The sequence below is a fragment of the Pezoporus flaviventris genome, unplaced genomic scaffold, assembly GCF_033815535.1.
Source record: "Pezoporus flaviventris isolate CSIRO_AGI_PZ_B2104156 unplaced genomic scaffold, CSIRO_AGI_Pfla_v1 ptg000116l, whole genome shotgun sequence".
Lineage (NCBI taxonomy): Eukaryota > Metazoa > Chordata > Aves > Psittaciformes > Psittacidae > Pezoporus > Pezoporus flaviventris.
Window position 1 is genome coordinate 2,633,125 of NW_026892664.1, and position 71,875 is coordinate 2,704,999.

Here is a 71,875-nt window from a genome sequence, read left to right on the forward strand (position 1 = left end):
AAACACAGCCACGGACTGATCCAGACTGCACTGGAACAGGGGCAAGCTCCAGAACACCTGCAATACATTGATGACATTATTGTGTGGGGCGATACAGTGGAAGAAGTCTTTGAGAAAGGGAGGAAAATAATCCAAATCCTGCTGAAAGCTGGTTTTTCCAACAAACGGAGTAAGGTCAAGGGACCTGCACAGGAGATTCAATTGTTGGGAATAAAATGGCAAGATGGACGTAGACAGATCCCCACAGATGTGATCAACAAGATAACAGCAATGTCTCCACCAACTAATAGGAAAGAAACGCAAGCTTTCTTGGGTGCTGTGGGGTTCTGGAGAATGCACATCCCAAATTACAGTTCGATTGTAAGCCCTCTCTATCATGTGACCCGGAAGAAGAATGATTTTAAATGGGGCCCTGAGCAGCAACAAGCCTTTGAGCAAATTAAACATGAGATAGTTCATGCAGTAGCCCTTGGACCAGTCTGGACCGGGCCAGATGTAAAAAATGTGCTGTACACTGCAGCTGGGGAGAACGGTCCTACCTGGAGCCTCTGGCAGAAAGCTCCGGGGGAGACTCGAGGTCGACCCCTCGGCTTTTGGAGTCGGGGATACAAAGGATCTGAGGCCAGCTATACCCCAACTGAGAAAGAGATACTGGCAGCCTATGAAGGTGTTTGAGCTGCTTCGGAAGTGATTGGCACTGAAGCACAGCTCCTCCTGGCACCCCGGTTGCCTGTGCTGGGCTGGATGTTCAAAGGCAGGGTCTCCTCTACACATCATGCAACTGATGCTACATGGAGTAAATGGGCTGCACTAATTACACAAAGAACTCGAATAGGAAATCTCAGTCGTCCAGGCATTCTAGACGTCATCCTGGACTGGCCAGAGGGCAAAGATTTCGGAATGTCACCAGAGGAGGAGGTGATGCGCGCTGAAGAGGCCCCACCATATAATAAACTGTCAGAAAGTGAAAAGCAGTATGCCTTGTTTACTGATGGCTCTTGCCGTATTGTGGGAAAGCATCGGAGATGGAAGGCAGCTGTATGGAGTCCTGGACGACAAGTTGCAGAAACTGCTGACGGAGAGGGTGAATCGAGTCAGTTTGCCGAGGTGAAAGCCATCCAGCTGGCCCTGGACATTGCTGAACGAGAAAAGTGGCCTGTACTTTATCTCTATACTGACTCATGGATGGTGGCAAATGCCCTGTGGGGGTGGTTGAAGCAATGGAAGCAGAGCAACTGGCAACGCAGAGGTAAACCCATCTGGGCTGCTGCACTGTGGAAAGATATTGCTGCCCGGGTGCAGAACCTGGTGGTGAAGGTACGTCATGTAGATGCCCATGTACCCAAGAGTCGGGCCACTGAGGAACACCAGAACAACCAACAAGTGGATAAAGCGGCTAAGATTGAAGTGGCTCAGATGGACTTAGATTGGCAACATAAAGGTGAATTATTTTTGGCCCGGTGGGCCCATGACACTTCAGGCCATCAGGGCAGAGATGCAACATATAGATGGGCCCGTGATCGAGGGGTGGACTTAACAATGGACACTATTGCCCAGGTTATTCATGAGTGTGAAACATGTGCTGCAATTAAACAAGCCAAGCGGTTAAAGCCTCTTTGGTATGGAGGACGATGGTTGAAGTATAAATATGGGGAGGCCTGGCAGATTGACTATATCACACTGCCACCAACCCGCCAAGGCAAGCGCCATGTGCTTACCATGGTGGAAGCAACCACCGGGTGGCTGGAAACATACGCTGTGCCCCATGCCACTGCCCGGAACACCATCCTGGGCCTTGAGAAACAGATTTTGTGGCGACAGGGCACCCCAGAGAGAATTGAGTCAGACAATGGGACTCATTTCCGGAATAACCTTATAGATATTTGGGCCAAAGAGCATGGCATTGAGTGGGTATATCACATCCCCTACCATGCACCAGCCTCTGGGAAAATCGAACGGTACAATGGGCTGTTAAAAACTACACTGAGAGCGATGGGTGGGGGAACTTTCAAGCATTGGGATATACATTTACCAAAGGCCACCTGGTTGGTCAACACCAGAGGATCTGCCAACAGGGCCGGCCCAGCCCAGTCAGAACTTTTACATATTGTAGAGGGGGACAAAGTTCCCGTGGTGCATATGAAGAACTTGCTGGGGAAGACAGTCTGGGTTATTCCTGCTTCAGGTAAAGGCAAACCCACTCGTGGGATTGCTTTTGCTCAGGGACCTGGATATACTTGGTGGGTAATGCGGGAAGATGGGGAAGTCCGATGTATACCTCAAGGGGATTTGATTTTAGGGGAAAACAGCCAGTGGACTCAATTGTATGCTGTTGCCTGCTGTGTAATGCTTTTATAGCCCATCAACTAGATGTCTCCAGGTCACCAGCGACTGGCCCTGACTTCCCTCCAGCCATCATCCCAACAGAGAATGAACTTGGAACATCATGGACCGAATGGACTCGGCAGCATTATAGGGATTGGTCCATGCACTAAGAAAATGATTTTTTTTTTCCTCTTGGTCTGTATGTATATGGATGTATATATGTGGGAGAGCGATGGTGTATTGAAAATGTGGGATCTGAGCACGACGTGAATGGTATGGAATAAGGGGTGGATAATGTCCTGGGTTCAGCAGTAGCAGTCATGTTTTTTCCTTTGTGTTAACTGGTGCAGTGCTGTGTTTTGACTTCTAGTTTTGAGAACAGCGTTGGTGAAGCCGATGTTGTTGGTTGTTGCTAAGTGATGTTTACCCTGACCAAGGACTGTGAGGCTCATGCTCTGCCAGGGAAGAGGGGAGGCTGTGAGGAAGCAGAGGCGGGGCGCCTGACCCGGGCTAGCCGGGGAGGTATTCCATACCACAGCACGTCATGCCCGGGGTGGGGGGTAACTGGGAGTTACTCGGAAGGACAGGAGCTTCCGGGTGGAACTCGTTTTCTTGGCCGGTGGTATCATATTCTCTTCCCTTGTTATTTTCCCTTATCATTGTTTTAGCTGATAGTAGCGGTGGTGATTTGTTGCTGGACTGTTCTTGTCTCAACCCGTAGGAGTTGCACTCTCTCGATCCTCCTCCCCGTTCCTCCGGGAGCGGGGAAGGGGAGAGCCCCGGTGCAGGGACGGGGGGGGGAGACGAACACGGACCTTGATTGTTGTCAGCTCGGCACCACTCACTGGGAGTGAGTGAACAAGTTACCTGACTGGGTTTAAACCACGACAGACACCTCACACTAAACCATGCCAACCAAGGCTCTGTCCTTGAACACCACCAGGGATGGAGCTTTCATAAGTTCCTTGGGCAACCCATTCCAGTGCTTCACCACCCTTACAGTGAAGAACTTCCTCCTTACACTCAATCTAAACTTCCTCTGTTTAAGTTTTAACCCATTACCCCTTGTCCTGTCTCTCCAGACCCTAATGAAGAGTACCTCCCCAGCATCCCTATAGGCCCCCTTCAGATACTGGAAGCTGCTCTGAGGTCTCCACGCAGCCTTCTCTTCTCCAGGCTGAACAGCCCCAACTTTCTCAGCCTGTCTTCATACAGGAGGTGCTCCAGTCCCTGATCATCCTCGTGGCCTCCTCTGGACTTGTTCCAACAGTTCCATGTCCTTTTTATGTTGAGGACACCAGAACTGCACACAATGCTCCAGGTGAGGTCTCACCAGAGCAGAGTAGAGGGGCAGGATCACCTCCTTTGACCTGCTGGTCACGCTCCTTTTGATGCAGCCCAGGATACGGTTGGTTTCTGGCCTGCAAGCGCACACTGAAGCCGGCTCATGTTCATTTTCTCATCAACCAACACCCTCAAGTCCTCCTCTGCAGGGCTGCTCTGAATCTGAATGTGGATAACCACACTGGGGATGGAAAACTGGGCTCTCAAGTGTCCACAGATGGACAGCAGCAGCTCCAGAGATGGAGTCACTTGTGCTTCATGTCCCATTTGAGGACCCTCTGCAAGATTGGAAATTTCTCTAAACCCATTCTCATTCTGTTGCCAAAGACAAACAAAAACCATTGCTTTCCCCACAAGCATGTCAGAAGCATCATGTAAGCCTGTCATCACTGCTGCTGTGTAGCTGTGCTCAGGGATGGCTCATCCACACCATCTCTTTCAGATGCCCAAGCACCACAATGCCTTTCAGAGGTGATTTCACACCCTTTGCTTTTCCTTCTCTTTGTTTTCCTCTGGCAAAGCATGAGCAGCCCTGGAGGCTTCCTCCCAGGAGAGCACATGCAACTGTATTTACAGCCCCAGCACCACAAGCTGGGCTCTTGGAATCTGGCAGGAGCTCCCCTCTCTTCACATCAGGTGCTTAACAGAGCTGATGCCAGCACGTAGATGTTCTCTGCTGCACTGGGGATAAACCCTTGGCTCCCATCACTCGGTGGCAGAAGGAAGTCACAGGAGGTAACACCAACACAAAGCAGAGCCTCACCTTCACTGAGCTAGTGGGCTTGCTTCTGCATGTCCTCGTGTCCTCCTTAGCAATGCTGTGTCAGAAAACAGACTTACCAACGTGGGTTTTCTTTATGAAAGGGGGAGCTAAGGCTGATGTATATTGTGTTTCTTTTACATAGGCAGCTAAAACGAGATTCACTGATTTACTCAATAGGCAGCTAAAACAAGATTCACTGATTTACTCAAGAGTTAAATAAGGATGAATCTTATTCTGTCATAAAGAAATGCAGCATTTCAGATTGTCAGCAGAATATAGTCACTAAGAAATCAACCTTTGGAATCAGCACATTTTAACATCAACTCAGCTTTCAAGCAAGCAGCTTAATGCCCGTGGGTTTAAGATGCTTCAGCATGCTGGAGCTCACAAAGGTATAAAACATGATTTTACCAATGCATATTTCATACTTTGCCAATGATCTCAAATACTTTGATAAATGTGATTTGGTGACTGGAATGATAATTGAAAGCCAAGGGAAAATATCCGGAGGTCATGCATGTGTAACCTGGGGTTTCCCTGGGACTGGGACTTTCTCTTGCTCCGAGCTTGCGTGAACTCACCATGAGTTCCCTCTTAGCTGTCTTCTGAAAAAAACTGCCTCCAAACTGAAAGTGAATAACGATTTGATTCCTCTTTTAAATCTCAAAAGCAAGCATTATATTAAATCCGTATTTTTAAGTGTCACATCTTAGGAAAACAAAAATGCCATTTGTTGCTTCAATGCTCTTACTATTCATTTTTAAATACCTCAACTGAAAAACATGAAGTATACATAAATTGGGTTAGAAAATGTAGAAAAATATTCGAAAATGTGCCAGTTCCAATGGTTACTGATCGAGATTAGATATGGTCCAAAAGTGAACCACCATTTTTAATCAGTTTGATGTTTCTCTTCCTTTTGCCTCAGCAGGTAACACCTGGTCATGGGAGGAAATCTCACCCAGACTGAATTCATCCTGGTGGGATTTACAGACAGCCCATGTGCGCAGACCCCACTTTTTGTCTTGTTTCTAGTGATTTACATTGTCACCCTGGTGGAAAACGTTGGCATTATCATCTTGGTTCGGGTGTCTCCCAGCCTCCACACCCCCATGTACTTCTTCCTCACCCATTTTGCCTTCATTGACATCTGCTATTCCACAGTCATCTCCCCCAGAATGCTGGCAGACCTGTTATCAGAGGACAAAACCATTTCTTTCACTGGCTGCATGATGCAGCTCCTCACCTTTGCTTTCTTTGCTACTATTGAGTGTCACCTGCTGGCCATGATGGCCTACGACCGGCACATTGCTATCTGCCATCCTCTGCTTTATGTGACCATTATCTCCAGATGCGTCTGCTGGCAGCTGGTAGCATCGTCCTACCTATTTGCCTTCCTCAGTGCCATCATCTACACATGGTGCACGTTTGGAGGTTCCTTCTGTGGACCCAAACACATTGACCACTTCTTCTGTGATATCGTACCTGTGCTTAAACTCCTCTGCCCTAATAAATACAACAGCGAGATGGTCATCTTTGCCTTTCTCACCACCAATGTGGTCATGAGCGTGGTCATTTTGCTCTCCTACATCTCTATCATCTGCACCGTGCTGAGGGTGTGCTCAGCACAGAGCAGGGCCAGAGCCTTCCACAGCTGTGCTTCCCATTTGACGGCTGTTGCCTTATTTTTGGGGACATCATTCTTCATGTACCTACAACCTCCATCTAGCCACAGGAGCCTGGACAAGGTGGCCTCCATCTTCTACGCTTTGCTCACCTTCATGCTCAACCCATTCATCTACAGCCCGAGGAACAAGGAGGTGAAGGCAGCTCTGGTCAAGTGTGAGAGGAGATTGCTCAGCAGATGGCAACATAAAACAGTTGTATCACCTAGTGCACCAAGTTCATCTTAAGTGAGAGACTTTGGGACACTAAAACAATGGGATTTTCCACTGATCCTCATCATTTTATATAAGTTCATCCACAATTCCTGCACATGAGTCAATGACAGTATTGAATGAGAAATACACACCACAAATCACATCTTCCTTGGAAAGAAACTAAGAGGAAAGGAACCTCAAACTTCATTTCACTTCGCAGTCACCAGCCTGTGGGAAGAGATTACCTTCAATTATACCAGGCCTCTTTTCCTCACAGGAAACACCAATCAGCTTTATTCAGGTACAGGTTTCGTCACTGATAAATATTTGTTTTCCTTGCAAGATTCGTGACCTTGTCCCTCACCTCCAATAAAATTCCTCCCTCTTACCTGTGAGCTCTTTCGGCCTGGGAACAGCACTGATAGCACTGACAGCACTGACGTTTTTAGTTACTGCTCACATGTTACTGCTCACAGACCAAGGACTGTGAGTCTCATGCTCTGCCAGGGAGGAGGGGAAGCCGGGAGGAAGCAGAGACAGGACACCTGACCCAAACTGACCAAAGAGGTATTCCATACCACAGCACGTCATGCCCAGGATGTAACTGAGAGTTACCTGGAAGGGCTGGGATTGCGGGGTTGGACGAGGTATTGGTTGGTGCATGGTTGGGCTGGGGGGGTGGAGGAGTTATCAGTCAGTGGGTGATGAGGTTTTGTATTCTCTTCCCTTGTTATTTCCTTTATTATTATTGGTGGTGTTTTGTGTTATACATTAGTTAGTAAAACATTCTTATCTCAACCAGTGGGAGTTCCATTCTTCTGATTTTCTTCCCCATCCCTCTGAGAGCAGGGGGAGGGCGGGGTGGGGGGGTGGGGGTGAAGTGCGTGTGTGTGTGTGAGAGAGACTGTGTGCCTGGGTTTAAACCTAGTTTTCATTGTCAATCTGTTTTTCTGCTGGAAGGCACCAGACTGACAGTCCAGGAGATGCACTGGAGGAGTGTAGAAAAGGATTTCTGAGTGGTTTTGAATGTCTTTCTTCCCCATGGGGTAATGGGCTAAAACCAAGGCTTGAGACGTGAGAAGATCAATATAACAGAGGGAGAAATAACCCTCAATCAATTCTGGAAACAAGAAAAATATGTAATTCAAAGATTATTGAAAAGAACTACATGAAGGCAAAAAAAGCCACTAAGAATACCTGGGTGCGCTTGTGCAGGGTGAATAATGCAGCTTGAAGTTCCAGATACAGTCAGCTGGTTATTGTACTTCATCAGCTTCATCAGGGGACCGAGGCCAGCAGCACCTTGGCTGTTCAGGGGTGAGGAAGACCCCAAATCCTCTCTCCCACCAGCACTAAGGCTCTTTGTACCCCTACTTAAATTCACAGCAGAGCAGAGGCTCAGATATGACTTGTCCCCATTTAGCATAAGGGCTTTGTTGACCAACAGACTGTCAGAGATTTATTTCACAGAATCCCAGCCTGGTTTGTGTTGGAAGAGTCTTTAAAGCTCGTCCAGATCCAATCCCCCTCCAACGGGCAGGGACACCTTCCGCTAGAGCAGCTTGCTCCAAGCCCTGTGTCCAACCTGGCCTGGAACACTGCCAGGGATGGGGCAGCCACAGCTTCTCTGGGCACCCTGTGCCAGCACCTCAGCACCCTCACAGGGAAGAGCTTCTGCCTAAGAGCTCATCTCAGTCACCCCTCTGGAGGTTCAAGCCATTCCCCTTGGCCTGTCCCTACAGGCCCTTGTCCAAAGCTCCTCCCCAGGCTTCTAGTAGCCACTTTAGGTACTGGAAGCTTCTCTGAGGTCTCCACACAGCTTCTCTTCTCCAGGATGAACAGACCCAATATTATCAGCCTGTCTCCGTACGGGAGGTGCTCCAGCCCCTGACCATCCTCATTGCCTCCCCTGTACTTGCTTCAGCAGCTCCGTGACCTCCTTGTGTTGCAGATACCAGAGCTGTATCAAATCCTCTTGACCTTCCCGCAGTTCATCATTGAGGAAATGCTTATCAAGCAGGCAATGGAGACAGTGGTCAGTGCCTTATGTGAAGTCTGAGCCTCCTTTTTGTGGGCTCTACTTTCATTTAGCACAATACAGACACAAAACACCATGGTGCTGTCTCAGGGCTGCTATTGAGGAGCTGATACTTATTTGGATGAAATATTGAATTCTCAGGCCACAGTTAAAACCACCAGAGGCTCTTTGAAGAGAACCATTTGTTATGCAGTTTCTCCATACCCTGCACTTGCTTTGTGATCTCCTTAACTGTAATAATGAGTAATAGGGACCAATAATGACCAATAATGGCCAGTAATTATCAATTCCATGACCACGTGTTTCTTCCTTACCTCCACAGTACTGAAGAGCTCCAAATGTGCTTTCAAACCCTGCATAGATGTGGCAGCAGCTTTCGCTCCCACAGCCTCCTCAGAGCCCCCTTCACCTCCTTGTTCCTCAGGCTATAGATGAGGGGGTTGAGAGCTGGGGTGAGGATAGAGTAACACACTGACACCAGCTTTCCCTGATCCCATGAGGATGCCTCATGAGGCTGGACGTAGGTGAGAATCCCGGGTGCGTAGAAGATGGTGATGGCAGCCAAGTGGGAGGCGCAGGTAGAGAAGACCTTCAGCCTCCTCGTGGCCAAAGGGATCTGCAGGATGGTGTGGAGGATGTAGGTGTAGGACACCAGGATCATCAGGAGAGGGCCCATGGCATTAAACACAGTGCTGTATACCTGCAAGACCTCATTTGTGCTTGTGTCTGAGCAGGAGAGCTGCAGGACGGTGGGCAGCTCACAGAAGAAGTGGTTGATGCTCCTGGCCTGACAGAAGGACAACCTCCCTGCCAGTGTGATGTGCACCAGGGAGGTGAGGAACCCGATGGTGTACACCAGTACCATCATGCCATAGCAACGCGCCCTGGTCATGGTAGTGGTGTAGAGCAGGGGCTTGCACACAGCCGTGTATCGGTCGTAAGCCATTACCCCATAGAGAAAGCTCTCACAGATAGCCAGAGCCATGAAAATATACATCTGGGCAAAGCAACCCCAAAAGGAGATGTGGCTTCTCCCCAGCAGGAAGGTCTCCAGAGCTTTTGGGATGATAGCGGAGGAAAGGCAAAAATCCATGCAAGATAAGTGGGTCAGGAAGAAGTACATGGGGATGTGGAGGTGGGGGTCAGTGTTGATCAGCAGGATCATCGTCAGGTTCCCCAGCACCATGAAAACATAGAGGGATAAAAAGACTGTGAAGATGGTGGTTTGTAGCTCTGGGGCATCAGAGAAACCCAAGAGGATGAAGCTGGAGAGAACTGTGAGGTTTCCTGTATCCGTCATTTCAACAAGTTGATGGATTTGGATTGAAATGAAAGGAATCACTGAAATACATCCCTACAAGAGAAATAATGTGGAAGTTTAGTTGGAGTTTAATCCATAAAGTAAATGCAATAGAAAATGGTGTATTTGTAATGCTGTATTTCTGTCTGTAGCTCGAGATCTGAAGTCAAAGTGGTGAAGGAGTTCATTACACAACCTGAAATTAAAAGGGAATAATTCTACCATGATTGATATACACTGCACTAATGAAACACTGAAAAACATCATGTCTAGCCAAAAGTAATACAATATAATCTAATAAATACATCTCAAAATGTGGAAATCAGAAAACATTTTGTATATTCTTCACTGATTTCTGGGAATTTTAAGGATTTTTTTCTCTCTTTTTTGTATTTTTCAGAATGGATCAGTGCTCTTCCATAGATTCATTACTTGTGCTGCATCCTTTTCATCACAACACAAAGCCATGTACTTGAAATTTGTTTTACGTTCTAAGTTTATCTACTTTTGAAGAACCCCCACCCTGCATAATGTTAAGGGAAAGCAGTGGACTTGGCTCCAGCAGAGCTTTGCTGGGGTTGCAGTGAGCTGCCTATGACCAACCCAAATATGCACCTAAGGCTGTAAAATATATCATACATAAACCAAAATTTTAAGGCTTTAGCTTGGATATTCTCATCTCCGCCATTCAATTCCTCAGCACATTAATTATTTAATGGAATATCAATCTATGAACGGCTACATCACTGCAAATATACCCCTAACTCTGTTGTAGTTGGAGTGAGGAACATGGGATTTTGAACCAAACCCACCCTGTATTAGGTCACTTTTATTCACACCACAGACTATCATAGAATGCTTTGGGGCGAAGGGACCTTAAAACTCATCCAGTCCCAACTTCCTGCCAAGAACCACCACGCTGCATAAGGTGAAGGGAATGCAGTGGTCTTGGCTCTAGCAGAGCTTTGCTGTGATTGCAGTGAGCTTCCTATGACCAACCCAAATATCCACCTAAGGGTGTACAATACAAAATATACCATATATAAACCAAAATTTTAAGGCTTTACCTTGGATATTCTCATGCTAAAATATCGCTAAATCAGTTGTAGATGGGGTCAGGAAGGTTGGTGTTTTTGAAGCAAACCCCATACTAGGGGCACTTTTATTCGCACCGTGGGCTATCATAGAACGGTGTGGGTTGAAGGGAAATTAAAGCTCACCCAGCTCCAGCCCACTGCCATGGGAAGGGACCCCTTCCACTAGAGCAGCTTGCTCCAAGCCCCTGTGTCCAACCTGGCCTTGAACACTGCCAGGGATGGGGCAGCCACAGCTTCTCTGGGCACCCTGTGCCAACGCCTCAGCACCCTCACAGGGAAGAACTTCTTCCTTATCTCCAACCTGAATTTCCCTGTTTCAGTTTAAACCCATCACCCCTTGCCCTATCAATACAGTCCCTGGAAAAGAGTGAAATTCAACATGCCATCAATCATGGGAGAGGCAGCATGACCAGGGTCAAACTGGACACATCACCCATCAAACCCTTTTGTACCTGCTTGGTTAAAGAGGAAGGTAGTGGTGGATGCAGTGCCTGCAGCTCCTCCTGGAGACCATGCGATGGGTTGAAGGAGAAATGCCTGGGAGCAGGATGCTCCAGGCTGGCTGGTGGAGGGGTTTTATCTCACAGGAGGCATTACCTCAGAGGCTTGTGTTGTGCAAACTGTTCTCCCAAAGGACCCTCCTCCATCGGATAATTAGTTTGACTTGATCAGCAAAACAACCTCTCAATTCCTCTCTCCCCAAACTCCTTCTGGCTGCATCAACACCTCCAAGACCAGTTCTCCTGCAGAGACCTACCCAGGAAGACAGGCCCAGGACAGTTTGCTTTGTATTTGCCCATCTATCACACACCTCTTCCTTTCAGTGTTTCCTGAGGAAGCCCTTTACATCCACAGAGATCATCTAATATTGCATTGAAGGGAGCTGAAAACAAGCACAACAAAGCATCCTCTCTGTGTGGATGGTTTGTGCTGGTCATGGGGAGTCCTTTCCATCAGATGCATTTATTTCCATACACTTGACTAGTGATTGTACACCACTTTGGTCAAAAGCATTGGCTCAAAACGTGGCTGCTTTGAGGATATATCAGGGTGAAGTCAGATTTCCCAGTCTTCATCTGAAGAATCCTGAGTGCTGGTGTGTCCCGAATGCTTCTCCTAGATGAAGAGACATGATAAAACCCTTAGGAAAAATACTAAATGATAACCTTGTCCCAGACATCTAGAAAACACAAAGGATGGGGCAATCAGGGGAGAAAATTGAGCTATGAAAGTGTGGGGAAGGAAGAAGAAGTACACAGGTGGCTTTAGATGTTTTCAATGTCAACCCGTTTTTCTGCTAGAAGGCACCAGACTGACAGTCCAGGAGATGCATTGGAGGAGGGTAGAAAAGGATTTCTGTGTGGTTTTGAATGTCTTTCTTCCCCATTGGGTAGTGGGCTAAACCGAAGTCTTGTGAAGTGGGGAAATCAGTATAACAGAGGGAGAAATAACTCACAATCAACTTCTGGAAAGAAGAGCAATATGTAATTCAAAGATTATTAAAAAGAACTATATGAAGGCAAAAAGAGGCACTAAGCATACCTGGGTGTGCTTATGCAGGGTGAATAATCAGCTTGAAGTCCCAGATGCAGACAGCTGGGTACTGCACTTGCTCCATCCGCTTCGTCAGGGGACCCAAGCAAGCAACACCTTGGGTGTTCAGGGGAGAGGAAGACCCCTGATCCTCCCTCCTAGCAGCACTCAGGTTTTTTAGAACCCTACTTCAATTCACAGCAGAGCAGAGGCTCAGATATGACTTGTCCCCATTCAGCACAAGGGCTCTGATATCAAGAGACTGACAGAGCTTTATTTCTTAGAATCCCAGCCTGGATTCAATTACAGAAAGCTTACATGAAGAGGAAGTGGGGAGAAGTTACTGCTGGTTCCCATTTCACTGGGGATATCCCTGATGCAGTAAGGGGAGTCAGAATTCCAGACTGGTTTGAATTGAAGGGACCTTAAAGCTCATCCAGCTCCAACCCCTGCTATGGACAGGGACACCTTCCACTAGAGCAGCTTGCTCCAAGCCCCTGTGTCCAACCTGGCCTTGAACACTGCCAGGGATGGGGCAGCCACAGCTTCTCTGGGCACCCTGTGCCAGCGCCTCAGCACCCTACCAGGGAGAAACTTCTGCCTAAGAGCTCATCTCAATATCCCCTCTGTCATTTCACGTGACCAAACCTTATGGGCTGGAGTTGAAATACCTGGAAATATCAGTTAATATTTCCTTAAAACCAGAAATAACACCAGAAATCATTTGTTAATATAAAACATGAGCTCAGATACCAGCTGGTTTGATGCCAGCAGGGCAAAGCCACCACCTTCTCCCTTTTTGCTCTCTGAAGCCTGAAATAAAGTCTATTGTTATGTTTAATAGCATTTAAATAATAAAATATATTAATTTCAAGTAATATTTATGTAACATTCACATTGGACAACAACTTTCTTTCCAATACACAGTCACTGTCAGGTCTCAGGCTGCAGCCAGAGAAAGTCCTGTCGATCCCAGCACAGAATGCAGCCTTGGTTTAAGGAGTAGCATGTTTTCCAGGTGTCATGCTTCCAAGTATGCTTAGTCCCTGCTTTGTGAAGGTGCTATATCCACCCATCCTCATCAAGGTGCTATATCCAACCATCCTCTTCAAGGTACAATATCCAGCCATCCTTGAACGTGCAATATCCAGCTACCTTCTTCTCCTCACCAGGGCAGGGTAGCCCTCTCCTTTCAGCTGATTAGAAATCATGAATGGACAAAGAGGAGAGGACTCTACTTTCTGCTTTCGTCATGGCATTCTTCATATCCACATTTCTTAGGCTGTAGATGAGTGGGTTCAGCATGGGGACAGCCAGAGAGTACAGCATGGAGATCACCTCGTCATGCTTCGAGGAATGGCTGGAGACACGGAGCAGGTACTGGAAGAGGGAGCTGCCATTGTACAAAGCAATGGAGATGAAGTGAGAGGCACAGGTAAAGAAAGCTTTGTGTTGACCAACCACAGACTGCATTAGCATGACAGTGGAAAGGACCAAAAAGTAGGAGATGAGGATGAAGACCACGGTGCTCAGTACCTTGAACCCCACCACGGCAGCCAGCCATCACCTCGATGGCAGGGGTGTCAGAGCAGGAGAGGGCTAGCAGTGGTGGTCCATCACAGAAGAAGTGATGGAACATCTTGGAACAACAGAATGGGAGACGAGATATGGAAACTGTGTGTATGGTAGAGCTGATCACGCCAGCTAAGCAGGCACTAGCCAACATCCCAATGCAAAGCCTTTGGACATGACCATGGAGTAGGAGAAGGGGGTTACAAATGGCCATGTAGCGATCATAAGCCTTAGCAGCCAGCACGTAGCACTCGGTTGTGGCACAGGTTGCAAAGGAGAAGAGCTGGGTGGCACATCTAATGAAGGAAATCACCTTTTTCTCCACTAGAACATTGAGCAAGGCTTGGGGGATGATGTTAGAAGAGTAGCAGACATCCAGGAGAGACAAGTGGCTTAGGAAGAAGTACATGGGGGTGTGTAGGCAGGAATCCATTCTGATTAATGCAGTTACTCCCAGGTTTCCTATGAAGGTAACAACATAGATGGCAAGGAATAAGACAAAGCACATCACCCGCAGGTCTTCCCTGTTTGTGAAGCCCAGGAGAATAAACTCAGAGGGGGACATATAATTATCTTCAACCATAGTAAACCTATAAGCAGTTTGCCTGATTTATGTCTTTAAATTGAAATGCTGAATAGGCCCAAATCCCTCAATAATGTTAAGAATGTGAGGTTTTATCTATCAATCAGTTACACCACTTTAAGTCAATAGAAAGTGTGTAGTTTTTACATACACACACATGCTGCTACTTAGAAGGAAAAAATAAAAGCACAACTTTTTCATTTTGATGCAGCTGCCTTTACTTTTCAATCAGAAATGCTTCCATTACTGTGCTCCCAAAGATGAGAGGGGGCTGCAGGGCCTTCAAGGAAAGGACAGAAGTCACCTCCTTGCTCCCAAAAAGCCCTAGTAGGGAATGACCCTGGCTATTCCTGCCTAGCACTTAATGTTCTGTAACAAAAGGTGAGTTTCCTACCCCATGCAGGTTACCAGGATGGATCCACCAGTAACCCAGGAACTTGGTTACTGTATAGGCATCCTCACCCATTTAATTCAGCATCAGAGAGCACCTAAATAAGCCCAGCTGCTCCCCTGGGATTATTTAGGTGGTGATGGGTGTGATTTACATACATCAACAACAAGGAATTAAATCCTTCATCTCCATGGGATAAACCTGTTTTGAGATCTGATGTGTTTTCCTTTGCTTTCATTACAAAATCTGGGATGGCTTTGTCAGGAGTAAAGATGTGCAATGGGGACGCTTTCTGAGAGGGATCTGTGGATCTAGAGGAAACAACTGATGGAGAAGGGAATCATTTAAAACACCATGAATTTGCACTTCAAATTGTGTACGGATAGCACAGGCTATTTAATGAAAAAAAAACATTTAAAAGGCAGAATGAATTTGATATCCTCAACAACAGAAGGACATGGAGCAAGTGCAGAGGAGGAGAAGAGGACACAAGGATGATCAGGGGCTAGAGCACCTCCCATACAGAGCCAGGCTGAGAACATTGGGGCTGTTCAGCCTGGAGAAGAGAAGCTGCGTGGAGACCTCAGAGCAGCTTCCAGTGTCTGAATAGTGCTACAAGGATGCTGGAGAGGGACTCTTCATCAGAGACTGGAGTGACAGGAAAAGGGGTGATGGGTTCAAAATGAAACAGGGGGAGTTCAGGTTACAGATAACAAAGAAGCTCTTCCCTGTGAGGGTGCTGAGGCACTGGTACAGGGTGCCCAGAGAAGCTGTGGCTGCCCCATCCCTGGCAGTGTTCAAGGCCAGGCTGGACAAAGTCTTGGGTGACATGGTCTAATGTGTAGTGCCCCTGACCATGACAGGGGGTTGGAACCAAGCTCCTTTCCAACCCAAACCACTCTATGATTCTACAATAATCTACATTTCATACAACCTGAAGCCTCAGCCAAAAACTGCTTTAGGACAAGTGGGGTTTAAAACATCATTTCTAAATGTGAGGGGACTTCATTTCAAGCTGTTAACAGGGTCAGGAAATAAACTGTCTACATAGGATCAGCCAACTGTAGAGGCAACATGATGGCCTTAGTTTATTTATCTATTATTTCTCAGTTTCCTGGGCAAGAACAAGCCACTTGGCTAATCAAACTTTCCCAGCACGTAAGAAAAAGTTTTTATCTTAAATAAAAAGAAGTGGATATTCCCAGCAACGTCCAATAGATGGTGGTGTTGTATAAGAAATCCTGATCCATGATTTTCTAGCCACTTATTTCAACTCTTCTGCCTTTTGATACCTAAAGGGACTCCTGTGACCATTTTGCACCTCTTGGAGGTGACCACAGAGAGCAATGGTACCAAGAAGGAACAAAAATCACACAGGAAAAGGAGTGGATTTTGTTCAGAAGTAGATGAAATGCAGCTTTGAAGGGGAAATGGGCATCTAAAGAGCAGGCATATGTGGGTACTGTCATGTCCTGCTGGCAACAGTAAGAGTCAGCTTCAGGCTGGTAACTTTAGTAAACAGTTAGAACAAAGAATAAGAGTAAAGAATAAGAATATATAGATAATATATATATAATTATAAATTAAATATATATAACAAATACAATGTAAATTATAAAGTATAAAAAAAGAATAAAGATTTATTTCTTAGTGCTGGCCAGGGTCACATCCTTGTTTGGGTTATTTTCCCCTGGATTAAAGAGTGTTTTTCCCACTGGAGATGCCACAGCTCAAGTGACCACAGGTGGAAAATCCCCATCCAGGACTCAGCCAAGCCTTCTCCTTCCTATCAGCCCATCAGCTCCAAATCCATTCCCAGAGGAGCTTGTTAACACAGATGGATCAGGGACATCTCACACCTTGGAGTGATGAGCTGCTAAAGAAATAGGGAAGTTTTGGGTGTGTGGGGAAACCCTATGGTGACTGTTTTCCCTGGTGGCATTGCGATTTTATAGCAACCAAGATATGGGGGAGCTGCAATTTGTGCCAGGAATGACTTCTTGCATAGGAAATAAGGACTTTTGGTTGGTTTTCTTCATTACCTTCAATTTCCCTGTTGTTTCAGGGTGTTGGTGTGTTTCCATGTTTGCTTTGGGTTACTTTAATCCCCATTGCCTCAAACCAAAGTGCAACTCTCCTGCAGCAAACTCTACTGATAACATTCTTGCCTTTGTTTTTAACAAACCACTCTGGGGATAAATTAGAAAACTCCTTAGAGCTTCTCTTAAAGGCTTTGAGAAAGGCAGAACTTGATGAGGAAAATGAAAGGGTGAAGTTCTACAGCTGCCTGAAAAGAGGTGGCAAGCCCAATTTGACTGTGATTTAACTCAGCAGCCTGGTTCCAAACACAGACCTGATGAAGAATTTGCATTTCATTCACTTGGCTCATGCACAATATCCTATTGCTCCATAACTGCATTAAAACATCAGTTCATCCATTTAGATCTTGGGTTTCCATCCTTCCTGGGAAAAGCTTTGCATAGGAGCTGCCTCCTCTACCCAGCCCATAAATCACTGAGACCCCGACTAAACTGAGGCAAGGAAAACTAGTATCGTTGTGTGTTGGTGTTCACATTTAACACAAGAATATATTGAGTTATATATAAATATATAGGTTAGGATGCATTTAATATTGTGTTGTGATATATATACACACATACGTAAGTGTTTATGTGTATAATTTGCCAGTCATAGGAACAGAGACCTCCTAGATGTCCTTTCTGAACAGTAACTATGTCCTGCTGGTCATTGTCACATCAGTGACTGGTCATGGTCACATCAGGTTGCTCCTGGCCTCATTCAGGCAGCTTTTGAACATGGCCATGGGTGGAGGCTCCACAGCCTCTGGAACAAATCCTCATGTTACCCAAATCCCTGGATCAGGGTTTTCAAAGCCTCACTGTGATTCTTTCTGCTGTTCTCCTCAGAGCATCCTTCATCTCTTTGTTCCTCAAGCTGTAGATGAGGGGGTTGAGCATGGGGATCACCACCGTGTAGAAAACAGAGACCACTTTGTCATTGTTCAGGGAGTAACTAGAGCTAGGGCGTAAATACATGAAGATGGTTGTTCCATACAACATGGTCACCACAATCAGGTGGGACATACAGGTGGAAAAGGCTTTTTGCCTGCCCTCAGCATTACGGACCCTCAGGATGGCAAAGAAGATGAAGATGTAGGAGACCAGAATGGCAGAGATGGTGCTGAGCTCAATGACACCAGCCAAAGAGAAGAGGATCATCTCATTGATGTACGTGCTGGCACAGGACAGAGCCAGGAGAGGAGGAACATCACAGAAGAAGTGGTTGATGACATTGGAGCTGCAGAAGGGCAGCCTGATGATGAGGGTCATCTGAATGATGGAGTTCAGGACACCCCCAATATAGCACCCAACCACCAGCCCCACACATAACCTCCGAGTCATGAGCTAGCTACAGTGGAATGGACTGCTCTGTGGCCATCTGCTCCAAGCTTGCCCTCTTACACAGCCCAAGGAAAGAGGAGGCCCCTTCTGAAGTGAGAGCATCCCAGCTTCCCCAAACAGCTCTGAGCAGATTCATTTGTATCACTCAATCCCATTTTGGTACCTACAGTTTGATGAGACCAATGGCTACAGCAGCAGAGAGGATTCGATGTGACACAAACCAAGCCACTATTTCAGGGCCAGTGGCTAGGTTCATCTGTCCTTGTGAGGACAGGGGCCTGTAGGGACAGGCCAAGGAGAATGGCTTTAACCTGCCCCAGGGGAGACTGAGATGAGCTCTTAGGCAGAAGTTCTTCCCTGTGAGGGTGCTGAGGTGCTGGCACAGGGTGCCCAGAGAAGCTGTGGCTGCCCCATCCCTGGCAGTGTTCAAGGGCAGGTTGGACACAGGGGCTTGGAGCAAGCTGCTCTAGTGGAAGGTGTCCCTGCCCGTGTCAGGGGTTGGAGCTGGATGAGCTTTAAACTCCCTTCCAACCCAAACCAGGCTGGGATTCTATGAGTACATCCCAGCAAGAATATTTCATCTCTTTAAAACCAACACAGAGGAGCAAATCTTTACCTGGCACAATTCTGAGCAGCCTCCCCAGTTGCTGCAGTGATTTCTACCAGAGCATGGCTAACCTGGACCTTTCATGGTATGGTCTCACGTACCTGTGGAAGGGGGTCACCTCTTACAGCTGTAAATTCTCTTCCACATTAGATGACACTGGATATCTGCACAGCAAATCAAGGGGATTATCTCTTGAAGGCATCTTCCTAGATTCCAAACAAGAATGTCTCTCCTGAATCTCCAAGAGCTTCCAGCCTATTTTCATCAGATGAAGTTCTTCACTTGCACCAATGTGTTGCCTTTGTATCTCTCCCTGCAGGTCTTTAAAGGCAACAGACACAAACACTTAAGGAATAAGTGTTTGTCACAGTTTTGGCTACAGTTCAGGGCTCTAAGACACGTGAACCTTGGTTGTATATTGCTGGCCCCTGAATGAGAACCCATGAGTCACAACAGCCTAAACTACTAATAAAGGTTTAGCTTTAGATTGGATCTAAGGAGGAAATTCTTTCCTGTTAGTGTGGTAAGGCACTGGAATAGGGTGCCCAGGGAGGTTGTGATTGCTCCATCCCTGGCAGTGTTCAAGACCAGGTTGGATGAGGCCTTGGATGACATGGTTTAATGTGAGGTGTCCCTGCCCATGGCAGGGGGGTTGGAACTTGATGGTCATACGGTGGTTTCCAACCCTAATTATTCTATGATTCTGTGATTCTATGCACACAGGCTGATGAAATATCTCTTCTAATTATTGTCACAAAGATGTCTAACCTGTTACAACATTCAGCATAAGAACAGTGACCTCCTAGATGTCCTTTCTGAACAATAACTATGTCCTGTGGTTTTCATGGTAACATCAGGTTGCTCCTGGCCTCATTCACCTTTGAATATCAGGGGGAATCCCATCCCAGGCTTCAGCTTCACAAGAGATTTCACTTCAAAGAAGGAAATTGTAAGCAATGGAATTCATAACTGAGAATGATGAACTGTGCTGAGACCATCCAGTGGTAAGGAGAATTTGGGCACATCAAGGGCTCATCCCATTCATATTAAGGGGTGTTACATTCATCTGAAGTCCTATTTACTTAAATGGTGAGGTAAATGGAAATAAGCTGGAAATGAGCAACCACATGCCATGTCCATGACCAGATCATCCTAAAGCACACCAGGGAAAACTAAATTGTCTATGTCACTTACAAAGTAAGCCTGTTGATGGTGACTTAGGTCGGGGGAAAAGTTTCTTCTACTTGTGGTCAACAAAGGAGCCACAATCAATGCAATTAAATGCTGAAAAGTTAGGAAGGACAGAGGCCTTTGAAATCAGACCAGAAAATAACACTTGAATGTAATGTTCGATTTCTCACTCTAATTTCCCTCACTGAATAGACTATCTCCTAAGTTGCCCATGTAGGGATAGGATCTGGGTGGAGAGGGACTGGCAGAACAGTGAGCACTGGCTGGGCTGTTGGGTGCAGAGGGTGACAGATTCTAGTCTGCAGGAGCCTGGAGACTGCCACAGGGGTTTGTCTTCTAAATCTGTCTAAACAGAACCAAAAGAGAACACCATGGGGTGCAGGACCCATCCCACAGTATCTGAGCAAGAGCAGGAGGGCAGGAACAGAGACTTGGTCACCATCAAAGGATCCCATAGATGTGCACAACTCCTGCTAAAACGAAAACAAAAACTCAAAAATAGCCCAACTTCCCTGGGCTGAGCTTAAATAGAGATGAGGAGTAAATGGGTGGAGGGTAGGGATGAAGTCCCAGCTGAGGCTGCTCAGGGGAATAAAGGCCTATTAGTTCACCCTGGGACAATTCATCACTGCTTCAAATGCCCGTTTCTCATCCTTCAATACAGTGGAAGCCCTAAAGCACAAGCTCAGGTGTTGGACATCCAGGCACTATATGTGGATAATCTCACTGGGGCTCAAGTGTTCACAGAGGGATATCAGCAGCAGCTCCAGAGAAGGAGTCACTTGTGGTTCCTGTCGCATTTAGGGACCCTCTACAAGATCTGAAATGTCTCTAAACCCATCCTCATTCTTTTGGCAAAGAGAGATAGAATGCTTGGCATAATACACAAGTATGTCAGAAGCATCCCTTCATGACTCTCAGATGCCCAAGCACCACAATGCCTTTCAGAGGTGATTTCACACCCTTTGCTTTTCCTTCTCTTTGTTTTCCTCTGGGAAAGCATGAGCAGCCCTGGAGGCTTCCTCCCAGGAGAGTACATGCAACTGTATTTACAGCCCCAGCACCACAGGCTGGGGTCTTGGAGTCTGGCAGGAGCTCCCTTCTCTTCACATCAGGTGCTTAACAGAGCTGATGCCGGTACGTAGATGTTCTCTGCTGCATTGGGGATAAATCCTTGGCTCCCATCACTCGGTGGCAGAGGGAAGGCACAGGAGGTAACACCAACACAAAGCAGAGCCTCACCTGCAGTGAGGTAGTGGGTTTGCTTCTTCATGTTCTCTCGTCCTCTTTGGTAAAGCTGTGTCAGAAAACAGCCTTACCAATGTGGGTTTTCTTTATAAGAAGAGGGAGCAATGTCTGATGCAGGTTGTGTTTCTTTTACATCAGCAGCTAAAGCAAGATGAACTGATTTATTCAAAAGAATCTTATTCTGTTATAAAGAAATGCAGCATTTCAGATTGTCAACAGAATATGGTCACTAACAAATCAGCCTTTGGATTCAGCCTCTTATAACATCAACTCTTTTTTAGGTCAAGCAACATAATGCCCATAGGTGTGAAGGTGCTTCAGCATGCTGGAACTCAGAAAGGTATAAATCATGACTTTAGCAATGTGAATGTTATCCTTTTTGAATTATGTATAACACTTTGATAAATGCAATCTTAAGACTGGCATTAGAACTAAAAACCAAAGGAAAATTCTGGAGGTCATTAATGTGTAAGCTACGATTTCAATGGGAATGTGACTTTCTCTTGCTCAAGGTTTATGTGTGCTCCTATGAGGTTCCTCTAAGCTGTCTTCTGACACAAACTGCCTCCAATCTGAAAGTGAGTAAAGATCTGATTCTTCACTCAAACCTGAAAAATCAGGTGCTTGAATAAATCCATAGTTTATGTTTCTCAGCATAGAAGAACAAAAATGGCAGTTTTTGCTTCATCGCACTCTCTGTTCTTTTCCAAATACCTCAAATGAAAACCAAAATCATATAATTTGGGTTTAAAAAATACAATACAAAATATTAATTCCACCAAAACATGGCAGTTAAACTGGTGATCGATTGTAGTTAAATGTGGTCCAAAAGTGAATTTCTGTTTGCAATGATTTTGATGTTTTCCTTCCTTTTGCCTTGGTAGGTAACACCTGGTCATGAGAGGAAATCACACGCAGACTAAACTCATCCTGTTGGGAATTACAGACAGCCCATATGCACAGACCCCTCTTTTAGTCTTGTTTCTATTGATTTACATTGTCACTTTGGTGGGGAACTTTGGCATTATCATCTTGGTGTGGGTCTCCCAGCCTCCACACCCCCATGTACTTCTTCCTCACCCATTTTGCCTTCACTGACATCTGCTATTCCACAGTCTTCTGCCCCAGGATGCTGGCAGACCTGTTATCAGAGGACAAAACCATTTCTTTCACTGGCTGCATGACGCAGTTCCTCACCTTTGCTTTCTTTGCTACTATTGAGTGTCACCTCCTGGCCATGATGGCCTATGATTGCCATGTTGCTATCTGCCAGCCCCTGCTTTATGTGACCATCATCTCCAGCCATGTCTGCTGGCAGCTGGTAGCATCATCCTACCTATTCGCCTTCCTCAGTGCCATTGTCTACACATGGTGCCTGTTTGGAGGTTCCTTCTGTGGTCCCAACCGCATTGACCACTTCTTCTGTGACAAAGTTCCTGTGCTGAAGCTCCTGTGCTCCGACACCCACAGCAGCGAGATGCTCATCTTTGCCTTCGTCACCATCAACTTAGTGGGCACAAGCGTGGTCATTTTACTCTCCTACATGTCTATCATCCGCACCGTGCTGAGGATGTGCTCAGCACAGAGCAGGGCCAGAGCCTTCCACACCTGCGCCTCCCATTTGATGGCTGTTTCTATATTCTTTGGGACAGGATTCTTCATGTACCTACAACCTTCTTCTAGCCATAGGAGCCTGGATAAGGTGGCCTCCGTCTTCTACACCGTGGTCACCCCAATGCTCAACCCATTCACCTACAGCCTGAGGAACAAGGAGGTGAAGGGGGCTCTGCTGAAGTGTGGGAGGAGGATGTTCAACCACTGGCAACAAGCAAGACTTGTATCATGCAGGACATGAATACTCTACATCAAGTGAGAACGCCTAAACTAATGGGATTTTCCACTAATCCTCATGACTCTGTGTAGCTCTTTCACAGTTCCTGCACAATAGTCAGAGTATTTAATGAGAAATAGAACCCCCATCGCATCTTCCTTGGAAGGAAACCAAGAGGAGCAGGAACCTCAAACTTCATTTCACTTCTCAGCCACCAGCGTGTAGGAAGAGATTACCTTGAATTATCCCAGGCTTCTTTTTCCTCGCAGGAAACACCCATCAGGTTTATTCAATTCTCACTTTTGTCACTGATAAATATCCACTTTTTTTTTGCAAGATTCTTGACCTTGTCCCTCAGCTCCAATATGTGTAATATGTGTTTATGTGTGTAAATATATATATGTGTGACAGAGGAATACAAATAAAACGTATAAAACTGGTATTACAAATAAAGTGACACAGATAGACTTAGAGAATCACAGAATTGTTTAGGTTGGAAAAGACCTTTAAGATCATCCAGTCCAACCATTCCCCAGCACTGCCAAGGCCACCACTAACCCATGGCACTAAGGGCCTTGTCTACACGGTTTAGGACACTTGTAGGAATGGTGAGCCCAGCTCTGCCCCGGGCAGCCTATTCCAATGCCTGAGCACCCTTTTAGATATTTCCTGAAGTCAGCTGACTGGGAGGGTACTGTCCAAATGGATGGTGGTAGCAGTGATCCTTCAGCAAGAAGGATTTGTTGGAAGCCTGCTGCAGTGTTTGGCTATGGGGATATGTTGGCTTTTGATCAGCCCTGGGGAAAACATACCTAGCATCTACACTGGATATAACTGTATAGGGGATTTTCCCACTGATTTTCCCACTGGATTCCAGTATTTAAGCTCATTTTATAAATTCATACTGTCGTTGTTCCTATTTTTCCCCAAGAAAGTGATTTCTTACTTTCTAATCTTTTTACTACTACCTTCGGTTTCCTTTGCACAAGCATACGGGCCCTTTGAAGAGGCAGCGAGATCAAAGGAAGCTGACAGAGCCAGTTGTATTTAGAATTCCCATGACATTTCCCATGACAATTCCACTTGGACTCAATGTGTGGATCTGCATGACTGTACTGCACAGAATCATCTCTATCTTGAGAAAAAACTGATTTTCTCACCTCCTGGCTTGCTTTATAAATCAGAGCTTCAGAGAAGTAAATCCTCCAAGTCTCCTTTTTTTCTCTGCTCTGTTCTACAGGGTGTTGGGTGTCAATGTTTGGCTGCATCTACCAGAGACTCCTGTTTTTACCGGTTATTACTTTCTATCTTAGGTGGTTGGGATACGATGCCAGCAGCCTCACTGCGCACATCACCTATGGCAATCTTGTTTTCTCTCCCCTTCAGCTTTAGCTGAAAAATTTCTTTAGTGATTTTGTAAGTTAAAAATCTGGAGCTGTTAATTCCTCAACCTATGAGATGAGTTGTCTTCTGGGAGACAGAATAGAACAAGATCGGAAACTGTCCTGAAGTTACTGAGAAAGAGCATTTCTTAGAGATGGCACCTCAGCATCTTCAAAGCAAAGAAACATTGAAGCTGGAAAGATTAAAGAGTCTTTACTAAGACTTGAAACCCATTTCCAAATAAAAGTGCTGCCTATCTACTAAAGACCATAATTCTAATATCATATTTTGAAATGGAGGAGATACTAATGACCAGAGAATAACACTGAATGGAATGCTCAGTTGATTACTCTATTTTCCTCACTGAGAAGACTATCTCCTAATTCATCCAAGCAGGGACATGGTCTGAATGGAGAGCGTGTGCCAGAGCAGTGAGCCCTGGCTGGGCTATTGGGTGCAGCCAGAGAAAAGTTCTAATTTCATAGAAGAGTCAGGGTTGGAAAGAACCTTAAGATCATCCAGTTCCAACCCCCTTACCATGGGCAGGGACACCTCACACTAAACCATGCCACTCAAGGATGGTTTGCAGAAACCTGGCCAGTACCACAGGGGTTTCTCTCTTTAATCTCTTGAAACAGAGCCAAAGGGGAACACCATGGGGTGCAGGGACCACCCCACAGTACCTGAGCAAGAGAAGCAGGGCAGGAACAGAGACCTGGGCCAAGTTCAGCCAAGACTCCAAATCATCAGGCAAGTTGGTGATGACAAGAGAGGTACGAGAGCAGGCCAAGTCAGATCAAATCAGGCCCTGAACTACGGTCAGGTCCAGCAATTGCTAGGAAAGTCTATGAGCAAACCTAGGTCTTCATCAAAGGATTCCACAGGTGTGCACACCTCCTGCCAAACTGGGAACTGGAACTCCTCTTATGAGGTTCAACCTCCCTGGGCTGAGATTAAATAGAGAAGGGGGACAAATGGGCAGAGGGTGGGGATGGAGCCGCAGCTGAGGCTGCTCAGGGGGATAAAGGCCTGTTACTTCACCCTGGGATAATTGATCATTGCCTCAAAATGCCCATTTCTCATCCTTGAATACAGTGGAAGCCCAGAGTCACCAGCTCAGCAGGTCTTCATCAAAGGATTCCACATAAAGGATGTGCTCAGCACAGAGCAGGGCCAGAGCCTTCCACACCTGTGCATCCCATTTGATGGTTGTTGACTTATTCTATGGTACAACGTTTTTCATGTACCTACAACCGCTATCTAGCCACAGGAGACTGGATAAGGTGGCCTCCGTCTTCTACACCATGATCACCCCCATGCTCAACCCATTCATCTACAGCCTGAGGAACAAGGACGTGAAGGCGGCTCTGGTCAAGTGCACAAGGAGGTTTTTCAACCACTGGCTACACAAAAGAGCTCTGTCATCCAGGACATGAACAGTTCATCTTAACTGAGGAAGACTGCGATGCACTAAAACAATGAGATTTTCCCTATTCCACATGACTTTATTTATGTTCTTCCACAGATCCTGCACAGAAGTCAATGACAGTATGTAATGAGAAAGAGACCCAGCCATCACATGCTCCTTGGAAGGAAATCAAGAGGAGAAGGAACCTCAAACTTCAATTCAGTTTGTAGGCACCACTCTGTAGGGAGAAATTACCCTCAATTATCCCAGGCTCCTTTTCCTCACAGGAAACACCAATCAGCTTTATTCATTTATAACTTTTGTCACTCGTAATTATCTATTTTTCTTACAAGATTGTTGACCTTGTTCTCTGCTCCAATAAAATTCCTCACTCTTACCTGTGAGCTCTTTATTAAAGCTGCTGGGGTGGGAGGGAAGAGCAAGTGTAGTTTTACATTTCCTTGCTGAAATAGAGTCACAGAAAAGGTTTCAAAAGATTCATTGCATTTGTTTGTGCCTTTCAAAGAGAAGAAGTTGGTGGGAATCAAGCTCTCAAGTTGCACTTTTGAATATCAGGGCGAATCCCTCCCCAGGCTGCAGCTTTACAATAGATTATACATAAAGGAAAAAATTGTAGACAATATCATTCATAACACAGGATGATGAACTGTGCTGAGACCACCCAGTGTAAAGGAAAATTTGGGCACATCAGGTCTCCTCCCATTCATTTTAAGGGGTATTTTATACTCATTTGACATGACCTTTTACCTAAATGGTGAGAGAAATGGAATTCCAGCTCGAGATCAGCACCCACATCCCATGTCCATGCCCAGCTCATGCTCAAGCACACTGGGAAACACCAAACAGTGGATTTCATATAAGAATTAAGCCTGTGGGAAGTTTCTGTTGAAGAAAGACAATCCTGAATACAGAATCAATGGTAATTGAGAGCTATCTGGGTCTCAAAGAAGCCAAAACACACTGATGGGGGAAAAATTCTTTAGCTGATGTGAGTAGGAATTAACTTCTATTTGGAAAGTATGTTTATAATGAACACACTGTTTATGTGCACTGAAAAACAACAGTATTAAGAGAACACATTGTCTTACGTGTGGGGGAACGTGTTGGCAGGACAGAGACTTTTGATCGGACAGCTTCCTTCAAAACCTTCACCACACCTTGTTTTCTACCATTTTGTTGGCTATTTTGGCTTAGACTATACATATAGAATCATAGAGCCACAGAAAGCCCAAGCTGGACCTCAAAATATTATCTGATCTGAGCTTTTGTGGAAACAGGAGTCTAGATGAGCAGTGTCATGTGGAGGGCTCATCACTGTCTGATGAATTAGCCCACTCTGGTGTCCTTATTTCCTCTTGGGTTTAAGAAAGTTTCCAAAGCAGAGACAACTAAAATAGTCAAAGGTTTACCTACACTTGGTGCTACCTTTCCAAGGGAAGTCTTGAATGCCATAGTCCTGTGTATGGTGGATCCGACTCAGTGAACTGGCAATAGGAACCTCAGTCTAACGTGCAGGGGAAGCACAATTGTGAATTCCAGCAATATAAGAAACAGGCTTGAGGTTTTGGAACTACATTTTATACTGAGAGCTTCATTGCATGATTCTGCTTCAATCTTTTCAGAGAAGGGATCTACAAAACGCAGAAAGCCTTGGCTGTAGACACAAACTTCTCACATCAAATACATGACAGAGGTCCTCTCATTAAGTACTTCTGATACCTCAAAAAGAAATCACCTTTTGGCAGGAAGAGCTGGACATGGGCCTCTTTACCCTGTTCTGCAGGTGCTGTTAGACCAGCCTGAATATTTTGGAGGAGAATATTGGATTCTCTGGAGACGATTCAAAACCTGGGCTACATTGAAATGAGCATAAAAGACGATATTATTCAACAGCCTTATCTACCTAACAATTAGTTAACAAATCTCATCTTTAGATACCATATCTAGCTTTATCCATAGATAATAGAGAAGATAGAGATCTCAGAGCAGTGCCTAATTAGGTGAGGTTAATGCCAGTTTTTCTCTTAAAATAAATGTACTTCATTCATTATTTTGAGTTCATTTCCTGCACTTGTACAGAAAAAAATTCGTTGCCCTTTAATGATAGGGGAGAAAGACCCTGAAAATGAGAAGAGGTCGTAAGGCAGGTTTTAAGCCATCAACTGGGAGATGCTGATGGCCATGGAAGAGCATTTTCACAGGGCTATCAAGGAGCCCAGAACTAATGTTCAGTGCCCATCTGATAAGACAAAAAAAGAGGGGGGGGGAAATAAAGGCAATAAAATAGAGCAGATAAATCAGATTGTGGTGTTGTGCACAAGCCAGTCATAGGAAGAAAGACAGACTTGGAAATGGTTCCAAACCAGATCTTTAAGGTGAAGGAATAGGGTGGCAAAACAAAAGTCCTTGGTGTCAACTGAAGCTCTGGAGACCTTTGTCACAAAACCAGCAGCTAAACATCGTGCCAAAGCTACTTCCACCTGACAAAGTCCCTCAGGGCGTTCTTCACCTCCCTGTTCCTGAGGCTGTAGATCAGGGGGTTCAGCATGGGCACCACCAGCGAGTAGAACACAGCAAAGACCTTATCCGTGCTCAGGCTGCTGCCAGACCCTAGTCGGAAGTTCAGGGCGAGGATGGACCCGTGGAAGATGGTGACTCCAGCCAGGTGTGAGGTGCACGTGGAGAAGGCTTTGTACCGGCCCCGAGCAGAGCTGATCCTTGAGACAGCAGCGAGGATGAAGGCATAGGAGACCAGGATGGCCAAGATGGTCACCATCTCCACCAGCCCACCAAGGACAAATATCAGACACCTATTGACACGTGTGTCGGAGCAGGAGAGAGCTAGAACAGGCATGAGGTCACAGTAGAAGTGTTTGACCTTGGCTGGCTGGCATAAAGGCAGGCTGAAGGCGAACTCTGTGTGCACCCAGGAATGCAGCAGGCCAAGCACATAGGAACTGGCCACCAGCAGCATGCAGAGCTGGTGGGACATGATGGACAAGTACAGCAAGGGCTTGCAGATGGCCATGTAGCGGTCGTACGCCATCGCAGCCAGGAGGAAGCACTCGGTGGTGCCAAAGGCTATGAAGAAGTAAAGCTGGGTTGCGCAGCCGATGACAGAGATTGTTTGCTTCTCCATCAGAAAGTTCATTAACGTCCTCGGTGCCACCACTGATGAGTAGCAAGCATCGAGGAGAGATAAGTTGCTAAGGAAAAAGTACATGGGGGACTGCAGCTGAGCGCTGCTCCTGATGAGCACAACCATGCCCAGGTTCCCCACCAGCGTGATGAAGTAAATGAGGAGGAAGAGGATGAACAAAGGTGCTTGTAGTTGGGGGTTGTCCGTCAGTCCCACAAGAGTCAGCTCCGTCACTTGCTTGCTTTGATTTTTCTCAGCCATCTTCGTCTAAAGCACTGCAAGATGTATTCACAGTGCCATAATAAACAGTTAATGAAGACACTCAGCACCTAAAAAGCCCATCGATCCCCAAGGTCTGGATGGCAGATCTGCTTCATTTGCATCAACATCCATCAAAAAACAGTTAGCAAAGCAATGAATGTTTTATTCTGGTAGCAGTCACTCTACCAAGTGTTCCCTATTCCATTCATTCTAATATACATCTCCCTGATGTATACTCATGGTATATATCACATTCCAGGGTAACCCTCCCAAGTTCTGACAAAGAAAGTGTAAAAGAAGGGGTTCAGTGCTTCCTGTAATGAATTAGTGACATCAATAATGAAAATTTCACACTAGACCATGTCTTTTTAGAGGTGACACGGTCTAGTGTGAGATGTCCCTGCCCAAGCCTGAGAGGTTGGAACTAGCTGAACTTCAGGTGCTTTCCAACCCAAACCAGTCTGTGATTCTGTAATTCTAGGACTTAGAATCATAGAATCAACTGAGTTGGAAAAGACCTTTCAGATCATCAAATCCAACCTTTGAAGAAGAATAGAACGTTTGGCATCTTAGGAAGCCTTCCCCATAGAGGTTTTCCTTAAAGGTGATTTTGCTTGCACACTGCAGAGATAAAACAGGAAAACCCCATTTATTCTTCAGTAACTTTTCATCTGTTTTGCTATTTCAGGGTTATTCTTCTATTGGGTATATAGAAATGGTGAAGTGCCATCATGAGGGAGAAAACCATTAAAACCAAAAAATGGCACAACAAATCTTTTCCTTTTTATCAACTTTTCCTACACCTCCTCTTTCTAAAATCCATATTTAAGAGTTCTATGAAAATACACCATGGCATCCTGCCTTTTAATCACAGCATCAGGGAGGGATATGGAGCAGCCTCCACAGGGGTCCACAAGGAACCACTGTAACATAAACACTTGGAAGAGACCAAGAAAAGAGACAGGAAAACTGCTGGGAATAGCAGATCAATATTAGCCTAAGATCATGGAAAGCACTGTGCTGCTCATGGGGTGTGCGTCACTGTCAGCAAATCTCTGCAGTGCAATGAGCACAGCTTTCCTATCAGCAGTCACTGTAAAACTGGTATCAAAGAGCCTGGCTTATATTCAGAAAGGAAAATCAGATAAACCATTTATCCCTATGGAAGAAGCACATGGGGTTTAGCTCTATGTACAACCTGCAGCATGACAGAATTAATGAGGGTGGCATCCCCAGCACTGCAGTGATAAAGTATTTATTATAACTGGTATTTTAGCTGCTATTTGCTACTATTAAAAAATAACCAAACCATTATAACTGGTTCAACACCCTTCACAAAATCCACGTGCTCTGTGATCTTCCTTCTTCTGTTGTTCTCTTGCTCTGCCATGAAATAAACAGCTCCTTATGGTATGTCTAATAAAGATACAACCCAAAACAATCAAATTCCTCTCTACAGACCTCATCTCTAAAGGATGAAACCATTCTCCTGCCCTCCTGCTTCCTGCAAGGAATTATGTATTGTATTGCACAAGGAGACACTGGCACAGGGTGCCCAGAGAAGCTGTGGCTGCCCCATCCCTGGCAGTGTTCAGGGCCAGGTTGGACACAGGGGCTTGGAGCAAGCTGCTCCAGTGGAAGGTGTCCCTGCTCTTGGCAGGGGTTAGAACTGGATGAGCTTTAAGCACCCTTCCAACACAAGCAATTCCGGGATTCTATGATACTATATAGCCCCTTAAAATTATAAACTACCTTCTAACTCCAGCGATAAAACAAATCCTGATGTCCCCCTGTCCTTACCAGTGACAGCTTGGTTCTTCTTCCTTGCTTCACATTAAGTTATGACAGATGACGAGTTCACTTATATGCTCTGTCTGTCCCCCCTGCTGGTGTAACTGCTTTATAACCCTTATCTCTAATCCACTGAGACCTCCGAGGTGCTTTGGCTGAGAGGTGTTTTGCAGAACTTCCTTTGGGAGAAGTGCAATTATTATTATATTACTCTGTCATACATATATGTGTGTGCATGGGGGGGGTGCATAGAAGGATGACAGAGGAATATGAAAATAAAATAAAAAATAAAGTTAAATTAAAAAATGAACTAAAAAAATAAGATTAATAAGAATTAAAAATTATAAAAATAAATTAAAACTTCAAAACTAAACATAAAAAGCAAACAAAAATGTATATTAAAATAAATTAACTTACCTAAATTAAAGAATAGACTAGAATAATAAATTAAAATAAAATAATATGAAATAGTAAAATAAATAAAAACTAAACTGAAAACTAAACTAAACCAAACCAAATTGAAATAAAGCTGGTCTTCCTGCATGGATCCTTCTCCTTGGAGAGGGGCTTTGGATCAAGGGCTGTAGGGACAGGCCAAGGGGAATGGCTTGAACCTGCCAGAGGGGAGACTGAGATGAGCTCTTAGGCACAAGCTCTTCCCTTTGAGGGTGCTGAGGCACTGGCACAGGGTGCCCCGAGAAGCTGTGGCTGCCCCATCCCTGGCAGTGCTCAAGGTCAGGTTGGACACAGGGGCTTGAAGCAAGCTGCTCCAGTGGAAGGGGTCCCTGCCCGTGGCAGGGGTTGGAGCTCGATGAGCTTTAAGCTCCCTTCCAGCCCAAACTACTCTGGATGCCAGGTTTCATCTCATAATCCTAGATATTCATATAAATACAAGCATGAACACAGATTTCCATTGCTGGGACACAAACAGGCATTTCTGGGCTCTGATTCATGCGATTTGCTTTAGAGACTGGAGTTACAACAGAGTGAATTACACATAAAGGTGCCTGGTTCTTATGGTTGGGAGGAAATACCCACTTGCTGAAAGAGTTACTTTAGCACGAACATGGTTTATCCCAACTTTAAAGTTGTTTACTTGTATTTTTTACCTGGGTTTGCTTCTTTGACAGAGAGCCCTTCAGCTTTAAGAGCTGGGAAATCCAACACTGATGATTCAATCACTGCTGAAACAATCGATATTGACCCAACTTGTGATTAAGTTCTTTACATTTGCACACCGTCTGCAAAAGAACAGCAAAGACAAGGCTCAAATTGCCCAAAGGCTTCCAGGTAAATTAGCACCAGCACTGTGAGATTTCAAAGGACCAAACACCTTCAGCTTGACCTGAAATTTCACTTGTAGGAACCAAGTTTTGGGTGGGAAAGCTTTATTTAAGAGTGCCACAAGCCTTATCATGAGAAAGTACAGTGGAGACTTGTGTGATTGAGTTATTAACTGATTCTATGATGTCCTGTGGTCCTTAGGGTCTATTCCATTCTCACCCATCCCGGTAGGCACTGGATTTCAGAGACACTCCAGAAGAAGAGAGTTTCTGGCTCTTCTTTTGAGTTCACCTCTGAACCTTGGCAACCTGGAAACCCATGCCCAGGGTAGTCCATGCTGTCTCTGTAGTGACTGAACAGAGCAATGTGATGAACAGGATGAATCAAGGTGTCCGGAGGAGCTGTTTGTGCACATTGACCATTGGTGATGAATGAGGTTGGGCTTCATCTCACCCACCTTCATCTAGGCAGGTGTTACATGCCAAATCAGTGTCAGATACCTTATAAATGAGAGAGAAATTACAGAGTAATCACCTCAATACACCTTCACAGAGACCTCAGTGCTGCAATGAGTCCTGCTCAATAACAGCAACAAGGAAACACCCTCCTGGTCACCAGCTTCCTCCATTCACTGCTGTCCTGGGTTCAGCAGTAGCAGTCATGTTTTTTCTTTTTTGTTAACTGGTGCAGTGCTGTGTTTTGACTTCTAGTTTGAGAACAGTGTTGGTGAAGCCGATGTTTTCGGTTGTTGCTAAGTGATGTTTACCCTGACCAAGGACTCTGTGAGGCTCATGCTCTGCCAGGGAGGAGGGGAGGCTGTGAGGAAGCAGAGACGGGGCGCCTGACCCGGGCTAGCCGGGGAGGTATTCCATACCACAGCACGTCATGCCTGGGGTGGAGGGTAACTGGGAGTTACCCGGAAGGACAGGGGCTTCCGGGTGGAACTCGCTTTCTTGGCCGGTGGTATCGTATTCTCTTCCCTTGTTATTTTCCCTTATCATTGTTTTAGCTGATAGTAGCAGTGGTGATTTGTTGCTGGACTGTTCTTGTCTCAACCCGTAAGAGTTGCACTCTCTCGATCCTCCTCCCCGTTCCTCCGGGAGCGGGGAAGGGGAGAGCCCCGGTGCGGGGGGGGGGGGGAGACGGACACGGACCTTGATTGTTGTCAGCTCGGCACCACTCACTGGGAGTGAGTGAACAAGTTACCTGACTGGGTTTAAACCACGACAGTTCTTTTGGCGCCCAACGTGGGGCACAAGGGGTTGAGATAAGAACAGATCTGACTGGATTGATAGTCACTCGTCACAATGCTGATTTATTGGCTCTCAAGGTTTTTCCTCTTGATCTCACAGTTTCAGTATATCATATCTTACGTCCATCCGGTATTGGCTGTATTAGTGTTTTTCAAGTGTGGGGCTTGGGCTAAGGTTTTTATCCCATTGTACTTTATGGTAATGACTTGTAATACAATAGAATCATTGATCATGAAACTGATCTGGCTTATGTTCCCAGTGTGGTCACCACCTTTATACTTTGGGAGGTATATGATGGAGGTGCTTAGCAATTACACATCTTTTTTCTCCTCCTCAGGTGCTCAACCTGTGAAGGAGACATCCTTTTACCCTCCTAGTCGTCCCCCCAGACCATTTACATTTGAGAGTTTTGAATTTTTTGAATGGCCTTTTAATGCTGTTGAGACTTGTTTGCTGATGGTGATGGGAATCACCATGCTAACACGCATACAGAGTGTGTTTTGCCCACTACTGATTTCAAGAGTTAAGCAGATTCAGGTTTGGGTCTTGTCTGGGGTCAAACGACGATGTAGGAGGACCGAGAGATTTTCCCAGAGGCTGGACAGCCATGAGCGGCAGGGTGTGTGGGACAGTATGGGCAAGTATCTAGGTCAGTGGGCCCCTCCAGTATTTTGGAATTTCACTACCGAACAACTGCAAAATCCAGAAGAATTAGTAAAACACTTAAATGAGGTGTGTGGTCATTCTGGCCATACCAGAGATGGACAAATCACGGCAACGTGCTGGGGCTTGGCCTATGCTTACAGGGCCTTGTTCAACACTATCCAGCACCTTCAAAAGGAAAAGAATGTTGGCGGATCTGAGGGCAAAGCGACAGTCGCTACTCAAACTTTGGCTGCAATGAACTGCGCAGCTACCCCAGCGACAAGTACAGCAGCAGCTCAAACTTCAACTGCAACAGACAGCGCGGTTACCCCAGCTCCAAGCACGGTAGCTACACCACCCCCAGCAACAAGTACAGTCGCTACTCAAACCACAGTGATAATCACTGCAGCCAAACCAGAGGACCAATTCGTACCAATATCAGTTGCCCCTGTACGCAAGAGAACAAGCAAAAAGGAGGCAAAAAGGGTGAAGCGAGATGGAGAACCAATGAATTCACCACCCGGTCCAGAATCTGATCAGGAGTCATCATCACATGACGAAGAAGAAGAAGAAGAGGTAACTTCTCGACCTCAGACCTCAACCGAGCTGCGGAATATGCGAAAAGATTTTACCAGTCAACCAGGGGAGCACATCATCACCTGGTTACTCCGATGCTGGGACAACGGGGCCGATGGTCACGAACTAGAAGGTACAGAAGCCAAGCAGCTGGGATCACTTGCTAGAGAAGGGGGAATTGACAAAGCAATGGCAAGAGAGAAAACGTCCCTCAGCCTTTGGAGGAGGCTCTTGGCAGCTGTGAAAGAAAGGTTTCCGTACAAGGACGATGTTACGAGTCGTTCAGCCAAGTGGACTACTATAGACAAAGGCATCCAGTCTCTGAGGGAATCAGCCATCGTAGAGATGATCTATCACATCAAGCCGAATAACGGGGATACACCTATAGATCCAGATGAAGTTGAATGTACACGACCCATGTGGCGAAAACTTACACAGAATGCACCGTCATCATATGCCCATTCATTGGCAACAGTAACCTGGAATGACATAGTACCACTAACAGTGGATGAAATGGTTCATAAACTCCAAGAGTTCGAAGACAATCTCACTCCTTCCATCATCTCAGCTGTGAAAAAACTGTCCCAGGACCTCGACAAATTGAGGGATGATGTATCTGATTTATCCATCTCCTCACGTGTAGCAACACACGTCTCAGCTATTAACAAAAGACGTCCTATTGTTCGAGAGAGGAGATACAGAAGGTATACGCCACGGGGTACCCTATGGTTTTACCTGCTGGATCACGAAGAAGACATGACAAAGTGGGATGGAAAACCTACTTCAGCTTTGGAGGAACGGGTGAGTGAACTGAAGAGGGGAGCAAGGGCCAAGACTGATCGTCCCATGAGAGCTACGGCTTCAGTCTCTGGTGAGCAGTTTCCCAGATGGAGTGGAAGAGCTGATTTTACTCCAGCTCCTGTGATAACGAAGAATAATCCCACTCACCACGACTTAAGTGTCCAACGCTGTGACGACCATTAGAGGGGCCCTGCCTCCAGCCAGGTGGAGGTAGGGGACAATCGGATTTATTGGACTGTGTGGATCAGATGGCCTGGCACATCAGTCCCACACAAGTATAAGGCTCTAGTAGATACCGGTGCACAGTGTACCCTGATGCCATCAAGCTGTCAAGGGGTGGAACCCATCTATATTTCTGGAGTAACAGGAGGATCCCAAGAGTTGACTGTGCTGGAGGCTGAAATCAGCCTGACTGGGAGGGAGTGGCAAAAGCACCCTATTGTGACTGGTCCAGAGGCTCCATGCATCCTCGGCATAGACTACCTCAAGAGAGGGTACTTCAAAGACCCAAAAGGGTACCGGTGGGCTTTTGGTATTGCTGCTTTGGAGACTGAGGAAATTGAGCAGCTGTCCACCTTGCCTGGTCTCTCAGAAGATCCCTCTGCTGTGGGGTTGCTGAAAGTTGAAGAACAACAAGTGCCAATTGCGACCACAACAGTGCACCGGCGGCAATATCGCACCAACCGAGACTCCCTGATTCCCATCCATCAGCTGATCCTTAGACTGGAGAGTCAGGGGGTGATCAGCAGGACCCGCTCACCCTTCAATAGCCCCATATGGCCAGTGCGAAAGTCTAATGGAGAATGGAGACTAACAGTAGACTATCGTGGCCTGAATGAAGTCACACCACCATTGAGTGCTGCCGTACCGGACATGCTAGAACTTCAGTATGAACTAGAGTCAAAGGCAGCCAAGTGGTATGCCACGATTGATATTGCCAATGCATTTTTCTCAATTCCTTTGGCAGCAGAGTGCAGGCCACAGTTTGCTTTTACTTGGAGGGGTGTCCAGTTCACTTGGAACCGACTGCCCCAGGGGTGGAAACACAGCCCTACCATTTGCCACGGACTGATCCAGACTGCACTGGAACAGGGGCAAGCTCCAGAACACCTGCAATACATTGATGACATTATTGTGTGGGGCGATACAGCGGAAGAAGTCTTTGAGAAAGGGAGGAAAATAATCCAAATCCTGCTGAAAGCCGGTTTTGCCATCAAACGGAGTAAGGTCAAGGGACCTGCACAGGAGATTCAATTTTGGGGAATAAAATGGCAAGATGGACGTAGACAGATCCCCACAGATGTGATCAACAAGATAACAGCAATGTCTCCACCAACTAATAAGAAAGAAACGCAAGCTTTCTTGGGTGCAGTGGGGTTCTGGAGAATGCACATCCCAAATTAGAGTTCGATTGTAAGCCCTCTCTATCATGTGACCCGGAAGAAGAATGATTTTAAATGGGGCCCTGAGCAGCAACAAGCCTTTGAGCAAATTAAACGCGAGATAGTTCATGCAGTAGCCCTTGGACCAGTCTGGACCGGGCCAGATGTAAAAAATGTGCTGTACACTGCAGCTGGGGAGAACGGTCCTACCTGGAGCCTCTGGCAGAAAGCTCCAGGGGAGACTAGAGGTCGACCCCTCGGCTTTTGGAGTCGGGGATACAAAGGATCTGAGGCCAGCTATACCCCAACTGAGAAAGAGATACTGGCAGCGTATGAAGGGGTTCGAGCTGCTTCGGAAGTGATTGGCACTGAAGCACAGCTCCTCCTGGCACCCCGGCTGCCCGTGCTGGGCTGGATGTTCAAAGGCAGGGTCTCCTCTACACATCATGCAACTGATGCTACATGGAGTAAATGGGCTGCACTAATTACACAACGAACTCGAATAGGAAATCCCAGTCGTCCAGGCATTCTAGAAGTCATCATGGACTGGCCAGAGGGCAAAGATTTCGGAATGTCACCAGAGGAGGAGGTGGTGCGTGCTGAAGAGGCCCCACCATATAATAAACTGTCAGAAAGTGAAAAGCAGTATGCCTTGTTTACTGATGGCTCTTGCCGTATTGTGGGAAAGCATCGGAGATGGAAGGCAGCTGTATGGAGTCCTGGACGACAAGTTGCAGAAACTGCTGAAGGAGAGGGTGAATCGAGTCAATTTGCCGAGGTGAAAGCCATCCAGCTGGCCCTGGACATTGCTGAACGAGAAAAGTGGCCAGTACTTTATCTCTATACTGACTCATGGATGGTGGCAAATGCCCTGTGGGGGTGGTTGAAGCAATGGAAGCAGAGCAACTGGCAACGCAGAGGTAAACCCATCTGGGCTGCTGCACTGTGGAAAGATATTGCTGCCCGGGTGCAGAACCTGGTGGTGAAGGTACGTCATGTAGATGCCCATGTACCCAAGAGTCAGGCCACTGAGGAACACCAGAACAACCAACAAGTGGATAAAGCGGCTAAGATTGAAGTGACTCAGATGGACTTAGATTGGCAACATAAAGGTGAATTATTTTTGGCCCGGTGGGCCCATGACACTTCAGGCCATCAGGGCAGAGATGCAACATACAGATGGGCCCGTGACCGAGGGGTGGACTTAACAACGGACACTATTGCCCAGGTTATTCATGAGTGTGAAACATGTGCTGCAATTAAACAAGCCAAGCGGTTAAAGCCTCTTTGGTATGGAGGACGATGGTTGAAGTATAAATATGGGGAGGCCTGGCAGATTGACTATATCACACTGCCACCAACCCGCCAAGGCAAGCGCCATGTGCTTACCATGGTGGAAGCAACCACCGGGTGGCTGGAAACATACGCTGTGCCCCATGCCACTGCCCGGAACACTATCCTGGGCCTTGAGAAACAGATTTTGTGGCGACACGGCACCCCAGAGAGAATTGAGTCAAGACAATGGGACTCATTTCCGGAATAACCTTATAGATATTTGGGCCAAAGAGCATGGCATTGAGTGGGTATATCACATCCCCTACCATGCACCAGCCTCTGGGAAAATCGAACGGTACAATGGGCTGTTAAAAACTACACTGAGAGCGATGGGTGGGGGAACTTTCAAGCATTGGGATACACATTTACCAAAGGCCACCTGGTTGGTCAACACCAGAGGTTCTGCCAACAGGGCTGGCCAAGCCCAGTCAGAACTTTTACATATTGTAGAGGGGGACAAAGTTCCCGTGGTGCATATGAAGAACTTGCTGGGGAAGACAGTCTGGGTTATTTCTGCTTCAGGTAAAGGCAAACCCACTCGTGGGATTGCTTTTGCTCAGGGACCTGGATATACTTGGTGGGTAATGCGGGAAGATGGGGAAGTCCGATGTATACCTCAAGGGGATTTGATTTTAGGGGAAAACAGCCAGTGAACTCAATTGTATGCCGTTGCTTGCTGTGTAATGCTTTTATAGCCCATCAACTAGATGTCTCCAGGTCACCAGCAACTGGCCCTGACTTCCCTCCAGCCATCATCCCAACAGAGAATGAACTTGGAACATCATGGACCGAATGGACTCTGCAGCATTATAGGGATTGGTCCATGCACTAAGAAAATGATTTTTTCCTCTTGGTCTGTATGTATATGGATGTATATATGTGGGAGAGCGATGGTGTATTGAAAATGTGGGATCTGAGCACGACGTGAATGGTATGGAATAAGGGGTGGATAATGTCCTGGGTTCAGCAGTAGCAGTCATGTTTTTTCCTTTGTGTTAACTGGTGCAGTGCTGTGTTTTGACTTCTAGTTTGAGAACAGTGTTGGTGAAGCCGATGTTTTCGGTTGTTGCTAAGTGATGTTTACCCTGACCAAGGACTCTGTGAGGCTCATGCTCTGCCAGGGAGGAGGGGAGGCTGTGAGGAAGCAGAGACGGGGCGCCTGACCCGGGCTAGCCGGGGAGGTATTCCATACCACAGCACGTCATGCCCGGGGTGGGGGGTAACTGGGAGTTACCCGGAAGGACAGGGGCTTCCGGGTGGAACTCGCTTTCTTGGCCGGTGGTATCGTATTCTCTTCTCTTGTTATTTTCCCTTATCATTGTTTTAGCTGATAGTAGCAGTGGTGATTTGTTGCTGGACTGTTCTTGTCTCAACCAGTAAGAGTTGCACTCTCTCGATCCTCCTCCCCATTCCTCCGGGAGCGGGGAAGGGGAGAGCCCCGGTGCGGGGGGGGGGGGGGAGACGGACACGGACCTTGATTGTTGTCAGCTCGGCACCACTCACTGGGAGTGAGTGAACAAGTTACCTGACTGGGTTTAAACCACGACAACTGCCTTCTCCCAACTGCTCTCAGGAGGGCAGCCTTCACCTCCCTGTTCCTTAGGCTGTAGATCAAGGGGTTCAACGTGGGGGTCATGATGGTGTAGAACACCGTGTCCGTTTTGTTCTCATCCAAGGCAAAGGTGGAGCTGGGGCACAGGTATATGAGCAAGATTGCCCCATAGAACGTGGTGACGACCATCAGGTGGGATGTGCAAGTGGAGAAGGCTTTTTACCTGCCGTCCTTTGAGCGGATCCTCAAGACAGAGGGGAGGATGTAAGCATAGGAGATAAAGATGATGGTCATGGTGCTGAGACAGTTCATGCTGACGAGAGCAAGGATGACCCCCTCGTAGGAGTGGGTGTTGGAGCAGGAGAGAGCTAAGAGTGAGGCAATGTCACAGAAGTAGTGTTTGATAACATTGGAGTGGCAGAAGAAGAAGGTAAAGATGAAAGTGGTGTGGGTCACCGCATGGAAGACACCAACAGCATAGGAACCAGCCACAAGCCACCAGCACATCCATCCACACATGATGGTGGGGTACATGATGGGTTTGTAGATTGCCACATACCTGCCATAGGCCATCACAGCCAGCAGGAGGCACTCAATGACCCCAAATATGACAAAGGCCAGGTTGGACGAGGCCTTGGGTGATATGATTTAGCCTAAGGTGTCCCTGCCCACGGCAGGGGGGTTGGAACTAGATGATCTTAAGGTCCTTTTCAACCCTAACGATTCTATGATTCTATGAAAGATGCAGAGCTGGGCTGCACATCCCAAGAAGCTGATGGTTTTCTCCAGTGTCAAAGTCTGCACCAGCATTTTGGGGATGATGACGGAGGAGTAGCAGATGCTGACAAAAGCCAAATGGCTGAGGAAATAGTACATGGGGGTGTGAAGGTGAAGATCAGTCCTGAACAATACAATGATCCCAAAGTTCCCCAAAAGGGTCACCATGGACATGGCCAGGAAAGCCATGAAAAGGGGGACCTGGAGGTCTGGGTGGGTGGTCAGCCCCAAAAGAATGAACTCATGCACATCAGTGTGATTGACGGGTGTCATCCTCTGTAATGCATCAACCTGCAGGAGATAGGCAAAACAGACAATGATGCGGGCAGCTCAAGAGGACCCTCAGCTTCCTCGGTGTCAACAAAGGGAAGCAGAACCCATCCTGCTAGAGGGTCAGTTGGACTCTGGATAGCTCTTGGAAGAGATTTGAGCTCTTGGACGAGCCAAGCCTCCATCTAGTGGCTACAAGAGGGTCTTAAAACCAAACCCTCAAGCTCAACAGTGAGAGCACCAACCTGGGTTTAGCTCAGCATTTCATCTCTCCTCTTTCTGCCTTCCTTGGGACATTTAATACAGGAGGAAGGTCAATAACTGGGCAATTCTTGGAAGCTGGGTTGGAACTGGATGATCTTAAGGTCCTTTCCGATCCTAACTACTCTATGGTCGAGGTTTAACCACAGATGGCAACTAAGCCCCACACAGCTCAGCAATAACTAAAACACCCTGGACTTATTAACACCATTTCAGAACCAATCCAAACCGTAGCACCATAGTTGTTACTATGAAGACAATGTGCTCTATCCCAGGCCAAACCAGCACAGACATTGACTGCATTTTGGGGTTTCCTTAGGAAATGACAGGTACATTTGGAAAATAATTGCTGTTTTCTAAAACCAACATGGGACAATTCCACTTGAAGAAATCCTTTTCCGGTTGACTTTACTTTCCCTTTGCAAAGCAAAGCAGAGCAGAAGTGTGGGCATTTTAAAGCTGAGATGAACACACAGTTTTCAGCAGACACGGTCCATAAGAAATTAAATTTAAGGTGGCACAATGATGATGGAGAAACTTGGAGGGTCCATGGAGCTCCTTCAGCGCCTGGGATGAATTTGGGTGTTCCTCCAGATGATGGCTGAAGCCACATTCATCTTCAAGCAGATGTTGAGAGCAGTCTTTCCTTAGAAGGTGCGCTGAGGGTGATTTGCTGCTGCATCTTGCAAGGGCAGACAACAGCCCTCTGTAATTTCTAGTGTTCAAGATATATTTATACTCATTTCTGAGACCTCAGAGGCATTCCACTCTATGGGGAATAGAAGCTTGACAACAAGCAAAATCCACCCAGAGCATCAATCTCTTCATCTCCAGGTACACTGGAGATGCCTTCCCCCTACTCCCACGTTGAGGAGAGGGAGTGAATGACAAGAGTATGTCTACATGGTTCACCCCGATTATTCTCATAACTTTCTCAACTGGCTTTCCTAATGCTACATAAACAGGATTTCGGCAATGCAAAGAACAGTTCCTGGAACCATTCCTACTCTCACCATTGCCCCTTGTTAACATCTTCCTGTAAAACCCACTCCAAATGTTGTTTTTTGCCTTTGCTGACTTGACTAAGAGAGTCATTGTCCCCACACCAGGTTTTTATCATTTCACTGGAGTTTTTCTTCCATTTTGCTATGAGCATTGATGAGAAGAGCAAGGAAACAGCAACCACCTGAACTCAAATCAATACCAGAACTGCAGTAGTACCTAAACAAAATTCATCTCACTGATATCTGTCCAGTAGGTTGAAGTGTTGTGACACATATTACCCACCACACTGTGGTCTTGGTGCATGGATTCATGAAACACCGCCCTGTCTACTTTCTTCAAGAGATTTTAGTTTATGGAGCTGGAGATGTCCCGCTTATTAGTTTGTTTCATAGAACCCCGGCCTGGTTTGTCTTGGAAGGGAGTTTAAAGCTCATCCAGCTCCAATCCCTGCCACAGGCAGGGACACCTTCCACTAGAGCAGCTTGCTCCAAGCCCCTGTGTCCAACCTGGCCTTGAACACTGCCCTCACAGCGTCTCAACACAGAGGGGTCAACCTCATCCCATATTCACAGCTCACTTACACACAATGATGTGCCCAGCTTTGCAGCACAACTTAAGACTAAAAGGACAAGAGCAACATTTTCTGGCAGGTATCTAAGGTAGGAAAAGCATCATCAGCTTGAGGCATCATGATGTCTGCCTGATTGTGTCTGGGTTGTTGGTTTTAATCATTCTCCTTATTCCATTCATTAAATCTTAGTCACTCAGGAGCTATGTAAAAAGACAATCTGTGCTCAAGTTTGCCATGATGCCAAAATCCTCCAGTGAAGCTTACTGTAAAGGGATGCGCAAAGAAAAACCTACCCCCAAAAATAAGTCTATTGAGTCTGTGTGGCTTCTTTCCCTAAATAGATCCATTTTGGGTCCATAACTCCCAAACATTTGTCATGAGAATGAGAGAAGACATCCAGACAAATGCAAATGCATAAGAAAATGCTCATCAGCTGCACTTGAAGCTTCATTTCATTCCACTCTTACCTATATTGTTTCAACACTGATTTGATGGGCAGTTGTCTAAAAGGGGATTAAATGAATCATTCAGTGGCTTTAGCATGTAATGCACAGGCCAGTCCAATGCATTAGGATGGTATTTCTCCTGGTGCCTCTCAGCCTGCAGGACTCCAGGAAGAAATGTCAAAATTCAATTGGAAAAAACATTTGGGGTTGCTCTGCTTGGGTTTTTCTTTGACAGATCATTTATAACTAACTCAGTGCTTATACTGAGCGTACCAGCTAAATCTGAGCATGATTTAGCTGAATGTTGTCATCTACAGGCTTGGTCCTTCATCTGACCGTTCTCACCCTGTTGTTGCCAGGTCCTCTAAGAAGCAATTCACCTTACTCCAAAACAACCACCCTGAATAGCTGAACTGAGTACTACCCAGAAATTCCCACTTCTCACTGTTGACTGCAGAGCTCAAGTTATTCCCTGAACCAGGAGAAAGGGGTGCCATAGAATCATGGAATGGTTTGGGTTGGAAAAAGACCTGAAAGCCCAACCCCCTGCCATGGGCAGGGATGCCTCACACTACACCAAGTCGCCCAAGACTCTGTCCAGCCTGGTGCCTGTTGACTTCACCTTGATAATCCCCATGCTGAGAGCCCAGATCCACATCTGCAGGAGCACAGAGCTGAAGGATGCTCTGGGGAAGCCCCCAGGAAGAGTTCTTGTTTCCTCCCACATTCAGACTGATAAAAAGTTATAATCAGCTCAATGTAAAGAACATGGATGTTTTTGAGATTGCGCTTTTGCTCTGGAGCTACCAAGATGGAAACAGTGAGCCCGTAACATGGAGAGCTATGAAAGCTCTGAAATTGTCTTTCTTGGTGCAGGGAGTAACTGAAGGCATCTCTGAGGGATGCACAACTGTGCCGCAACACTTCACTGGGGGCAAAGGCCACACTGAGTATCTGCTTCAGGGACCTGGTACAAAAGGAAATACAGAATGAAGCAATGGAGAAATATGCCCAACCACACGCCACAGGCAATGCTGGGACAGGAGAGGCCGTACCTGCTTGCTTTGCCCTGGGAGATGAGCTGGTGTGGGGCTGTCAAACAGAGATCTTCAGCGTGCTTTTGTTCTTGTGGTCTCTAAACTTGTGATTCCACGGTGGACCCTCATGGTGGTGATATCTTCTAGCCAAAGGCTCCATGAGACACACGGGATCTTGCTGGACAAGACCATGAGTGAGTATTCTCAGATAAAAAGGGTCAACAAGGGATACAGCATCACAGTAGACAAGAAAATAATCTTCAAGGGGAGTCATCTTTCTTTTCTTTGTCTCCTCATCTCTCTGCCCACCCCTTGTGGTACCTGATGACAAACATTAGAATCAACATATGAGGCCAGATAAGAAAATCATCAAGCCCATTGAGGAGCAGCCAGCACAAGAGGCAATTGAGAGAGGATCCTTCAAGCCTGGAGCATAGATGAAGTTACAAAGAAGCAGCAAGCCGCAGCTCATTTTCTGGTCTTCCTGTGAAAGAGTCTATCACTTCCATTGGCTACGGAAGAGCTGAAGTCATTCATTTTTAGGCTGGCAACGTTGGGTGAGATGAATTCCAGCTTCTGTGCCTGTACTCAGCTGTGCAAACACACACTAGCACTGAATAACTGCTGCTTTCAATAATGTGCCTAAAACCAGAGGTCCAAACATACATACACTTGTAATTAAGGCTTTTAGGTGCACCTCCAACCCTTCAGTGTTTGCTCATGCAAAAGAGAAAACTCAATGAGACAATGCTTTTAGTGGTAGGACTGATGACAATGAATCTAATCAAACTGTGTTGGGCTGTAGCAGATAGTGACCCTACATGCGTTTGTCTTCAGCCTCTACCTCCAGTTCCACCACATGAAAGACAAATTAAAGAGTCTTACTGTACAAACAATTAAGTGTGACAAAGAGACTGACATTTCATATTTATAGAAGCCAGGGAATGCAAGGAAGTGTTCAAGGCTGACTTGGATGGGACTTGGAGCAATCTGCTCTAGTAGGTGTCCCTCTCTTGGGCAGGGGGTAGGAACTGGATGAGCTTTTGTAATCAGCCTCTATCTCCAGTTTCTCCATGTGAAATTCAATTTAAAGAGTCTTAATGTATGAGCATTTTAATGTGACAGCCAGATTGAGATCTCATATTCATAGAAGTCAGGGAATGCAAGAATGCCTTCAAGGCCAGCTTGGATGGGGTTTGGAGCAACATGCTCTAATAGAAGGTGCCCTGCCTTGGACAGGGGGTTGGAACTGGATGAGCTTTAGGGTCCTTTCCAAACCATTCCATCATTCTCCGATAAAATAGCACGACCAAACCATAGCAGTGCAGATTCTCTTGATGCACGGATTGACTCCACAACTCGTTAAAGTTGTGAAGTAGGTATGCTTTATTCAGCTGAGGCGCATGGGGGATAGTTCCTCCAAAGGCATGCGCACCCCAGCATCATTTTCCCTCTACATTTATTCTCTATAGTGTTACATATGCAGTAGGTTACATGATACGCCTATACATATTCATATCCTTTTCCTGCTTCATATTATAATGAGCTAAAGCTTCCTTCACCCCTGCGCAGCGCCTCCTGGTGGTGGTGGGGAGGGGTCTCGAGATAAAGTAAACGAGTCTTCCTCACTCTTGAGCTTTTCACCTTCATTTTGTACACATGTTTACTAGTCCCTTGGCTTAGGTTCAAACTGTAGTTCCAGTCTCAGCCAGATCTTCACCACATGTATGGTGTTGCAAGCAGAAACTTTGACCACCAGTTCCCCTTACCTGATGTTCTTTCCTTTCTTACACAAGTTTACATTAAACACCAGCTGCACTTTTAGACAAACACTTATTGTTAACTGAAGAGATTGAAGATTATCAGAAGAATAACATAGGTTTAACGTTGGGTTATTAATTCAGGCCCCCTATCACTCTCAATGTAAAATTTACTCTGTTTTTCTCTTTCGTGTGTACAGCTGTGCTATGATACAGAGAGCAATGCCAGCACCATGGAAGCCCTTCTCTTAACCCATGATCAAGACCCCACACTGCAGCTATGAAATAGCCACTGGGATCCATGTCTCCAGTTGCTTCACCATGGAAGAGAGGAACCACAGTTCAGTCACCAGCTTCATCCTCCTGGGGCTCACCACTGACCCAAAGCTGCGGCTTCTCTTGTTCATGGTGTTCACCTTAGCCTACATCACCACCCTCATGAGCAACATCACCCTCATAGCGGTGATATGCCGTAGCTCACGCCTTCATACCCCAATGTACTTTTTCACTGGCAATTTGTTCTTCCTGGACCTCTGGTATTCCCCTGTCTACACCCCCAAGATCCTTCTGAACTGCATCTCTGAGGACAAGAGCACCTCATTTGCTGGGTGTGCTGCTCAGTTCTTTGTCTCCGGTGGCTTGGCCTGCACCGAGAGCTACCTGCTGGCAGTGATGGCCTATGACAGGTACGTGGCCATCTCCAACCCACTGCTCCATGCTGCAGCCATGACCAAGAAGCTCTGCATAGGACTGGTGGCCACCTCCTACCTCAGTGGCTTTGCCAACTCTACCCTCATTGCCAGCTACATGTTCACCCCCATCTTTTGTGACTCCAACGTCAATGACTTCTGCGACCTGCTCCACTGGTGAAGCTCTCCTGTGATGTGATAGAGTTCCCAGTCCCTCCTCTACTTCATCATGACCTTCAACACCATCCTCCCTTCTGCACTCATCCTCAGGTCCTACATCTCCATCCTGGCTGTTATCCTGAGGATGTGCTCAAGCGAGGGGCAGGGCAAAGCTTTCTCCACCTCTGCCACCCACCTCACCACCATCACCCTTTACTATGGCTCCATCCTCTTCATTTACACTCGGCCCAGCCCCTCCTATGTGCTGGAGAGGGACAAGGTGGTCTCTGTGCTTTACACGGTGGTGACTCCCATGCTGAACCCCTTAATCTACAGCCTGAGGAGCCAGGAGGTGAAGGAGGCACTGAAGACACTGATGAAGAGACAGCTTCCTAACAGGAGAAACCCAGGGGTTATGTCCCTAATGATGCACACAGCAAGAAGCGCACAGACCTTGTCTTGCCTGTGCCTTCCTTTGTCACTTTTCACAGTCCATGAAGGAGCATAAGCTCTCCTGATCCTGAAGTGCTTCACGATGGACATGAGGTGTCACTGTGCTGACAGACTTCCTCTGCTTCCCACCTCTCCCCATATACAACTGATATTTGCTATAAAATGAGATTATAGCAGTAGCTGAGTCAGTTGAACATCACCTTCACACTGGGCTTTATCTGAATTAAACATTCATTACTTATGCTCAAATCAGTAGCTCAGCTAAAGCTCCATGTGTCAGAGAACGATAGAGTGCTTTGGGTTCGAAAGTACCTTAAGATCATCCAGTTCCACCCCCCTGCCACGGGCAGGGACACCTTCCACTAGAGCAGCTTGCTCCAAGTCCCTGTGTCCAACCTGGCCATGTACACTACCAGGGGTGGAGCATTTACCACGTACTTGGGCAACCAGAAGTCATGAAGTAACGTGTGCCTGTTCCTGGGCTGTCCCAGTTATATCTTCATGATGCTGTATTGAACCACACAGACGTAATTCCATAGTCCTAGACTATTATCCCAATGAAACATATACATGAGCATGGGTAGAGCAGATCAGACTGGATAAACCAATGTCAAGAAGCACACAGGCATCTGGGTTTGAGTTCAGTTGCCTGAACATTGACTATTAACACCCCGGAGATGACCCTGGGTCTCCCTCTGAGCTTTCAGATGTTGCTCCAGAACGACCCAACCCTTCAAAGGTTGCATGTTGTACATGTCAAGTGCAAGTCAGTGACCTGGGCCCTTCAGGACAGAGCAAATGGCACCACATTTCTATATGAGGGCAACTGAACCAGACCTGGGGCATTTCACTGCATCCGTCTCCTTCCCTGCAACTAAAATGATAGTTTTCGCCACCACTCATAGGAAAACATGCAAAGAAAGCGGTTTCTTAGTCCTTCAATTATCTTACATTTTTTCCCCCTCTATGAGGTTTTAGTGCAACTGAAAGGAAAACTAAAATATTTTAAGACTGTCAGGAGGAGGGATTAGGAGATCTGAAGGAATTGCATCTTCTTCAAATTCATATAAGTAAAAGTTGAGTAATTAAATCAGAACTTTGTGTCTCCATCTATGCTTAGTGAAGGTGTGTTTCTGTATCTTTAGTATTTGTTGATAAGAGAGCAGTTTCAAGAGTTCAAGTTTGAAGACACAAACACACAAAGAGCTCTCTCCTCTCGCTGTGCTTCCATCCCCATCAGAGGTTAGGGTCAGGCTGCATGAACTGGGCTCCTTTTAGACTCATTGGATCAACCAGGTTGGAAAAGCCCTTCAGGCGCATCCAGTCCAACCATTCCCCAGCACAGCCAAGGCCACCAATAACCCATGGCACTGAGGCCTTGTCTCCACAGTGTGTGAACACTTGCAGGGCAGGTGCCTGCAGCCCTGCCCTGGGCAGCCTGTTCCAATGCCTGAGCACCCTTTGGGGCAGGAATTGTTCCCCAGCTGCATCTAACCTGCCCTGGTGCAGCTTGAGGCCATTTCCTCTATGTGCTGTCTTGTGGATTAAAACTAACTGAAAATAGGTTTGAGGGGGGCAGCTGATCCAGTTTGACCTCCAGGAGGCCTTCACATCCTGACTGGAATTAGATTAATCCAGAGAAAGCTATTCTGAGATGCATATACCATGGAGAGAGGGTGCACAGTACAAGTTCTTCTGATGTTCAGACCTGCTCTGGACAACATCCATCCTCACCAGCTGTCCTAGGATGTAATAAAACATCCTCTTATTTCTATCCATTCTAGAAGGGACCTGACTGGCACATAACGAGGCAATGAATTTTAGATGTTGAGTCAGGTGACCCCATTCCCATGCTTATTCTCCAATCCCAAATTCATAATGGTAGGAAAACCACATTTATGAAGGCCAGTCAGGCATGGAGGATGGATGTAGTGGACTTCAACTTGCCTCACAGCTTAAGAGGCGCAAGCAAATCTATCCCAAGGCAAATAATGACAAGAAGTTTAAAGTATGAGGTGTCTTTGGGGAGGCCCAAAAGTGAAGAGAAATGCAATGAGCTTCCCCAGCTCCCTTTATTAGGGGTCAAAAGCAGGAAGGGACAAAGCACCCCATTAGCAAGAACCACATGATCTGCACATGTCATGAAGACAGGGATGTGTCTTTAAAGAGAGAGTAGGACCAAGCTTGCATGGGCACAGAAAGCCCTCCAGCAGGCCCAAAATCCAGGCTTTCACAATACAAGCACTCACAGCTATTTCCATCACAAGTGATGCTGCTCACTTTGCCGAAGCAAGAAGTGGTCCTTGGGGACCAAGCACCCTTCCAGGAGTCATCAGCTTTAACAAGACCTTCTGGGGTTTACCAAGGAAGCTTCCTCATCACCACAAAAGCTTCTCAGAAAACTTGGATGTGACTTCCCTCATTCTTCATAACAAGCCATCAGAGATTAATTAGCTGGGGATAACAAGAAAGAAACTTTCTTCTTTGTTAACAGCAAAGTTCACTTCTACAGCTGCCTTGCTTGACAGAGATGGCTCATATCCAAAGCCAGTGAGTTGGAGGGTCAGTTTGTTGGCATATTTGTGTATTAAGGACAATTTCATGGGCCTGGATCATAGAATCCCAGCCTGGTTCGTGTTGAAAGGGACCTTAAAGCTCCTCCAGCTCCAACCCCTGCCACGGGCAGGGACACCTTCCACTGGAGCAGCTTGCTCCAAGCCCCTGTGCCCAACCTGCCCTTGAACACTGCCAGGGATGGGGCAGCCACAGCTTCTCTGGGCACCCTGTGCCAGCGCCTCAGCACCCTCACAGGGAACAGCTTCTGCCTAAGAGCTCACCTCAGTCTCCCCTCTGACAGGTTAAAGCCATTCCCCTTGGCCTTTTCCTGCAGGCACCTGTCCTAAGCCCCTATCCATGTTTCCTGAAACCCCTTTAGGCACAGGTTTATCGGGAAAAGTTCCTTTCTTATGGCTCTAAACAGAGCAAACCAACACTAGTATCTTCTAGGCAATAATTTCCTATCCATCCATGCAGAATAGAAACCCCTCATCAGGAAGTTACTATCTGCTACTAGCAACCTTTATAAAAGCAAACACACAGCCAAGACACTGCTGACATCCATTTTGCTTTCCTATTCGGTCCAGGAAGCAATTTATGCATGCTGAGCTTTGAGGCTCTACTGCATTAGACATTATTGACCAACAGAAATGATTGAGGACAGGTTGGATGGTGATTGCAGCAACCTGCTCTACTGGAAGTTGTTTCTGCCTGTGGCAGGGGGCTGGAACTGGGTGAGCTTTAAGCTCCCTTCCAACCCAAACCATTCCATGGTTGTATGAAAAGCTGCTTTCACCTCCTCACTTTTGAGTGGGGTTTCTGAAGGACCCCAACACATCAGCACAGTGAGCTGATGTTTCCCATTAGACTTAAACTGACTCTTCAGGCTATGGTCTGTGTTTGCTCTGAACACAACCCACATTGTAGCTGTGTCTGCCCAGCACCCTTCACTGCAAAGGCAGCAGAACCATCCACTTTTTCCAGAAGAAACCTCCAATATGGATGTTTAAAATAGATCCAAGCTGAATCAAAGCCCCCAGATGCATCCTTGTCTCCATAAGGGGAACCTTCTGTGACTAATTCAGATGTGGAAACCTACAATTAGATACTATTGCTCCTTTGACCAATGTGACTCAACCATCAAACCCTGGCATGAGAAATCATGAGTAAGCTGCAGCTGGGATGGAAAATAAGTTTGGCCTGGATAGGCAGACATAAGGAAATGAAGAAGTGATAGGGTAGTTCCGGACAACACTGAGAGTCTTTGAGCCATGAAACACGTTGGGCACATCTGCATACAACATATGGCCAGAAGCATGGAGCATCTGCGTCATCAGCACCAGATGGCATCCAAGGAAAATCCAACCCTGCTCAGACAGTGCCTTGAAAGGCTGTTCCCGAACCAAGTTGTGTGACTGCTTATCACAGGGAATGAAGTTACACTCTGTTTCGAGGTCAGCATGCTGGCAGCTTTCCATGAAGCAGGCCAATCCAGGAAAGCAAGACACCCAGATACATCCTATGGAGGAAATAAGTATGTTTCCTATGATGAAATAAGTAGATGGGCACATGAAGCTGAGAGCTGGTCTTCATAAGGTTCCCCACCACCATGCTGATGGAGATGAGTAAAACAGTCCCAAAGAGCAGCTTCTACACGTTGGGGAAGCCCAAGAGGACAAACATGGTCACACTCAAGTGCTTTCCTCCAGCCACTCTCTTGGCAGCAGGAGACAAAGAAACATGGGAAGAGGTTGAATCACTTCTCCCAGCTCACAGGAGCACACAGGGCATGAGGTTAATGCAGGATTTGGGGTTTCCTTTAGGACTGCACCCAATTCCTGGGAGAGAAAACCATGATGGTTGAAGGTCCTAAATAATATACTGAAAAATAATACCTTGATAAAATAATAGGCAATAGTTCCTATATGGAAAAAAAATAATCTTACAGCTTAAATCCTAAAGCTCTGGCTGGCCTGCTAGGGGAAGAATTGGTCCTGCAAAACATAAGCATTTTCCCATAAGCATCCAAATTCTTTTTAAGGAGGAGGCTTGTTTGGGATGATTTCTTTGCTGTCTGTGGGAGTTGTTCTTATTTAAGGACAAGTAAATACAATAATATCATGCCTTAATCTGCCACAAGAATTAGTGTTGCATTAAATAGATAAGAAATCAAATTGGATTGATTTTCTGACTCTGTAGTGATGTTTGAGTCAATTAAAGTGAGACCAGAATCCCTGAATGCAATTCCATGTACTTGTAGCTTCAAGGGAAAAACCACCCCCTTCTCATCTGAATTATTCTTCCATATATTTCTTCCTCTGTTCTTCCTTATATTTAAAGAACATGTGTGTATATATAGATGTACACAAGATGACTGCTGTTCATGTTAACCTGAAATATGCAGGCCTTAAAAAGATGAGGAGATGACCTTCAAATAAATATGTTGCCTGTTGAGAAATGAGCATTCCTCCTCCTTCCCCTACCACTTCACTCTTTCCATCAGCCCCTTTTCAAGCAAGATGACCATTTCTTCAGTACAATTCATCTTCTCCCTCCACCCTTCCCAAAGTAGCTTTTACTTCCCCATTCCCCAGCCTGTGCTCAGATGTTCATTGCACAAAGTCCCTTGACTCACCACCAGTACTCTTCTCATGTTGCTGGTGGGTGCCTTTGCTGCAAGGACACATTGATGGCTCATTTCAACACAGTGGACACCACAAGAGCCTTGTCCCTCTCTGATAAGGTGCCCCCCAGCCTGTCTTAGTGCTTAGAGCAAGTCCTCCTCATAGGCAGGACTCAGCTTTTTCTCTTTTTGAAGTCTCTCTGATTCCACCTGCCCATTTTGGACCCAAAACTGGCCTTTGAAACAACATTTTGCATTATATGCCTCCAAATTTAAATAACCTCAGGGTGGCTTTTTACTGCTTGCAAAAGGAGGAAACGAAACCAAGACTGGGACTTGTTCCTTGTAGGAAAAAGCAGCTGACAGCAGACAGGGCTTTAACACCTTTAAATGGGTTCAGAAGATCCAGCTGAAGTTGTCTACACCCACCTCAGGCAGGAGGATGAAGACAGTTGCTGTTTCCCATTGCTAATGGCTCACACACTCAATGGCCATCTCCTCATCCTCATTCTCCTCCTTCCCCTTGTGTAGTACTTACATAAGTAAGTTGCAGATACATAAAGAGTAGACATCTCAAACACACACCTTGCATCTAACACCACTGAAACCAGCCATTCTCAATACCACAGCTTGTCTAAACAAGGGCAAAACATCACCCATCCCACATCAAATACCCACATCTTATCAAACACAGAAGCATGCTTTCCTCTGTGGTCTCTGCTTTACACACACATGCTGACACTGCAGGTGGCTAAATATTGATGACTTACATTAAAAGCCAAACATGAGTCTCTCCTTATCTATTTATGAGCCGAAGTCCAATTACACCAGATGAGACTCAGGCCAATGCAATAGCAGAGCTCATTCAAGTCTCTTCAGCTGGAGCAATGCTGGTGTCTGCCTTGCAGTGAGAGGCATGAACCCCACCAAATCTCCCTCAGCAATAAAGGGAGTTGATGGACCCAGTAAACACATAGAGGTGACATGGTGCATTCAAATGTAAGGAGATAAGTGCTTGCCCAAGGATATAGGAGATGATTCCTAAATCCAATCACTAAGTACCCAAAGAAAAGGATGTAGCTCCTACCCAGCATTTGCTCAGCTGCCTTTAAACCAGATTTAACCACAATGAAAGCAGCTCCACCTGAGAGTGGGGAGCTAAAGCCATTAGGAGCTCATCATCAGGAATGCCAGAAACCAGGCACCTCATTGCCTGCTCATCATGACCCAGCAGGAAGATGCATTGCAATGCTGGCTGCTGCTTCTGCTTCCTAGAACCTCATGTGGTGTTTCTTCTGCTCTCCTGGTCAGATGATTACCCCATTGAAGGCAGTGGCAGCCCTTAGACACAGCAAACTACTGATTTGCTTAAACAAACACAACAAGGAGCAAAAAGCTTTTGGATTTGAGAGCACCAGCTCCAATGTGAAGCCACAATGAGCAGAGCAATAGGGTTGTAGCCACAGACTTGTGTTTTAAGACACTAAGAGCTCATGTTCGTGTTTAAACACTTGGTGATGGTGAAGGAGAGAGCAGCTGGACATAAAGTCATTGAACATTGTTGTAGAAGGCACCACAGAGACCTTAATGTGGCTGCCACGTATCAGGTCTGAAGGCTGCTGGACAGCACCACAGCTCCTGTGCTCTGTTGTGATCAGGCTGCCATGGAGACCATGGCTTCTGCTGACGGCGAGGAGAAGCAAGACACGACAACCCAATATGAGTGATAAGCAAGCTTCTACTTTATTCGTGTCGCAAGTCGCTTATATCCTCATAGTGTTAATTATGCCTACTAGTCACAACAGCATTGGTTAGTTCTAAACGGTTTCATTTACATTCTCCTCCCACATCCGGTTTCTGTTTTCAAGGATCTTCCTCATTACATCAGCTGCAATTCAGTTCTCGGTACTTTCCCCAGAGCTCAAGGACAGTGTGTCCTTCAGCTTAAGTCACATACATGTGAGGCCTACACTTTGCTTTGCTCGCACAAGGCCTCCAAGGATTCATGGCCTTGCTCTCAGAGCCATTCTGCAACAGCTTCTATTGCTGCCAACAGGGGAATGGAAAGCAAAGGTGTGGAGCAGTGGATGGGGATTCCTTGATAGTTTCTGCCCTTTGGTGGGGATTCATCACTATCACTTCTTAAAACGCTTTCAAAACGCATTCGGTCATAACAGAGGTCACACAAGTACCTTATTTCACTTAAATTCTTTGCTGTCTAAAATGAAATGAGGTCAATGGTGCTGGAAATCATTTTGTCCATCAAAACCTCATAATACTGACTGCATGGCATCACACTTATTTGCTATCATTTCTGTTTTTCTTGCTAAAGGTGTTTTTGCCCTTTTCTTAAGGCCCTTAATGATTTAACAACACCGTTATGAAATGAAGTTTGATCCAGTGGAACGGTAGAATTCACAGTTTATTCTCATTTGCCAAGCAAAAGGGAGAGCAAAAAGAAAAGAGCTTTAAGTTCATGCACTCCAAGTGTTCCCTTGCCCTGTCAAGGCCACCCCTAACCCATGGCACTGAGGGCCTTTTCTATAGGGTTTGTGAACACTTGCAGGGCTGGTGACTGCAGCCCTGCCCTGGGCAGCCTGTTCCAATGCCTGAGCACCCTCTGGGGCAGGAATTATTCCTCAGCTGCATCTAAACATGACCTGGTGCAGCTTGAAGCCGTTTCCTCTTGTCCCATCCCTTGTTCCCTGGGAGCAGAGCCTAGCCCCCTCCTGGCTCCATCCTCCTTTCAGGCAGGTGTAGGCAGCGATTAGGTCCCCCCTTTTCCTGAGATGAAGAGGAGAGCATGCTTGTAGTTGTCTACCTGTGTCTTTGTTAGGTGAAATACAGTACAAATTAACTAATTAGGTGAAATTCACTACTAAATATAAATTTAGAGAGTGAAATTATTTGTATTCTCAATCATATCAACCAGTGCATTCTGCGTGCAGAAGACCCCCAACATGTTGTCCATACTTAAGCAATACCTGAGCATCTACCCCACATCTCCATTCTGTCTGGCCTTAAGCTTGCACCATTCAAGATCATCTTATTTTTGTGAGCCTCCTCAAAGCCTCCTTCACCTCCTTATTCCTCAGGCTGTAGATCAAGGGGTTCAGCATGGGAGTCACCACGGTGTAGAGCAGCACAGCCCATTTATCTGCTGCCCTTGAGCTGTCTGAGCTGGGGAATAAATACATAAAAAAGCATGACCCATAGAAGATGCTGACAGTGGTGAGGTGGGAGGTGCAGGTGGAGAAGGCTTTGCGCTTGCCCTCGGCTGAATTGATGCTCAGGATGGTGGCGATGATGGCCACGTAGGAGAGCAGGATAACCAGGCTGCTGGACACACCAAAGAGAGATGCTGCAGTGGTCAGGATAATGTGGCTGAGGGTGGTGTCAGAGGTGGAGAGCGAGATGAGAGGGGAAATGTCACAGAAGAAGAGGTCGATGGCACTGGAGCTGCGGAAGGACAGGATGGACATGCTGATGGTCTGTCCCACACCATTGGTCAGCCCCATGAGGTATGAGGCAGTCAGCAGCTGGAAACAGCACTTTGGGGACATGACAAGGGGGTACAGCAGGGGATGGCAAATGGCCACGTAACGGTCATAGGCCATCGAAACCAGCAGGAAGCATTCAGTTATCCCAAGAAGCTGAAAGAGGAAGACCTGAGCCACACACCCAGCATAAGCAATGCTCTTCTTCTCTGACATCAAGTCAACCAACAACTTGGGGGTGATGATAGTAGAGAAACAGAGGTCTACAGAGGCCAGGTTGCCCAGGAAATAATACATGGGGGAGTGGAGGAGGTGGCTGGCCCTGATTAAGATGATGATGCCCAGGTTGCCCACAATGGTGACAAGGTAGGTGAGCAGGAAGAGCAGGAACAACTTGCCCTGAGTCACTGGGTCCTCTGTGAAGCCCGCCAGGCTGAACTCGGTCACTTGGGTGCAATTGCTTTGTGCCATGGGCTGGATGGTGCTTTGTGGGTGAGCTCCTGGCTGGAGGTTTCTTCTCCAAGAGGCGGGGATGTCCCAGGTGGAAAAGGCTCTGTGTGGTGGGAGCTGCTCAGAGACAGTCCTGCAGGATGGAAAGGGAGAGTTCAGGCACAGCTCAATGAGGAACAGGTTGGTGAAAGTCATGTGCCAGCACAGGTAGAACAAAGGGGTGCTCAAGCAGTTGAACACCATGGCACAACGTGGTGTTTGCTCCTCTGGCTCACCTTGAGATGTTGAGCAATGACCACTTTGGAAATCAGTGGGGAGGTTCCACTCACCCGAGTAGATTTACCTTAGTGCTGCACTTCATCGCCTTCGTTAGTGCTGAGCCTGGGGCTTGGAGACCATCTGGCTCAACCTGGAACATAGAGAAGTGTGGTGCTTTCACAGTGCAGAGTTGATCCTTCATCCTGTCATGGGCATTCGCCAACCACCTGCTTCTTCCCTCTCTGCTTTGGTTTCTTCCTAACTTGAATGAATTCCTGACTTATGGAGAGTGCAGGTTGGACAGGGCAACCTGCTCTAGTGGAAGGTGTCCCTGGCCATCACAGGCGGTTGGAATTGAGTGAGATTTAAGATCTCTTCCAACACAAACCATACTATGATCCTATGCAACCTTACACAGTAGTTAATATCCGTTTCCCCTCCCTCCTGACACACTCTGTCAGATCTAAAACCTTTTCATGGTTCTTTAACCTGTTCCTTGAGTCTCCAATAGAAGTGGGCAATCCCCAGAGCTCAGCAATCTCTTCTCAAACACGTTTTTGGGGAAAAAAGTCATCTTTTGGAGCTGCCTCATCTCAGCAATGGGGAGCACCCTGAATGTCCTGTACAGGAAAGCTTCTGGTGCTCATCCAGGAGTCCTTTGTGCTCAGAGGAGTGGAAGTCTCCTGAGGGTGCTCTCCACCAGGGTGATCTCCAAACCTGCCTTCTCAGCAGCAGCATGTGGATCACACAGCACAAGCAGCTCCCTGGGAAGCCCAGAGCATCATCAAGAAGCCCACGACCCTGCAGTAGGGCAGGACATGAAGACAGGAGCTGCTGCTTGTTGGCAAGAGAGAACCACAGGAGAATGATGGGCTGAAAGATGCTGCCCCTCACTTACATCTCAGCTCTGTCTCTGCTGCAATCCTGATGCTCTCGGAGATAGATGTGAAGATGAATGTGCCTGGAGCTGTGCAGGGAGCCTGGAAATGAACCAGCATCAGCAAACCCCCTTCCTGTTTCAAGTGATGTGGGGATGTGGGACTGTGAATCTCTTTGGGCCCCAGGAGGTGACAAAGCCCAAAGCAGGTCATTATCTCTTCTCTGTGTTGATTAGTTTGGAGAAGAAATGTACCCAGAGGAGATGACCTCAGCTTGAGCAAGCAACAGGGCTTTGGGCTCCCTTAGAGCAAACCACACAACAAGCCCCCCTTTCACATCCACTTTTGGAGCATTTCTGAGCAGTTACAGCTTCACAAGGGCCATGGTTGACATTATCATGGCAGGGAGATGAGAGGAACCTTGCCAGTGGGAGCTGGTACCAGGGTCCCTCACCAATGCCAGGCACCATGTGCAGTGAACCAGCTTTCCACCCATCTTCAATTCCTTGTACTCAAACCATAGTTCACAAGTTTGGCTGCAAAGATCATGGTGACCTTGCTTACGGTGAGATAAATGCTGCCCACTACTTCTTGTCCAAGCAAACATCAATGCCCACATCACCCAAGGCATTCAGGTTGGTCGGGAATAACTTGGCCTTGGTACCTCCGTGCTGGCTACTCATGGTCACCCTCCTGTCCTTCCTCTGCCTGGAAGGCAGCTTCCTGGGGAATTTGGTTCTTAATCTCACTGGGGACACAGGCAGCCCCAGTCCTTGTGGTCTTTGATGATGACATTCACATTGTTCCAGCCATCGTGCTGGAAGTATAAGAGACAAAGGAGAGAGCCTGAGGGAGCGGTGCCCAAAAGTGGAAGGAAGGAGATGGGGAGGAACAGTGAGGAGTGTGGTAAGGGATTTAAATGGGCAGCAACAGGGGAAAAGGACCCTTCTGAAGGGATTCTTTAGGGTTGCCCCTGTTGCTGTTGGCTCTGATGGATGCTCCCAAGCCCATCACAGAATCCCAGGCTGGTTTGTGTTGGAAAGGAACTTAAAGCTCCTCCAGCTCCAACCCCTGCCATGAGCATGGACACCTTCCACTAGAGCAGCTTGCTCCAAGCCCCTGTGTCCACCCTGGCCTTGAACACTGCCAGGGATGGGGCAGCCACAGCTTCTCTGGGCACCCTGTGCCAGGGCCTCAGCACCCTCCCAGGGAAGAGCTTCTGCCTAAGAGCTCATCCAATCTCTCCTCTGACAGGTTAAAACCTTCATGGTGGGGAATCTCCTTCTACAGCCAAACATGAAAGAAAAGTACACGTCACACCACCGGAGATCAGTCTGATCCCCAATCAATGCACACTGCCACAATCTGGGCATCATTTGGGGTTCCAATTTCTTCCAGAGCCATGTCAAGTGTACGTCTGAAAAGACCAAGACACAGGGGGAAAAAAAACACTAAAGGCAATAAAAGAGTGCAGATAAATCAGATTGTTTGTGGTCTTGTTGCACAAACCAGTTGTAGGAAGAAAGCAAAACTTAGAAATGGCTCCAAACAGAGACTGGAAGCCTGAGGAAGAGGCTGGGGAAACCAAAGTCCTTGGTGTCAGTGAAGCTCTGGCATCCTCTCTCACAAAACCAGCAGATAAACATCGTGCCAAAGCTACTTCAAAACCGAAGTGTTGTCAATCTAATGAAGAATAAAAGTCTAATGTCATACTTGGTAAAGGAGAAGGCACTAAGGAAAAGATAATAACACTTGAATGTAAGGTGTCATGAGGTGTTCAAGAGAAGGGCCACAAGGATGATCAGGGTACTGGAGCACCTCCCGTATGAAGATAGGCTGAGAAAGTTGGGGCTGTTCAGCCTGGAGAAGACAAGGCTGTGTGGAGACCTCAGAGCAGCCTTCAGTATCTGAAGGGGGCCTCTAGGGATGCTGGGGAGGGACTCTTCATTAGGGACTGTAGTGACAGGACAAGGGGTAATGGGTTCAAACTTAAACAGGGGAAGTTTAGATTGGATCTAAGGAGGGAATTCTTTCCTGTTAGGGTGGTGAGGCACTGGAATGGGTTGCCCAGGGAAGTTGTGAATGCTCCATCCCTGGCAGTGTTCAAGACCAGGTTGGACAAAGCCTTGGGTGGCATGGCTTAGTGTGAGGTGCCCCTGCCCATGGCAGGGTGGTTGGAACTGGATGATCTTAAGGTCCTTTCCAACCCTGACTATTCTATGATTCTATGATTCTATGATTCTATGAAGTGTAGACAATATAATTCATAATACAGATTGATGAACTGTGCTGAGATTACCCAGTGTTAAGGACAAGCTGGGCATATCAAGAGGTCCTCCTGTTCCATTTAAGTGGTGTTTTACACTTTTAAAGTGTCATTTACTCAAATGGTGAGATAAATGGAATTCCAGCTGGAGAAAAGAACCCACATCTCATGCCCATGCCCAGCTCACACTAAAGCACACCAGGAAACATTGGCCTGGGTTCAGTAGTAGCAGTCATTTTTCTCCGCCTTAGTACCTGGTGCAGGGTTGTGGTTTTGACTTTCAGCCTGGGAACAGCGCTGATAACACCGGTATTCCTAGTTACTGCTCAAATGTTTAGATTGACCAAGGACCTTGTGAGTCTCATGCTCTGCCAGGGAGGAGGGAAAGCCAGGCGGAAGCAGAGACAGGACACATGACCCAAACTGTCTAAAGAAGTATTCCATACCACAGCACATCATGTCCAGGATGTAATGGAGAGTTACCCAGAAGGGCTAGGGCACTGTGGGGTTGGACTAGGTACCAGTTGGTGCTAGGTCGGGCTGGGGCAGGAGGTGAGTTATCAGTCAGCGGGAGGTGAGGTGTTGTATTCCCTTCCTTTGTTATTTCCTTTATCATTATTATTACTGGTGGTAGCAGTAGTGATTTGTGTTATACCTAAGCTACTAAACTGTTCTTATCTCAACCCGTTGGAGTTACACTCTTGATTTTCCTCCCCATCCCTCTGAGAGGAGAGGGAGGGCAAGAAGGGGGGTGGGAGGGTGGGGGGTGGAAAGAGAGAGACTGTGTGGCTTGGTTTAGACCACGACAGATGTTTTCAATGTCAACCTGTTTATCTACTGGAAGGCATCAGACTGACAGTCCAGGAGATGCACCAGAGGAGTGTAGAAAAGGATTTCTGTGTGGTTTTGAATGTCTTTCTTCCCCATTGTGTACTTGGCTAAAACCAAGGCTTGTGAAGCGGGAAAATCAGTATAACAGAGGGAGGAATAACACTCAATCAAATTTAGAAAAGAAGAAAAATGTGCAACTCAAAGATTATTGAAAATAACTACATGAAGGCAAAAAGAGGCACTGAGAACACCTGGGTGCGCTTGCGCAGGGGGGAATAATGCAGCTTGAAGTCCCAGATGCAGACAGCTGGGTACTGCACTTGCTCCATCAGCTTTGTTAGGGGACCAAGGCCAGCAGCACTTTGGCTGTTCAGGGGCGAGGAGGGCCCCAAATCCTTCTTCCCACCAGCATTCATGCTCTTTACACCCTTACTTAAATTCGCAGCAGAGCAGAGGCTCAGATTTGACTTGTCCCCATTGTAGCACAAGGGCTTTGAGACCATCAGACTGTCAGAGCTTTATTTCTTAGAATCCCAGCCTGGTTTGTGTTGGAAGGGACCTTAAAGCTCATCCAGTTCCAACCCCTGCCACGGGCAGGGACACCTTCCACTAGAGCAGGGTGCTCCAAGCCACTGGGTCCAACCTGACCTTGAACACTGCCAGGGATGGGGCAGCCACAGCTTCTCTGGGCACCCTGTGCCAGCGCCTCAGCACCCTCACAGGGAAGAGCTTCTGCCTAAGAGCTCATCTCAGTCTCCCTTCTGGCAGGTTCAAGCCATTCCCCTTGGCCTGTCCCTACAGGCACTTTCCCAAAGCACCTCTCCATGCTTCTTGTAACCCCTTTATGTACTGGAAGCTTCTCTGAGGTCTCCACACAGCTTCTCTTCTCCACGCTGAACAGCCCCAATGTTCCCAGCCTGGCTTCATATGGGAGGTGCTCCAGCCACTGATCATCCTCGTTGCCTCCTCTGGACTTGCTCCAGCAGCTCCATGTCCTCCTTGTGTTGCAGACACCAGAGCTGTATCAAATCCTCTTGACCTTCCGCCAGTTCATCATTGAGGAAATGATTATAAAGCAGGCAATGGAGACAGTGGTCAGCACCTTACATGAAGTCTGAGCCTCCTTTCTGTGGGCTCTACTTTCATTTAGCACAATATAGACACAAAACACCATGGTGCTGTCTCAGGCCTGTTATTAAATACCTGATACTTATTTGGACGAATTACTGAAGGCTCAGGCCACACTTAAAACCACCTGAACTTGTTTCAAGAGAACCATTCGTTGTGCTGGTTCTCCATACCCTGCACTTGCTGTAATAATGACCAGTAGTGAGCAAGAATGACCAATAATGGCCAGTAATGCTCAATTCCATAATCACATATTCCACATATTCCTTCCTTACCTCCACAGTACTGAAGAGCTCCAAACGTACTTTCAAACCCTGCATAGATGTGGCAGCAGCTTTTGCTCCCACAGCCTCCTCAGAGCCCCCTTCACCTCCTTGTTCCTCAGGCTGTAGATGAGGGGGTTAAGGGCTGGGGTGAGGATGGAGTAAAACACCGACAAGAGCTTTGCCTGATCCCATGAGGATGCCTCATGAGGCTGGACATAGGTGAGGATCGCGGGTGCGTAGAAGATGGTGATGGCAACCAAGTGGGAGGCACAGGTAGAGAAGACCTTCAGCCTCCTCGTGGCCAAAGGGATCTGCAAGACGGTGTGGAGGATGTAGGTGTAGGACACCAGGATCATCAGGAGAGGGCCCACGGTGTTTAACACAGCGTGGTAAACCTGCAAGACCTCATTTGTGCTTGTGTCGGAGCAGGAGAGCTGCAGGAGGGTGGGCAGCTCACAGAAGAAGTGGTTGATGCTCCTGGCCTGACAGAAGGACAACCTCCCTGCCAGCGTGATGTGCACCAGGGAGGTGAGGAACCCGATGGCGTACACCAGCACCATCATGCCATAGCAACGCGCCCTGGTCATGGTAGTGGTGTAGAGCAGGGGCTTGCACACAGCCGTGTATCGGTCGTAAGCCATTACCCCAAGCAGGAAGCACTCACAGACAGCCAGAGCCATGAAAATATACATCTGGGCCAAGCAACCCCAAAAGGAGATGTGGCTTCTCCCCAGCAGGAAGGTCTCCAGAGCTTTTGGGATGATAGCAGAGGAAAGGCAAACATCCATGCAAGATAAGTGGCTCAGGAAGAAGTACATGGGGATGTTGAGGTGGGGGTCAGTGTTGATCAGCAGGATCATCGTCAGGTTCCCCAGCACCATGAAAACATAGAGGGATAAGAAGACTGTGAAGATGGTGGTTTGTAGCTCTGGGGCATCAGAGAAACCCAAGAGGATGAAGCTGGAGAGAACCGTGATGTTTCCTGTATTTGTCATTTCAACAAGTTGATGGATTTGGATTGAAATGAAAGGAATCACTGAAATACATCCCTTAGAGATAAATAATGTGGAAGTTTAGTTAGCGTTTAATCCACAAAGTAAATGCAATGGAAAATGGTGCATTTGTAATGCTGTATTTCTGTGTGTAGCCCAAGATCTGAAGTCAAAGAGGTGAATGAGCTCATTACACAACCTGAAATTAAAAGAGAATAATTCTACGATGATTGATATACACTGCACTAATGAAACACTGGGAAACATCATCTCTATCCAAATGTAATGCAATAAAATCAAATTAGTACGTCCACAAATGTGGAAAACAGAAAACATTTTGTCTTTTCTGATTTCTGGGAATTTTAAGGACCTTTTTTTCTCTCTTTTTCTGTATTTTTCAGAGTGGATCAGTGCTCTTCTCTAGATTCATTACTTGTGCTGCATCCTTTTCATCACAACACAAAGCCATGTACTTGAAATTTGCTTTAAGTTCTAAGTTTATCTGCTTTTGAGGGACTCCCACCCTGCATAATGTTAAGGGAAAGCAGTGGTCTTGGCTCCAGCAGAGCTTTCCTGTGATTGCAGTGAGCTGCCTATGACCAACCCAAATATGCATCTAAGGGTGTAAAATATATCATATATAAACCAAAATTTTAAGGCTTTAGCTTGGATATTCTCCACAATTCAATTTCTCTGCAGATGAATTACTTGATGGAATATCAATCTATGAATGGCTACATCAGTGCTAAAATACCCCTAAATCTGTTGTAGATGGGGTCAGGAACGTGGGTTTTTGAAGCAAAGCTACCCCGTACTAGCGCACGTTTATTCAAACCACATAATATCATAGAATGCTTTGGGTTGAAGGGACCTTAAAACTCATCCAGTCCCAGCCTCCTGCCAAGAACCCCCACCCTGCATAAAGTTAAGGGAATACAGTGGTCTTAGCTCTAGCAGAGCTTTGCTGGGATTGCAGTGAGCTTCCTATGACCAACCCAAATATCCATCTAAGAGTGTAAAATACAAAATATACCATATATAAATCAAATTTTTAAGGCTTTAGCTTGGATATTCTCATGCTAAAATATCGCTAAATCAGTTGTAGATGGGGTCAGGAAGGTTGGTGTTTTTGAAGCAAACCTACCCCATACTAGGGCACTTTTATTCACATCATCGGATATAAGACAATGTTTTGGGTTGAAGGGAGGTTAAAGCTCACCCAGCTCCAAGCCCTGCCATGGGCAGGGACACCTTCCACTGGAGCAACTTGCTCCAAGCCGCTGTGTCCAAACTGGCCATGAACACTGACAAGGATGGGGCAGCCACAGCTTCTCTGGGCACCCTGTGCCAGTGCCTCAGCACCCTCACAGGGAAGAACTTCCTTAACTCAAACCTGAATTTCTCTGTTTTAGTTTAAACCCATCACCCCTTGCCCTATCAATACAGTCCCTGAAGAACAGTGAAATTCAACATGCCATCAAAGCATGGGAGAGGCAGCATGACCAGGGTCAAACTGGACCCACCACCCATCAAACCCTTTTGTACCTGCTTGGTTAAAGAGGAAGGTGGTGGTGGATGCAGTGCCTGCAGCTCGTCCTGGAGACCATGCGATGGGTTGAAGGAGAGATGCTTGGGAGCAGGATGCTCCAGGCTGGCTGCTGGAGGGGTTTTATCTCACAGGAGGCATTACCTCAGAGGCTTGTGTTGTGCAAACTGTTCTCCCAAAGGACCCTCCTCCATCGGATAATTAGTTTGACTTGATCAGCAAAACAACCTCTCAAGTCCTCTCTCCCCAGACTCCTTCTGGCTGCATCAACACCTCCAAGACCAGTTCTCCTGTAGAGACCTATCCAGGAAGACAGGCCCAGGACAGTTTGCTTTGTATTTCCCCATCTATCACATAACTCTTCTTTTCTGTGTTTCCTGAGAAAGCCCTTTACATCCACAGAGATCATCTAATATTGCATTGAAGGGAGCTGAAAACAAGCACAACAAAGCATCCTCTGTGTGGATGGTTTGTGCTGGTCATGGGGAGTCCTTTCCATTGCATGCATTTACTTCCATACACTTCACTAGTGATTGTACAGCACTTTGGTCAAAAGCATTGGCTCAAAATGTGGCTGCGTTGAGGATATATCAGGATGAAGTCAGATTTCCCAGTCTTCATCTGAAGAATCCTGAGTGCCGGTGTGTCCTGAATGCTTCTCCTACATGAAGAGTTATTATAAAACCCTTGGTAGAAAAATTAACAGATAACCTTGTCCCAGACATTTAGAAAACACAAAGGATGGGGCAAACAGGGGAGAAAACCGAGCTATGAAAGTGTGGTAAAGGAGGAAGAAGTACACAGGTGGCTTTAAATGTTTTCAATGCAAACATTGTTTTCTGCTAGAAAGCACCAGACTGACAGTCCAGGAGATGGACTGGAGGAGGGTAGAAAAGGATTTCTGAGTGGTTTTGAATGTCTTTCTTCCCCATTGGGTACTGGGCTAAAACCAAGGCTTGTGAAGTGGGAAAATCAATATAACAGAGAGAGAAATAACTCTCAATCAAATTCTGGAAAGAAGAAAAGTATGTAATTCAAAGATTATTTAAGGGAACTACATGAAGGCAAAAAAAGCCACTAAGAATGCCTGGGTGCACTTGTGCAGCGTGAATAATGCAGCTTGAAGTCCCAGAAGCAGACAGCTGGGTACTGCACTTGCTCCATCAGCTTTGTCAGAGGACCTAGCCCAGCAGAACCTTGGCTTTTCAGGGGGGAGGAGGACCCCAAATCCTCCCTCCTAACAGCACTCAGGTTTTTTAAAACCCTACTTAAATTCACAGCAGAGCAGAGGCTCAGATATGACTTGTCCCCATTTCCCACAAGGGCTTTGACTTCAAGAGACTGACAGCTTTATTCTTAGAATCGCAGCCTGGTTTGTTTTGGAAGGGACCTTAAAGCCCCTCCAGTTCCAACCCCTGCCACGGGCAGGGACACCTTGTACTAGGGAAGCTTGCTCCAAGCCCCTGTGTCCAACCTGGCCTTGAACACTGCCAGGGATGGGGCAGCCACAGCTTCTCTGGGCACCCTGTGCCAGTGCCTCAGCACCCTCCCAGGGAAGAGCTTCTGCCTAAGAGCTCATCTCAATATCCCCTCTGTCATTTCACGTGACCAAACCTTGTGGTCTGGAGTTGAAATACCTGGAAATATCAGTTAATATTTCCTTAAAACCAGAAATAACACCAGAAATCATTTGCTAATATAAAACATGAGCTTAGGTACCAGCTGGTTTGATGCCAGCAGGGCAAAGCCACCAACTACCTTCTCCCTTTTGCACTCTGAAGCCTGAAATAAAGTTTATTGCTATAGTTAATAACATTTAAATAATAAAATATATTAATTTCAAGTAATATTTAAGTAACAATCACTTTGGACAACAACTTTCTTTCCAATACACAGTCACTGTCAGGTCTCAGGCTGCAGCCAGAGAAAGTCCTGTCCATCCCAGCACAGAATGTAGCCTTGGTTTAAGGAGAAGCGTGTTTTCCAGCTGTCATGCTTCCAAGTATGTTTAGTCCCTGCTTTGTGAAGGTGCTATATCCACCCTTCCTTGAAGGTGCTATATCCAACCAGCCTCTTCAACGTGTAATATCCAGCCATCCCTGAAGGTGCAATATCCAGCCTGCTTGTTCTCCTCACCAGGGCAGGGTAGCCCTCTCCTTTCAACTGACTAGGAACCATGAATGGACAAAGAGCAGAGGACTCTACTTTTTGCTTTCCTCATGGCATTCTTCATATCTGCATTTCTTAGGCTGTAGATGAGTGGATTCAGTATGGGGACAGCCACAGAGTACAGCATGGAGACCACCTCGTCATGCTTCGAGGACTGGCTGGAGCTGGGCCTCAGGTACATGAAGAGGGAGCTGCCATAGTACAAACAATGGAGATGAAGTGAGAGGCACAGGTGGAGAAAGCTTTGCGTTGACCAACCACAGACCACATCTGCATGACAATGGAAAGGACCAAAAAGCAGGAGATGAGGATGAAGACCGGGGTGATCAGTACCTTGAACCCCACCACGGCAGCAAGCATCACCTCGATGGCAGGGGTGTCAGATCAGGAGAGGGCTAGCAGTGGTGGTCCATCACAGAAGAAGTGATTGATCGTCTTGGACCAACAGAATGGGAGAAGAAATATAAGAACCGTGTGCATGGTAGAGCTGATCACGCCAGCTAAGTAGGCACCAGCCAACATCCCAATGCAAAGCCTTTGGGACATGACCATGGAGTAGGAGAAGGGGGTTACAAATGGCCACGTAGTGATCGTAAGCCATAGCAGCCAGCACGTAGCACTAGGTGGTGGCACAGGTTGCAAAGCAGAAGAGCTGAGTGGCACATCTAATGAAGGAAATCACCTTCTTCTCCACTAGAACATCGAGCAAGGCTTGAGGGATGATGGTAGAGGAGTAGCAGACTTCCAGGAGAGACAAGTGGCTTAGGAAAAAGTACATGGGGGTGTGTAGGCAGGAATGCATCCTATGAAGGTAACCACAGAGAAAGCAAGGAATAAGACAAAGCACATCACCCACAGGTCTTCCCTGTTTGTGAAGCCCAGGAGAATAAGCTCAGAGGGGAACGTATAATTATCATCAACCATAGTGAACCTATAAGCAGTTTGCCTGATTTATGTCTCCAAATTGAAATGCTGAATAGGCCCAAATCCCTCAATAATATTAAGAATGTCAGGTTTTGTTTATCAATCAGTTACACCACTTACATACATACAAGTCAATATAAGGTAAATTCTCTTTGAGAGAGGAAAACACCAAGTTCCCAAGGCTAAACACCACAACCATCACGAACACGCTTAGAAGCAAGTAGATACTTTAAGGCAAAGGAGGGAGGGCAACACCAGAATGAATAAACTGCAGGGTTCCTCATAGTTCCTCTCAAGCCATTGACACATGGAAGTCCTTGAATTCCCCAGTAACTGCTGGGAAAAGGGAATTATTTCTCATCTTTTGGGTGCTGCCACTCTAGTGTGATACATGAGGAATAAATAGCTGTTCTCTGTGACCCAGGAGGAGCTCTTTGAGAGCAAATGTGGCTTTCCTTAGGGTAGGATAGTGCAGAACCAGGATTTCTCACCCTACTTTGCTTTAGACACTATGCTAACTTGGAGACAAAAGATACATTGGGGTTTGACCAAAGATAAGTTCTCCCAGGGAGAAATCAGCAGCTCCAAAAATCACAGCTTACAACAGGCAGAATAAATCCTCACTGATTTATCTTGCCTAACATTAATCATCACTTTACAGAGTTACACCAGGGAGCAAAGCAGCAGTGCGCGTGGCTGGTATCTGACAAGCAGAGCCATGCTTAAGTCATCATTATTCGATGACCCTTTGCTGAAGGGGTGAGCTCCCCCTCCAGAGCCAGACTCATTTCAGATGTCCTGTGAGCAACGCATGTGGTCTCCTGGTGTTATTAATGGGGATTTAGAGCTGCTTTTCACTGCTCACATAGAGATGCCGGAGGCAAAGCAGCTCCTGAAACATCACCACGGAGCTGGAAAATGTGACCCAAGTAATGAAAATCCAACTGTTTGGGTCTGGGGCTCAATCCTCCCCCTGAGGCAGCATCCACCTGCCCAGACACACACATCTCCTGCCAGGGGAGAATTGACCTGAAGCTCACAATTAACAAAGGCTCACCCTCGCTTTTTCTTGCTTGACAAACCAAGTGCTGGGTCTGAAGTGATCCAAGGGCAGATATGAAACCTGGGATGTGTCTAAGGCTGCAGCTTGTGCTATACATGACAACTTCCTCCCAGCAATCACATCTCCCTGCAGCTTGAGCACGCTCACTGGAATGGAGAAAAAATAAACTAAAAACCCATAACTTGCTGCCTTTGTTTAGATATTATCCATGCAGGTTGTGGGTCCACACTCTGCTGAAGAGTTAACTGAATATTTATCTCTGGATTCCCGGGGAAAAAACCTCCATTTGTGGCTTTCCTACTCCGATTTGGTAAGATCTTGCTTTTTGGTCAAGCTTTCAAGAAGCTGCCCTAGGACTTACCAAGCAGACTGTTGCTAGTGTTATCCAAGATGTAACTCTTGTCATTATGGATAGGAGAACATCCAGATGCTGTTATGATCCTACAGCCAAGCAAAACCTTGCAGCATAACCTCCTGGTTAGGTAGCAGTTACCTTGCTCTCATGGAACCATAGAATCCCAGACAGATTTGTGTTGGAAGGGACCTTAAAGCTCATCCTGCTCCAACCCTTCCCGTTGCAGGGACATCTTCCACTGGAGCAGCTTGCTCCAAGCCCCATCAAACCTGACCTTGAACACTGCCAGGAGTTGGGCAGCCACAGCTTCTCTGGGCACCCTGTGCCAGCGCCTCAGCACCCTCACAGGGAAGAGCTTCTGCCTAAGAACTCATCTCAATTTCCACTCTGGCAGTCCAAAGCCATCATAGTGGATGTTATCCTCAAGATCTCAGTACAGGAACAAGGGGAAGGTGCCAGATATATAAAGTTATAACACACTGCTTGGTTACCTGCTCTTTCGAGAGTCTTACAGCAAAAACTGTCTAATGAGTGAAGAAAAGGATCGTTTAAAATATGAAGCAAAAGAGCCCCATGCTCACAGCACCAGCATCCCTCTGATTCCTCAAGGGGATGGTTTCTGCTGCCCTGAAATAAAGCAGAGGAGGTAAGGTTTGCTACAAGGCCTCTGGATCCTGTGGATGCCACAGGACAAAGCAGGGTTTTCATATCAGGGATTTCTTCCTCTTTGCTCTCAGATCCACTTGAAATGGGTTTTAATACTCCCAGCTTCTCCAGGCTCCAGCTAGAAGGGTAATGCTGCTCTGTCTTCCCCCATGCAGCATCTACCCGTCCTTCCAGAGCCTTGTCCTTTGTGGTATTCACAGAGCCAGGGGTGAAACAAGTCAGGGGATTACACATTAAGCACCAGGGAGCTGTCAGACCAGGCAAGGGTCAGCCCAAAGGGCTCCCAAGAGCCAGGTCAGGATACACCCAACAGGTTTTAAAATTAATGGCACCAGAAGGTCTTATTTGAACAATATCAGCCCAAAATTGTTGCCTTTAAGAGTTTTATCCATCCTTCAAAAGTCCCCAAAGGTAGTTTTTTAGTACATAGCAGTATGTAGTGTGTCATATCTGTATTCAAAAACAAGACTACCTCTTGGGAAGCACTCTTAGAAGCGTTCAACCCTCAGTGTAGGGGAAATCCAGCTCTCCTTTATCTCAATTCATGCTGCTACTTAGAATGAAAATATAAAAGCACAACTTCCTTTTCATTTTGATGCAGCTGCCTTTACTTTTCAATCAGAAATGCTTCCATTACTGTGCTCCCAAAGATGAGAGGGGGCTGCAGGGCCTTCCAGGAAAGGACAGAAGTCACCTCTTTACTCCCAGAAAGCCCTAGTAGGGAATGACCCTGGTTATTCCTGCCTAGCACTTAATGTTCTGTAACAAAAGGTGGGTTTCCTACCCCATGCAGGTTACCAGGATGGATCTACCAGTAGCCCAGGAACTTGGTTACTGTATAGGCATCCTCACCCATTTAATTCAGCATCAGAGAGCCCAGCTGCTCCCCAGGGATTATTTAGGTGGTGATGGGTGTGATTTACATATATCAACAACAAGGAATTAAATCCTTCATCTCCATGGGATAAAGGTTGAGACCTTACCTGGTTTGAGATCTGATGTGTTTTCGTTTGCTTTCATTATGAAATCTGGGATGGCTTTGTCAGGAGTAAAGATGTGCAATGGGGATACTTTCTGAGAGGGATCTGTGGATCTAGAGGAAGGATCTAGATGGAGAAAGGAATCATTTAAAACACCATGAATTAGCACTTCAAATTGTGTATGGATAGCACAGGCTGTTTAATGAAAAAAAAAAATTTAAAAGGCAGAGTGAATTTGATATCCTCAACATCAGAAGGACATGGATAAAGTGCAGAGGAGGCCACGAGGATGATCAGGGGATGGAGCAGCTCCTGTATGGAGCCAGGCTGAGAACATTGGGGCTGTTCAGCCTGGAGAAAAGAAGCTGTGTGGAGACCTCAGAGCAGCTTCCAGTGTCTGAAGGGGGTTACAAGGATGCTGGAGAGGGACTCTTCATCAGGGACTGGAGTGACAGGACAAGGGGTGATGGGTTCAAACTGAAACAGGGGGAGTTCAGGTTACAGATAACAAAGAAGCTCTTCCCTATGAGGGTGCTGAGGCGCTGGCACAGGGTGCCCAGAGAAGCTGTGGCTGCCCCATCCCTGGTTATGTTCTAGGTCAAGTTGGACACAGAGTCTTGGGTGACATGGTCTAGTGTGTGGTGTCCCTGACCATGGCAGGGGGTTGGAACCAAGGTCCTTTCCAACCCAAACCACTCTATGATTCTACAATAATCTACATTTCATACAACCTGAAGCCTCAGCCAAAAACTGCTTTAGGAAAAGTGGGGTTTAAAGCATCATTTCTAAATGTGAGAGGACTTTGAAGCTGTTAAACTATCTGACATTGCCTTAACAGGGTCAGGAAATAAACTGTCTACATAGGATCAGCCAACTGTAGAGGCAACATGATGGCCTTAGTTTATTTATCTATTATTTCTCAGTTTTCTGAGAACAAGCCACTTGGCTACCCAAAGCTTCCCAGCACGTAAGAAAAAGGTGGTTTTATCTTAAATGAAAGGAGTGACTATTCCAGCAACGTCCAATAGATGGTGGTGTGGTAT

The 71,875-nt window shown here is 46.6% G+C and overlaps 3 protein-coding genes and 3 pseudogenes across 3 annotated transcripts in view; 2 read left to right on the top strand and 4 right to left on the bottom strand.

The window, feature by feature from the left end:
- Positions 1 to 9,296, bottom strand: part of LOC133282286 (olfactory receptor 5AS1-like) — a 10,523-nt gene extending 1,227 nt beyond the window's left edge. The window contains exon 1 of the mRNA XM_061478325.1: positions 8,777 to 9,296. Within this exon, the coding sequence (XP_061334309.1) occupies positions 8,777 to 9,296 (520 nt within the window). The remainder of the gene's footprint in view (positions 1 to 8,776) is intronic.
- Positions 9,297 to 17,714: 8,418 nt separating this feature from the next.
- Positions 17,715 to 29,337, bottom strand: LOC133282287 (olfactory receptor 5AR1-like). The gene is made up of 3 exons (XM_061478326.1): positions 28,853 to 29,337; positions 25,864 to 25,875; positions 17,715 to 18,159 (listed from the first exon to the last, which is right to left on the bottom strand). The coding sequence occupies exons 1-3, from the start codon at positions 29,335 to 29,337 to the stop codon at positions 17,715 to 17,717; spliced, it is 942 nt and encodes a 313-aa protein (XP_061334310.1).
- Positions 22,192 to 23,149, top strand: LOC133282206 (olfactory receptor 5AP2-like; annotated as a pseudogene).
- Positions 29,338 to 32,306: 2,969 nt separating the features above from the next.
- LOC133282288 (olfactory receptor 5AR1-like) lies at positions 32,307 to 40,529 on the bottom strand (annotated as a pseudogene).
- Positions 40,530 to 46,404: 5,875 nt separating this feature from the next.
- On the top strand, positions 46,405 to 47,439 carry LOC133282289 (olfactory receptor 9G19-like; annotated as a pseudogene).
- An 8,165-nt stretch (positions 47,440 to 55,604) lies between these two features.
- LOC133282290 (olfactory receptor-like protein COR3) lies at positions 55,605 to 56,531 on the bottom strand. The gene has a single exon (XM_061478327.1). It carries the CDS (start codon positions 56,529 to 56,531, stop codon positions 55,605 to 55,607), a length of 927 nt encoding a protein of 308 aa, XP_061334311.1.
- Between the last annotated feature and the right edge of the window lie 15,344 nt (positions 56,532 to 71,875).

Excerpts from the sequence above, each read along its gene's own strand:
- LOC133282290 (XM_061478327.1), bottom strand. The coding sequence starts at position 56,531 with ATGGCACAAAGCAATTGCACCCAAGTGACCGAGTTCAGCCTGGCGGGC.
- LOC133282287 (XM_061478326.1), bottom strand. The coding sequence starts at position 29,337 with ATGGCTGAGAAAAATCAAAGCAAGCAAGTGACGGAGCTGACTCTTGTG.